This window comes from Adelges cooleyi, unplaced genomic scaffold (genome assembly GCF_023614345.1).
Source record: "Adelges cooleyi isolate 19-005CV unplaced genomic scaffold, UGA_ACOO_1.1 ACOO_flye_CR_arks_rails_tigmint_CR_PRNA_31, whole genome shotgun sequence".
Lineage (NCBI taxonomy): Eukaryota > Metazoa > Arthropoda > Insecta > Hemiptera > Adelgidae > Adelges > Adelges cooleyi.
In genome coordinates this window covers 379,766-451,854 of record NW_026095981.1, presented here as the reverse complement: position 1 = coordinate 451,854, position 72,089 = coordinate 379,766, and the positions used below count along the sequence as shown (strand labels likewise).

The 72,089-nt window shown below is 31.4% G+C and overlaps 1 protein-coding gene across 1 annotated transcript; it reads right to left on the bottom strand.

Moving 5' to 3' along the window:
- Positions 1-43,776: 43,776 nt before the first annotated feature.
- On the bottom strand, positions 43,777-51,999 carry LOC126839937 (enhancer of mRNA-decapping protein 4-like). The gene is made up of 11 exons (XM_050575406.1): positions 51,972-51,999; positions 51,809-51,913; positions 48,067-48,191; positions 47,914-47,988; positions 47,741-47,814; positions 46,394-46,734; positions 46,141-46,295; positions 45,245-45,416; positions 44,868-44,968; positions 44,638-44,801; positions 43,777-43,966 (listed from the first exon to the last, which is right to left on the bottom strand). Exons 1-11 carry the CDS (start codon positions 51,997-51,999, stop codon positions 43,777-43,779), a joined length of 1,530 nt encoding a protein of 509 aa, XP_050431363.1.
- Between the last annotated feature and the right edge of the window lie 20,090 nt (positions 52,000-72,089).

Here is a 72,089-nt window from a genome sequence, read left to right as displayed (position 1 = left end):
TTTTGAAATGGCTTACTATTAAGGGCTCAAATTTTTTACTGTATCCTAAACTACTCGAGTTTAATCTATGTTTCAAATTTCAAAAGCTCATCTTAAGAGGACACAGAGATATGTGAATTAGAAAAACTGGGTGAATTTATTTCGTGTAAAGATACACTGGCATTGCTGTAAGTTGGCCTGGCGCACTGCCGTGCGGCCAGATATTGTAAATACTTCTGTTACAATGTGTGAAACAACTTTTAAACAAATATTTATACAATACCAGTTTTTATAAAAATATTTATTATTATTTTAGGAGTAAAACTTACTATTTTTATGGTCCTACGTTTACCGGTCTACTTTTGTTTTATTGGTCGTAATGTATTAAATTTTGGAATCATATAGAATTTATCTCAAACAACTTCAATTTAAAAGTTCTAGAGCATTTAGTTATTCGTTGATATATATTTCCTAATATTTCATTAAAATGTTTACAATAATTTTTTATATCCCACTACAACCCTCGTGCACAAACCGAACTCTCTAACGTTCAGTGTTATTATATTGCAATCCCTACTTAAAGATTTAGATTCACGCGTTTACTTAATATGTGAAATGGGTCGTATTGATTTCTCATGTAACGACTGATCTAAATCTCACAATTGCAATCAGACTATTGCGACTGATTCTGAAACCGGATAAACCCAGTTAATATTTTACCCGTATTACCGGCGGGGTTTGGAAATTCGTCCTTCCAGCGAATGCCGCAGATGTTCGGTTAGTAAGGGATAGGAATGTGAGTCTATCGACAAAAGGTCGAGGCAGGTGTAGTGGAATATTTTCTGTCCACGTGGAAGGTAAGGAACAATGCAAACTGCGATGTGCGTCATCGAAAACCGTATAACAGACTTGGGTAGGTATTCATGATATAATATAAATTTGTCCTCGGGTGAAAACATACAAATGAAAGCTATATAATTACATTTCTTTATTCAATTTATATTTTATTATAGTTGAAACGTTAGTGGCTTTAGTCAGAGTTGGAATTTTTATAAAATATTATTTAATTGTAAACATAATAGATGGTTCGAATGGCCATTTCGAATAAAACAATTATTCGAATAATGTTATTTGTAGTTTTAAAATTCACCGTTTTAAGTTGGACAGTAAATGATTTTATCATAACAAGAGATATAAAAAAAAAGTAAGGTTATTATTTTATTATATTTAATTATACAAATGATTACGTTTTACATTTTCCTGGTAGAACCTGTATTAAGCCTAGCTTAAAAATAAATATTAAGAACATCATAAATTAGCCCAAACAAAAATTCCATTAAAAAATAGGTACGTTATTCGATTTGGTTTAGTTGTTATTTGATTCAATATTGCCAAAACTCTTTTTATATTTTCCCACGGTGATTTGCATATCATTTTAATTTCTGACCAACGCTAGAAAATTTGGTCACGTGTAACGTATAAATAGTAAACACATACGAAACAGCATACAGTATGGGAGCTATTTTTCGATTGTTGCAATTTTATGGACGGTATGGAAAAAAAAATGATATTTCATCGCGGGTTTTAACAAAACTGCATTCCATTCCATTGTGTGTTCTATTGTTAATGTTACTTGTCGACAATGACTATTTCGGATATAGGTAGGGTCATTCGAATCAGGTATTCGCCCGGCTGTCCACCCTGGTCACCCCACCAGATCACCACTGCTATAATATGATGCTCTATACCTAATACAGTTAGTAGTGTACACCGTAAACCTACCCTTGACCAAACAGTGTACTCAAAACCGCGTTTCGATGCGCACACGCGGTATGGCTGTTATTGTTATTAATTTTTCCGTTAATCTCCAAAGTCGGCGAATTCAAAGGTGTTATTATTACACTAAAGACACTATTGTAGGTTGTTTATTAAAACCCAAAAATTATTTTGCGTTCGTTAACCGTAACTATATCATCGTAATAAACATACAGAATTAAATATTTCAAATTCAATTTTTTTTCCTTGACTAAACATTTGATGTGCTGTCGTATGACGCTGAAAGGGAGCCAACGGTCTTGCGGATGTCCGTTTGAAACATATTGCTGTAAGTATATTTTTTTTTTGTCGACACACAGGCGATGTGCGCTATATTTGGGTATGTAGGGTGTACACCACGATGATCTAATAAATATATACATTTTATATGCCGTACTGTCAGATGGTCGTGGTACACCCTGTATAGGTTAATCCCCTGTGACGAGGAACAAAGGCCGTTTTGTCCCATACCGGAGGGTCTTATTGAAGGGGACCAATGTAACGGTTTTACAACTACCCTCTTGGATACCGGTTGACGGCTATTTCCCATAATGGCCGACAACTGAACTGTAGTTTTTAAATGATACAAAATCAAATTTTTAACGTGGCCTTTTTTTTATTCGAAATCGAAAACATACACTGAGGAACATACACATTTTCCGACCCACCGAACTAGCGCCGTTTTTTTTATTATTTTGAGCAATTAAAAAATATAATCAAACAAATCTATAAATAAAACAAAATATATTTATACTTTTAAATACATTATACAGATAAACATGACTTGAAAACATTGTAAAACACAATACAATAATATGTGATCTATTTTTCTAATATTATTTAAGGACGATCAGTTCAACTTACGCTCGATGATTATTAATTAAAAATTTAATTAATTTTATTTTTTCTTCTTTATTCCGTTTTCTGTAATGAAACCTTATTAAACTTACAAAATAAAATGTTAAAGTTATTATTTCGAACTATTGCACTTTCAAATAAAGTTAACTTAATTCCAAGATTTTTTTTTTAAATACAGTACCTTAAACAAAACAATATTATAGTTTTAAATTTAATATTCATACGCAATATATAGTTTAAGACAATTGTTATGTTAACATTTTACTGGATGCCGTTTAATTAATTTTTTTTAAATACTTTTTTATTGAATCATCTATTTGGTTATCAACAACTATACGACAATTTACAATATAATATTCTAAGCAATTAGAAGCAAGGATAAGAACTAATGGAATAAGGACAAATATGTCAAACTGAAAGTGAGAATTCAGGAGAAGGAAAACTGTTGCTGATGATTTTGGAAAATAAGTTTTTTAGTTTTTTTTTTTTAAAGATTGTCGGTTATTTATCGACTTATCATTTATAATAGTTACGTCGCCAATTAAACAAACGGTATATTTTTAACAAAATAACAAAATCTATTACTTTCTAATGTTTTACTTTCTGGTTTTAATGTTATCTTTTTTTTAATGTTAAATTAGTTACATAACATCAAGTAGTTACGCTAACTGAGTTAATTGAAATAATAAAAAAATATAAGCGATGAGTTTGTTCATCGAAAAATGTTAATGTCCGTTTTATATTAGGATTGAGACTAAAATTCGTTTTAACTTCACTTTTCTTATATTGGCACTTGTGAAAAGAAAAGTTTTACTTGTTCAATAAATATTATTTATTCAATCTGAGACTTGCTTGCTTCTTGGCTTGCACGTGAATGCATGTGTGGTGACTTCCACACTCGCCCATCACCAGCGTAGAGCTTAAACCGTCTTTATAAAAAATTAATTATTAGATTTTTACACTGACTACATTTTTGGTATCCTAGCTTCATCCGTTGCCTGAGACGGCTTATGCCAAACTTTTTACAAATGCGACAGTATAATATATTACTTGAATACTTTACTTTATATATAATACTATATATTTAATATATATATGTACATTGCAAAGTAATAGGTATATATATTACTTTAATATAATACGAAAATGAATAGAATGTAGAATTTCACAAAGTAGAGGACGTAGAAGCGGCAACATGTGGGGAAATGTAAAGATAGGATTTAGCTGGCCAATCCCATTCATATGGGATAAGACGAAGAAAAAAAAATTAGGAAGATATATTATGATGTGTATAGTAAATAGAAAAGGTTGAAACTAAGGCTAAGGTTTTATGAACTAAAAGTCGAACATTCAGACGCAGTTTATAAAATATTTACTTTTTAATAAATCATATAAAATAAAATGAGTTTTATGCGTGTAAATATATTTTTTTAAGAAACAAATAACCAGATCGGTCGTTGAGCAAAAATTGATTTACACTACAAATAACAATAAATAACTTGGAAATAATTAGTTATTTTATTTTAAGCCTTCAATTACAGCGATTATTAGCCTATCTAATATGCATATCTGTACAAATAAATGTATATTACAAAGTGAGAATATCGGTTTTTAACTTTTTACAGTGTAAGTTATAGTTTATTTTATTATATAAGATTTAGCATTTTAATGAAATGAAAGAGTTTTGTAACTTGAATTTTGTTCTCCCACTTGGTTGTACCGGACATTTTAATATGATGTGCTTTATGTCGGTTGTCGAAAGTTGTCTATTCGAGTTTGTAGTCGAATTCCATTTAATTTGTTGAAGATATTAGTTTGTTCGCGTCTGCTGTATTTTCTCCAAAGTTCTGCCAAATGTGTTTGTTCATTGACTTTGTTCGATAAACCGTTAATGGATGCTTCTGTTAAGACGATGTGGCTTGGTGGTCTTGTCATTTCAGCTGGAGAAAATAAAGTTTTCTTAAGAGAGGATTGTTGGGTTTTATATAGTTTGTTTGAGATGCATTGGGGATAACTTACAAGTAGTTGAAGATAATATTACTTCTCGGTAGTGTGATGGAATAGTGTTTGAGGAGTTTTGTTTGATGTTCGGTGTTTAGTTTTAAGGTCTATTTCTATGGGAGAAACCTTGGAAAAATAATTTTGCTCTTAATTTTCGTGGAAACATTTATTTTTTCAAGCTGACGATAAGAGTCTTTAAGAGAAGACAACTCGTTAGGATTGTGAAAGAGGGTATGGAAACGGTTTGTTATGTATACCATTTTTATATTTTGCTTTATTGAGTATTGAATTGATTGAAATTACTTATTATTTGACATAAAGTAATACTTCAACTAAACACAATTTTATTTTGTTTCTTATTTTTTCGTTTATTTAAATACATTTTTTATTTTATTAATATTGAACTTTCGTTTAAGTAGAAAAATGATAGCTACAAATATGTATATTTATTTATTTTTTTATTTCGCAAAATAGAACATATTTGTTTAAAATTATTTTAAATACAATTTCATATACTAATTCATTTTTTATTTAAATGTAAAATTATTATTTTTTAAATAACACTTCATTTAAAAATTGTTCAGGCGTGAAAATAATAACTATGTTAACAAGCTTTTAAAGATAACATTATCAAACAATAAAAAGGTGCTCAAAAAATTGTTTACCCGACCTTAATATTAATGTACCAAACACAATGATTGTTTTTTGTAATTATTTGTTTTTGGCCGATGTACAAATTGTATGCAACTCTGGGAATACATTTTTTGTGGTATAAACTTATATTTTACAATGTATGAAAATATTACAAAATATTATAAAACAATACTGTTATTACTGTAAAAAAATACTGTTTAATATATTATGATTTTTACAATGTAGAAATTATTTATTAATATTCTTTCAATGGTTCAAAGGGCTGTATTTAATCTTAAAACCTCAAGTGTACAAATGCACGTAGAAAAACTGTAAAAAAAAAATCTCTTGAGGAAATGAGTGTTTTTTCTTCTATAAATACTAGTCATAATTTAGTGGTAATTAGGAAATATAATAGGCACATAAATTACCTATGTCCAAATATATTATGACAGCCGGTATAGACTATAGACTAAAGACCTTAGCTGTCGAAACTTAAACTATTATTAAAAAAGCGCTAGTCAAGTGGAGTCGGCATGTACGCTTATGATGTTGAAGTTTAAAAATGTTAGTTAAAAATATATGTCAGTAAATTGTTTTTGGACGCCACCAGACTTACAACAAATATTAAATTGTTAATAAACAAGCCACGGAAGATAATATAATATTCTAATCTACCGTGATGCAAACTTATACATACTGACGATTTGCAAATACTACATAATATTAATATTACCACTCAAAAATAAAATGGTTTTTCTCTGGAATCTGTTATCCACCATTGAAAAAATTACTATTTAAATTTTTTAAATGTATTATCTCGTCTACGGTTTAAGGTATACAATTATTTTAAAAAATCAGTCTTTTTTTATGAATACAGAGTGCATAAAAAACTCCTGAAAAATCCAATATTTCAAAGTCATATACTGGTATACGGGCATCGGAATCCCCTCTTTTAAAATATTATTTCCTATTTGCGTTACTAGATTTTATTTTGTAAAAACACATGGAAATTAGCGGTAATTAACTTATTTCAGACATATGTTTTGATATTAATTTAAAAAAAAAAAACATATACATGTATTATAAATATTCTCTTGATATAAGGATGGTCACATTCGGCACACCCTGTAGTTCCGTCTACAGCGGATTTTACTCTGGTATAGATTTTCCGATAACATGAACAGCTGCAACTAGGCACTCTGTACCTAGTTGCTAAGCGACAAGGCCATTGGGATGGGGGCAGAAAATCAATACATTGTTGCCCTCGCCTCAGCAATACTCCATGCTGCTACGATTCAGCTTAAATATATGCGAACAAAATGTTTTCATTATATTATATGGTAGGGAAAGCAGAAAGGGACATTTCGAGAAAGAACGCCATGAAATTTGCATACTATTCCTATTCGCAATTTCAAAATGCAATAACTTCGTCATTTTTTTTTTAGCTACAAACATGTAACAGATCTCAAATTGTTTAAAAATTAATCAAGATTCAGAAAATAACTGAGTTTTAGAAAATGCCCCAGCAAGATGTCCTTTTTCACTTTCCATATCTCATAGTAGGTATACAATATTATCACATTCTTTAAAATATTTAACAAAATATAAATATATATATATATTGAACAAGGATTTAACAAGAAATATTATTTAATATATCATAACAGTACAAACTACTATTGTTGTTTGCTGTTCACAAATTCCATTTAATAAATCCTTAGTAATTTTTATCGCCAAAAGAGCAAATATGGCATTAAAAATAAATAATAAGGTTAACCCGAAGCGTGTTAATTATTGACTGCCCCTTAAAAACAAAGTTTATCAGAAGAATAGCTGTGTAATATGCCACACTTTCATGTATTTTTATAAGAACTACTATAAAGTAGTTATTTCCCGGGCACAATTTTCACTAGAATAGATTAAAATATTGTCTACGAGAAAAATAACGTATCTACAATAAGATAACTAAAAAATACCAAAGTTATAAATAAAAAGAGGTTTAATTTGTAGAAAGTTAAACAATAAAATGTAAATTGTAAAAAAACGTTTGCCCTAAGCAAAAGCCTCTGGCATATACAGCTAAATAATGTATTTCACGTATTTGTTTATTGCCAATCTTTTTCTATTATAATTATAAATATAAATACATATATTTAAAGTATGAATTTAGGATTTATGAATTTACGATTGTTCTATAACAACACATGACCGATTTTATGGTCGAGTTGTAAATAAAAAATAACAATATACTTTTGATATGCCTATGAGCACTGGACGTAATAGCTATAATTTATTGTTATACAAGCCACTGTATTCACCACTCATCGTGTATAATGTGTTGTTGTAGTTTGACTGGGGTCGTCCTGTGATATGAAATAAACGGTCGGTCTTAATAAAACGGTCCCATCGAGTAATAAAACAGCGACACTCGGTAGGGTTTATGGTGTTAGTTTAATAAGAGTTTATTTAATAAAAGTTTCATTCGCCATCATAACCCGTTGTATATGAAATTAACTTGATTGGGTTTAGGCAATGGCTTTTTATTAAACCATCCGCTGTGTGAAGGCCAATTGTGTCACACCAGTGTAGGAGTTTTCGTTGTAAAGTAATTTAGCGTCAAAGTACCGACCGTCAATTTTCTCCTCGAACGAACAATTTTGATTGAATTAACTGTAGCGCATATTTCATACAGTTCATATATTTCAATATAATACCGTTCATATTATTTCCTTACTGGATGGCACAAATTATATATATGCCGATCCTTAATAGATGTGTCATATTGTGTGCAAAATATAAAATATTCAGTTTGTCTATCGAACAAGTTAGAGTCAGAACTTGGCTTTCATGAATTTTTTTACACGTCATAAAAAAACAAATTTTTCTGTTGTCTATTAAATTAACAACAGTTGTATTTATGACCGGGCTAATAGGTTTTATTCAAATAAAAGAAAATGTTGGCTGTATGTTTTCTTGGTTTTTTACTATACTATATTAGTAGCACCTGCTGTATTATATTATATTGAACACAATTACTAATTAGCAATAGATAATTCTCATTGGCCGGTTTACACCGGGCGGCATACGTTTGCATTATTACACACTAATTATTATCTTGGTATGGAATAAACCAGTTTTTTTTTGCTATCAGTCCACGTTACACAACGTGTTTACTCTTTTTATATGTTTACTCTCTTGTATCGGCAGTTAGATTAAAAATTCCAGATTTGTATCACAATAAATACAACAACTATAGGGTTATATTCAGATATACTCGATCGACTTCTGGATTAAAGTCATCGTTCAGAAGAGTTCCAACAGGAGAGTTTGGAGAGGTGTTGTATGGAAAACAATTACTAATAATTGTCCGGCCGCGGTTTCCAAACGATTCGACGTGAATCTATAGCTGATGGTAAAAAACCAAAAACTATTATATAAGTCTCTATACGTATGGCGTAATAAATGCGTTGTTCGGATTTTGTGCACCACGAAAATCTACCAACGTACACCCTCTACCCAGTTTCACGTGTTGAGCCTATTGGTCGCCATCGGATCCGAGGGTGCGTCCCCGCCCACGCCCTACGGTCCCAACGACCGGCAGAGCTTTCGCCGGGTCGGCTTTATGTGCCAAAACTTTGGTACTCTTCAGAAGGAGTCATTCGGTATAGTTCACGGAAAAAAAAAAATCATAAAAATATCTTATACGCGGCTGTTGGTTTGTCGCACGTACATTATGGTGAGTGTGCTTGGAGTGGTTATTCGTGCAGTGATATTACATAATTTGATCAATCGTATCGTGACATATTTTACAAATTTTGTGTACGAAGTCATGTACAACAGCGAGGACATGGAAAAAATCAAACAAACGTCCATATTTTTCGACGTGGAATAATAGCCACTTGGTTTTTCTTAACAAAAAAGAGTCTTGCAAAAACATATTTCCCATTCTCGATACTAAACATTTCTGGAGTGAAGATAAAAGGTTTGTGCGATCGCAATTATTAGTAGTCCTATAGTAGTGTTCATTACACGGCATTACGTATGCCGAATATTTCGTGCTAATGATATTTTTAATATTTAGTTTTTTTTTAGGATAATTATAACCCAAGATATTCAATTGTCAGTTTACGCGCAATCTGCACTTCGTTTTGGAGTTAAGTTTTCATTCGAAGACTGCTCACTTCTCTGTCTTGCTGGTAAGTTTGTAACAAAATATATATATACGACATGTACAGTAGAAACCGTTATTGCAATAGTATAGAATAGAAACTGCTATTATAGACAATACTGCTTGGTGATTGTTTGGTCATTCTTTAGTCATTCGGCTGTCAAAGCATTGTAAATAAAATATGTCGGTTGTTACGCTAAATAAATAGTAAAAAAAATCGTCTAGCGACTGTTTTATGAAAAGATATGTTACACGTAAAGACAATTTAATTATCCTTAGTAATTAAGGGTTATTTCGAGCAGTAATTTTCACGGTTTAGGCGGATATTGACGTGGTTAGTGCACGCAGATGATGAATTAACATTATCATGGCATTTCCACTGATATATGATTGTTGATTTGAAAGTTGTCTTATATGAAACATACGTTTATATATTACAGATAATAACTCAAAATGCACAAGTGAAATAAATATAAATATATGGTTATTTTGGGAATAGTTCCACCAACACTAATACACAATTATTAATAATTGATTAATGAAATATAAAATTTAGATCTGAAAATGAGTGTTCATTCGCGTAGTAGTGAAAGAAATATAATAATATCTCAAACCATACCCTAGACAAACTTGTTGTAATAAAAAAATATGTTGAATAAACCACGAATAGGTACTCCACATGTATTATGAATGCCTAATATTATTTCTATGTACGTATTGAATACTAAGGCATTATTTTTTTTGTTAGAAACAACATTTTCTAATCATGCAAGTCAGAATAGTTCACCTCCTACCCCGAAACCAGCAAAAATATACTTATTTTTTAACTTAAAATTACTGCAACCTATAACATTTTTAAAACATGTCAAATAAATTCCAACTTTTTATGGAATTTTTTTGACATAGTCCTACCGATAAACGTTAACGAACCAAACAAATATTATAAACATCAAAAGTCACATAGACCTGTGACCCTTTTTATTAGAAAATTCTGATTTTTATTTTTCAATTTGCTTACAACATTGGGAGTTATTAAAAATAAATTTACACGCTAGAGATATTCTAAGATCAAATTCGGATTAAGCGGAATAATTTTAGAAAAAATATAATATAATTGAATACTATTATAAAAGTTTATGTCAGAACGGCTTAAAAAATAAAAAGGAAGGAATTTTTAGAGGAATCGTATATTTAACATGAATACAAATTAAAGCATTTCGATGACACATTAGTCACCATACAAATTACATTGTTTGTTTATATTTTTTGGACAGTTTTCTTGTTTATACGTTTGCCATATCCTGCTGGCTGAATAAAATTTCGTACCAAATAACTTTATTTTACAAATGGTAACCAACATGTTTAAACGTTTTCATATGAAACGGGTGCATGCATTTTCGGTAGTTATGCAGACGTTGAGGTACAACAACAAAATAATGTTTTTAAAACGGGTGTTAACATTTTAAAAATTATTTCAAACTATTATTTAGCCAGATCGAGGTTATAGTATTAAAAATGTATATTTTACATGTTAAAATATTATGGAAGTATATACAAAGGTATTTTCCTTAATATGCTTCTATAATTTACTAATTTGAATAATATTTTTTGTTGTGAAATTTATGCATGGGTTTTGTGTTGAAACATTTTAATTAGAATTTATTGAAATATCTATTTTATTTATAGGTCAAGTTAATGAATCCAGCACTGAATTCGAACCCAACAAAATTAATTAAACGGGTCAATAGTAGGGAAGTCGATTTAAAAAAACGAGCTTTGTAATTGCTTCTAACCATAACAAAATATAATTTTATCGCTTATAGCATTACATTTATGTCTGATAATGGTCATTTTTACTGTGTGCAATGTTTCTTTTTATTATAACTTATAATTCATAAAAAGGAGTACCTAATAACTATATTTCTAAAATAATTTTATACATTTACAAATTGTGTTAGGTAAATGTTTTTACTTTTTATTTAATTTTGACGGTTATGTTGATGTTGTTGCTGTTAACATGTTGTTTATTGCAATTACGTACTTACAATATTATCTCAATTATTATCATTTTGAATGTGGCAATATGTGTATGGTGTTTTTGTACCCAATCTTTCCTAATTTGTTTATTATGTCTGTAAGTTTATTCATTGTTCTTATGCATCTTATTACTTATCATGTTTTTAAGGTTATTCGGTATTTATTATTTTATATATTATAGTGTAGATTATTCGGCATTTCATTAAAAATCAATTAATATGATAATTTTTAAGATAAAAAAAATATTACAAATAATTTAAATAATGAGCAAAATAAAAGTTCTATTAAAAAAAATGATTGACCAATATAAATTTACCAGTTTTACCCTTAAATTTGGATCTTAACATTTATTAAAGTATGTATTCATGTATCTAAATGTATCAATACCTTCAACTAGGTATTGTAAGATATGACTGTATACAATTATACTTATTTACTTGTCACGTACTATGCACTACCTTTTATTGTTATTCGCCATTTTTGAAATATCATATGTGTGTACTTTATATTATATTAATTATTTAGCACAGCCACGCAATAGATTATAATAATATTATGGATTGTCAATGTTTTGAACATTTTCTATTGTATAAGTTGAAAACGTACAACGGACGTGTTCTAAATTAGTTGTCATACTTTGCTTTATCTGATTATACTACTTCTCAGTATTATATTGAAATAAGGTTGTTTTTTTTTTTATACCTTCTCCTTGTAGTGCTAATTAGATAATATTTCGGGTTCATCAACGGAATAGTGAACGATCCCGATATTATAATTTATACATACGATGTGCAATGCTCGACCACAATGGCTACAGTAAATTTTTGCCTGTAAAATGGTTGACATTTTATTGAGCCGAAATACAATCGACACCAAATTAGTATCGCTCGGGCAATTTTTTTATACACAATATATAATGATAAAACATTATCGTTTGCTGATAGTTTTTCGCTTGGTAATTTTGGTAACATTTATGCCCACGTTTTTGTGTAAGGACGGCAGCGTTGGCAATTTATTTGATTATTAGAATATTTTAAAATAAAGTACTCAAATCCGAGCATCCTGGCTAAGACCTACACCGAACCGCCTCTTATGAAAAATTCACAGACACCCGTTTTCGACCACTGCCGGCAATTATCCTAAGCTGCGTGATTGGCAGATGCGCGTTCAGGCTGAACAATTTTACATTGGGTTCTATTGTGTGTGACGGGGACACGTTTTTATTGTTGTTAATTCGGCACAATGCCAACACACCACCAATATAACATCGGCACCATTCCTCTGTACTACCTAATGTTTGTGGGAAAAAGAGGTCTTAAACACGCGGCATCATATCCCTTCCATCGCTCTGCACGCTCCACCTTCCGGCATAATATGTTCATATAAATTGGCTGTGGACACACTAACGGTCGCCATTGCATTATCTTGATGTTAGTTTGTCAGTGAATTCGTTTCGATGGGCATGCACGGTCGTCTCAGGGGCAGAATGCTGTGTAAGTATGTTTTTTTTTTTCATGTACACACACTAAAACATAATATAGTGCTAACTATTCGGTGTAGGCAAATGGAGAGACAACTCGCGCCGCAGAGTTATTAAGTATATTATAATGGTATAAATAGTAGAGAGATCTCTAGAATATAAAATAGGTATTATAATTTATAATATAGTATATTATAATATACTAATTATAGTATATTATATAGTATAATATAATATATTTCCGCCAGTAAAGGCGGAAATCGGAACCATCAACCATTCGCAAACTCTTCATAACGACATGAAACTTTACAAAAAAAAAAAAACTTAACATTTTTATAATTTTTCATTATTTTAAGTTTACTTGGCGAAATATTTTTTTTATGATCCACGAAAATCGTGTACATTTTTTAAGTTCTAATAAAAAAATCGATAATAAAAGCAGCGGTATTAAAATATTCTTTTAATTTATATATTATATTATACATTCAACACGAAATATATTAAATTATTGTACATATTTAGATAATACCATTATAGTATTTTTTAAATTTATATGTCGATTGTTGAACAAATTAAACAACTAAAATATTACTTTACTTAAACAATAATATTATATTTTATAATAATCAAATCATGTTAGTAAAATACTGGTTTATGACGATGTTCGATGTCAGACTATGAGGACATTTTGCTAGCCTTCTCTAAAATATATAATCGTTGGGTAATTAAATATTACTGACGCTTAAGTTTCAATTTTGTTTGTAAAATTAATTAATTATTTTGCAAAGTTATTAGTTATACGTATAACAATCTTTGACTAAGGATTAGTATAATACTAAGGTAAACATTTTGTAACGGTTGACTCCCGGTCTCTGGGTAAATGCATTAATTGCCCAGCAGAGCCCTGCTATAAACAGACTAGCCATTATTTGCTCAACTTGAATGGCTATTTAGTCTATTTTGTAATTTTAAATATTCAACCGGGTGAGGCCAGATGTACTAGCTGTTTTAAAATAAAAAACATCTTACTAGACTTACAATAATAAATCTAGTTCTACAATAATTACTTCATAAAATATATTTTGTTATGGGTGATTTATTTCTCTAAAAAATCGGCAGTGTTTTTAAATTTATCATTATTTTATATATTGCCAATTTTATTATACTTAATTATCTACCAATTTTATATTCATTTTAACTTTATTAATGTTTTAGATAATATACAATATCATGATATAGCTGCGTTTATTACATGAGTTAGTTATAGTATATTTTTTCATTCCGGTTAGTTTCCTGTTAATTATTGGTCTCTATTCTGTTGTTGCTTTGTTAAATTCATCAAGTAAATGTTAGAAAGAAATGTATTATGTATTTTTTTTTATTGTTGAACTAATATATATTCATACGGGGAACTATATAAGCCCAGCCGCACGTCGCCCTAATCCCAATTTAAGATGGATATAATTCACAAAAACCGTAACTCCAATGTGACGCATTACAATACAGTCTGTTGTGTTTGATTAACAAAAAAAAAAAAAATAATGTACAGCGCCAACTGTTGTGAATAAATGTTTAAATGTACATACAATATGCGTAAACGTTGGCCTGACGGTAACGTGAGAAATCGGCTAAAGAAGTTCAAAACTCCATCAAGCTAAAAAAAAAAAAATGTCAACAACAAAACCGACATGCCCCTGCTGGTGAAGGGTTTATTTAAATCACATCGTTTGTTAGCTGAAGGGTTTTGAGGGTTCTGAACTGTCCTACCCCCCCCCCCCGTAACGCAACGCCTCTGAACACACCCCAAAATATATATATATCTACAGCTCCCTGTATTTGATTTGAAATCCGGGGTTGAGGCGTACAAGGGGTGTTTTGGTAGGCCCCACCCTTTGATAAAATATCATACCACCCCTTAACAACCACTAAAGTTCGCCATTATCCACGAATTCTTTATGATACCGTCCTGCGGTGGTCCGATTCTGTCTTTTGCTCTATACACACAAGTATAAATAAATAAATAATGTAAAAGTAAAATATCCCATAGTTCAATCATACCACTAGTCGATTAATTTATTCAGACATTGTTCTCAGATTGTGCATATAATTTTATTCCATAGGACAGTTTGAACTTTATGCCAAAAAGCGAACATGTTGCCTTTTAAATATATACCTAATTTTTGTGAGCATATTTGTATATGTTTAAACACATTAATATCAAAACGGTTCAGCCTTAGGTTAAATTTCGGTTGACCTTTAGTACTTCGCTAATATATTTTAAACCAAAAATAATATTTTTTTCTAAGCTTTCAATAAAATTCCGCGTTCAGCGATGAACGAAAATATTTATTTTTTCTCTCGAGCAATATAATAGTAATATATCTACGAGTAGTATAGTGTTTTATACAGTAGCCAAAGCGCGATTGTAATTTCTCTTATTGAATTATTTTTAAAGGTTACTTTATAAAATAAAAAGTCTCGGGCTGGGTATGTTAAGTTGGGGTTGAGAGGGGTAGGGGTGGCTGATCAGACGGGTAAGTTTATCTCAGCCTATTGTTTCAAAACACAAGTTCTCCGTCTACTTAGATATTTTAATATATTCTAATATTGAAATAATTTCCATCACTAAAGATTGAGTAGTATTAGTAATTTAAAAAGCCGGTACAGTAGGATCAGGGGCATAGTGGAGATTGGAAACGGTGAGGTTGCAGGGTTACAGGAATTAACTGAACGTGAAAAAAATTACTTTAAAATATTAGCATTAAGCTAATAAAATCATTCGCCACATTTATTACAAATACTGACTAAAACGCAAAGTCACTTTCCGAAGTGTCTACCGAACCGATTTCAACAATTTTTTTTTTGTTATATATTTTAACATCTTTTCTATTGGAGCTAAAAGGCTGATTTTTAATTTTGTTTTTAACAAAATTAGTTAAGCATTTATATTTTTATAGTTCTTTCTAAAAAACTTTACTAGTTTTTAATTTCTAAATAAAAAATCGGCCTTTTAGCCCCCATAGAAAAAATAATCAGCTTCACATAAAAAAACAAATTAAAATCCGTCCAATAGATACGTCAGAAAAGAACTACTACGAAAGCCATATTTTATTAAACCTTAACCATAACTCGAGAAAAATAACTCTAAATGTATTATAGCCAGAAAATCTTAATATATTTTGTTTACCTTAAAATTAGTCGGCATTTTACAAATGGCTATTAGATCAATTATTTGTCAAATATTGCCTATCGTTTGGGCTTTTATCCTTAATAAATATCGCTTTCCGTTCCCCTTAAACTGGTATTCATGCATATATATTGCATTACAGTTGCTTTGGGTTTCTATCAGATGTGGGTTATATTATAGTAAGAGCATACAAAACTTCAACGACAAATTCAGCTAGAAGTCATTCGGTATGACTTTTTCTATGTTCAAGTAATATATTAGAATAATATATCGGGAGTTAGAAGATGTAAAACTTAATGGTTAATTTTTTTTTAGAGCACAACAAAGGAGCTCTACGTTTTTTTATTCCGATGTGTAAGCGACATGACTTTCAGCCAAAAACAGTGCCAAGAAAAGCTTTACAGTATCGTCGAATAGATATCTGCTATACCGCCGACCGCATCAGTAAGTTAAGTATGTAATTATATTGTAATTACTATCAAATTTGTTTATTTTATAATATTTCAACGGGCGAAAAGCCCAATTACAGAATGTAGTGTATTTGGAATATACGTTATTTACATAAAAGTAAAATATAGAACACAGAGAACAAATATACAGTTGATAAACAAGTACATTTACAATAGTTAAATATAACAGGAGAAGGAGGTGTCTAAATTGGCCCGTCTCGTGCAGTGAGTTAGAGGTACATTATTTAAATAAGCAGTAGGACACGAAGGAATGGAGAAAGTAGCAATTTTAGGGGTAGAACGCTCAGGAACTCTTAAGTTAATATGTCGAAGGAGAGAGAGAGAATCAATTTTACCACTAATAAGTTATCAAGGAAAGATATTATGTCATGAGCAAGTCGGCAATCAGTCAATAATTTGAGATTCAAGCCATGGAGTACAGGATCATAAGGTTAGATGATATTTAACTTTAACCCAGCGAAGTTGAGAAATTTGCGAGATCACTTGGGACCCACATCTAAAAGACATCATACATTTATTTACAGAAAGTAACATTACAAGTTACAGTTGACCGCCAGGGGTTGCTCATCAATCAAGACTGAGTTCAAGTAGGCCATAATGCTATCTAGGACCAGTGTTCATACGTTTTCGATAGGTGGGGAAGAGTAGACGTTTGAGTTAATATCAGAATTAAAACGCAAGTGATATTGATTGATTTTCCAAATTTCCAGAAAGACAACTTCATATCATTCATTATTCTATTATGACTTAATTTTGGTTTTTATAGATAATAGTTTTTCTATTTCAAACTGGAAATCAGGTTCAATCCCGGACAGCTGTAGGTTGGCCTTGTTTGGATAAGATGTAAAATGCGGATAAACCTAATACCGGATTTTTACATGGGCTTATTTAAATCAGTCGTGTATAATTTTAGGGAGCGTTTCTTTAATTTGTTTTAAGACAATTATTTTTGATGTTTTAGATCCGATGATGAAACTCATCAATCGCAGAAGCCCACTCACATTATTCCAGGTGCAGTACAATACATCCGCATTTTACCGGCTCGCACTTTGATGGAAATGTATAGTCCAGTCCCGTGCAGTGTTTCTATGTTTTTACCGCTGCCGACTTAAGTATCAGACAAGCGTGAGAGTGTATGATCGTCTCTTTACTAAGTCTCATACTTAAGCCGTCAGCGGAGACTTCTACCGGATTGCCGACCGCCGAAAACCTTTGCAGTCACGCGTACTTACCTACATGACAAAAGAAATAAGGTAAATTTAGGCAAATCGTGTTTAATTATTTACAACGTGGCTACGGCCATTTTGCGTTCATCACAATTTGCCGAATTACCTAGTTTGTTTTGTCAAGTTCACTTCGAACCTATATATTAGTTTATAAGTGCACACATAAGTCACCTACTTATGACTCATTTCAGCTACTTCTAAATATAATTTTCCTTTAACTTTTCTCGTTATCCTTTCACTCCTACTTGATTTGTTTAACACACAAATCGCAGCTTCCACACTTTATTTTATAGGTTATTATTATTATTTCATTCTGAATTCTTTTGGCTGATCCCAAATACTTAAGACAATTTCAATACACAAAGTTTAGTTTAAGTTGGAAACTAAACATAACATCTATTTTGTAATACCAACACTTTTGACTGTAAATTGTTACACATACTTAATAACATTATACGTATTATATATTTATATGAGTGTTGGTATAAGACATAAAATGTAAATAATATGATTGAGCATAAATGTATTTGAATACATTGTATGCTAAGTATATTATATTATTATATTCTAATGTAATAGTTTGTTAGGTATTAAGCACACTAATTGTAATTTGTCACGATGTAAACATACATAATGTTTTCTTTTACATAAGTTTATAATTAAAAAATAATAATTGATACTCAAGCTATTGTAGAATAATGATAATAATAATAAGGTTTATTTTATGAATGTATTATGTAGTAGGAGCGAGGGAAAATAGTATTATTATTATTATTATTATTATTATAATACAATTATGAAACTAAGCAATGTATCTAGGCCAAATGGCAAACGGTTGAAATGTTTATACAGCGAAAATTATACTTATTGTTTAAAGCCGTACAAATTGTGATGTCAGGAGGACTCTCTTGGGCTTGGCCCGGGGAAGAGCTCTCCGCTTAGCATTAGCTAGGTGGAGAACATATTGTATTGACCTGTGTTTTTGTACTATTATACTTAATTTTTAAAGTATAATCTCGCCTTGTGTATTTATTTAATAGCGTTACCTTTTTACGCCTCATTTTTAAGTGTTAAAGTTTACTTTTAAATAACGTGTGCTAGGACAACCTTTTTAGTGATCAAAATTGCAAATAGTCCTTATTCTTAAAAGTTCTATACTTACGGAAATAGTCATTAATCTTGCACCAAGTACAATTGAAAATAGTCCTTAATTACGATTAAACCCGTATTAGGCGTCTGGTTGATTATTACTTAGTGTGGGTTAGTCGTCTGGCTGAAGTGTAGTTCTGAAGGGTCCAAGCGTCTGGGCATTGGCTTTGATTAACCTTAAAGAATCCTAGTATAACTATATTAAAAGAGTATTACATGGTGTAATCTGAGCGTATCGAGTTAATACCGTATACGACAATTATTAAAATAAGCTTTTGTGGATTAAAAAATTATGTGAATACATTTCAGATATATTTTAGTTTAGTTTTTTGCTAACGTTTCGGACTTATTGTAGAGTTATCCGTAAAGCGATAAACACAAAGTGCAATATTTTTTTAATTATTGCTGCCAAATATTTGTTGTCGAACTATAACCAATAAATAAAAAATGGTGTTGATTAACGTAAACAACTCCTCGTAATAATTTTCTATCCGTATAAATAAAATGTATGGTACGCACGAAATATAATAAACACTAAATGATTAACGCTGAAAAAGGATATTCTGAAATATTAACGACGAGGTGAAAGTTTTTTTTAAGTTTTTGTCGCAATTATAGGACCTTTTAGTTGAAAATTAGTCAGAATGTAGCAGTCATATCCAACTAACGTAAGACACTCATTTCCTCTGAAAATATGAATATTTTGAGAATTTTTTTTTCCCTAAACTTTTAGGTACATATTTTACTACATTTTCAATATTTTTAAACATTTTTATCACCACTCCTTATAAGCCAAAACGAGGGAGTTTTGGTTTTTTTAAATGGCAACATATGTTTTTAATTACACAAATGTGTAGACGAAAAATTTAAAAATATATAAGCGTTTGAATTTTTTATTTTCACTTATCTGTTCATTAGCTATGACTTTGTAAATTACTACATTTGCTCTTAATAATTATCATATTTCTTCGGTTTTCCAAAACCGGTAGCACATTAATTCATATTTATGTTCGCATTGTCTAATTGGCGATAACATTCTAAGAACTAGAAAGTCACTATAAACGATTTTGAAATAATGATAGACAAACGGTTCTTATCTACAGATTACTTAAATTACAGATTATTTATTACATCTGATTCTAATATAGAGTACGGTAACACGTCAAATTATTTTTTATGCGATGGAATAAAACTACTCGTCTTTGTAATAACGATTGAAAATATTAAGAAATACAGTCAAAAAATCAAATATTTACAAAGTCATAGCTAATGAACAAATAAGTGAAAATAAAAAATTCAAACGCTAACATATTTTTTTATTTTTTGTCTACTTATGTATGTAATTACAAACATGTTGCCAATTAAAAAAACCAAAAATCCACCTTTTTTGGCCTTTATCACCATAAGAGGTTGTATGTGGAGGAATATAGAAAAGAGTATGGTTTCTAGTACTATGAGAAGGGACACGTAGTTTTATATCAGATAAAATATCAGGAACATCCAAGGAACCATTGAGAACAGATGAAATGGATTTGAGGTCACAGCGTCTGAACGACGGGTTGAGAGTAAGGTTATGTTTAATTTAGAACGAATGAGTATATAGTCTTGAAGTGGGTATTTATTTTTAATAAATAAGCGGCATAAGAGAGGAATCTATTTTGAACACGTTCTAATCTAATCAGATCTTTTGCTAGGTATGGATGCCAAATAATTGCACCATATTCTAGAATAGACCGAACTAAGGCAAAATAAAGGGTACGAAGGCAGTTTGCAGACTTAATCGCAATCAAGTGGTTTTTATTTACCCTGTACATTTTTAATTAAAATCTTATAAGGTACCATAGTATTTACTATACCGCAAAGGACCAAGTTATAATAGGTACACAATATTTAGTTTAAATATTTACTGTAATTCAGGTGAATCACCTGAATCTTTAGTATTAGACCTAAGTCCAAAGTACAGAAAGAAACTTAAAAATCACATAAAAAATTACATTAATAAATAACACGAGTATTATATATTAGCATAATATTACTTTACAACAAAATTTTACATTTTTTTTTGGAACAAAGTACATCTGTTTATACAAGATAGGTAGGCGATAATACAAATTTAAAAGATAAAATAAACAATGCCGAGAACCTTCGAGATTTTCAGCCTATACATTACATTTTTATTTTGTTGCGATCAATTAAATTACAATCATCGGACATTAATGATTGACAATTGTTTTTATTACATTCACTCAAAAGAAATTCGGTACCATACTTTGAATGTTAGACTATACAATTATTTCAATATTAGCATAAATTATTTTTTAAAACATTTGATATATGATACATGTGTATATAACATCTTAATGTTATCCTAGTAGACAACCTTTGCAAGCTATGGGTATTAATGATTTACAATTCAGATCTTTCCATTTCTGTAATTCATCTGAGATAATTTTTAAGTTTTTGTGTGTGTAAATTTTGGATATTCCTACTCCGGATAAAGCTAAAATCGCTTCGCCTGTTTCAGAAGCGATTTTTTGTACCCCTTCCATCAAATGATCACAATGTCCACAAATACTACCATATTTATGAAAATAGTCATTAGAATAATATGGATTTGAGGGTTTAACATTTTCTTTCAAACATTCGGCAGTATTTTTTAAATTTTCTGCTTTTGCTACAAGTAAGGGTAAACCTATAATAAATGCAGGAATACCTGCACCTGGAATTGAACCAACAGCAGATATTGTACCCATCGCAATGCCTAAAGCGGTATTTTGATCATTCAAAACATCAATAAATATATCATCCCCGCACTTTGAACTTATTCCTGTTATTAAAACAAAAAAACCGACAACATATAAAAGTTTATCTTTATTTATTTATATATACAGAGTGTAATGTAAAGTTCTACTGAAATTCAAATGAGACATTTAAGATACTCTATGGTTACATTAAATTGGTCAGAAGTAAATCTAGTATTTCATTTGAAAATAATAATTGAAAGGTTGGAAACGGAGTGTGGTCATTTTTAATGTTAATCAAACTAGTTGGACCGTCGATGCACGTAAATTCGGGAAAAAGGTTCCTGTGAAATAACATTATTTTTTTACCATATTTGAGCAGTAAATACAAAATTATTTGATGCTTCATTCTCATTAATATTGGGTTCCAATGTATTTTCAGATGAATCATTTTCGATAATATTGTTTTCTAATTCAGGGACTTTAAGTAATTAATAATTTGGTGACGAATATTAGTATGATCAGTTCTAAAATGTGTTAGTGTGACACATTTCCTGTCTATACGAATGACACCGGATAATTAAATTAGTCATTTCATAGATTAAATTTAATATAAACGATTTTGTCTTGTAAGCTGATGATGAACAAGGATGTAAAATATTAAACAATAAAGACAGCAGTACATGGTTTATTAAAAGAAATAAAATATCTACATTTAAAATGGTGGGTTATTTTTCGTCCCACTATGCCTCAAAGAGTTAAAGAACAAGACACATTATCCATACAATATAAATCGTATAATTGCTGGATAACAATATTCATACAAAACTAAGTACGATAGTTATTAGTAGGTTAAACCAAACCTATTAATTTCAGACTTTGAGTCCCTGAATGGCGCTCAGAAAAAGTTTCTACCCTCCTTAGGTTTTCACCTAAAAACGACAAAAAATATGAACATAATGATTAACTTGGTATTTTTTTTTTTTAATAACCTTCACTTCATATGTTACAATTGTAATATTATTTTGAACCCACCAACCTAGTTTTGAAAATATTTTATGAGTATAAATTTAGAATGTTTTAAATAATTAAAAATATGCCCACAACAATTTAATTTTCAAAATGACTGAAATTTTCCACCGATGCCTCGTACTTACTAAGCCGGATGAATTCTAAGATTATTCCTCGAGTAAATAAATGGAATAATTTTTTTTCAAAAAGGCTTTTTGTGATTTAAATTTTTACAATTTACATTTTTTTATGGTGATTTTCGCGATTTTGAAGAGGAAAGAATAAAATTGATAATTTTTGGTGCCGTAAAATTCTTTTTCGATTCGATTTCTGATGTAGGTATAGACTTTGTAAATAAATGAATCAATTTCAACTACACAACATGGATATTATGTTATTGGGCTAGGAGCATGGAGTAATAAATGATAGTATAAAAAAATGAACTGACATAATATTATAATAGCTTGTACGCGCGATAGTGAAGTAAACGGCAGGACTAAAACCAGTATGGCCACACAAAAGCAAAAAAAAATCCCACATTGTTAAGCGCTTGGTACAGCTCTATTGCGTCACGATAACTTACGTTTATATCTTCAAATATTTTTGTTTTTTTTTCAAGACACTGTTATCGTAGATATCGTACGACCAATATAATGTATTGAACTGCATTTTTTCCCCTTCTAACTAGGCAGACTGACAAGGGGGACACAAGTGTACATTGCCGCCGCCAGAACTCACCCTCGGCCACTGAAAACGCATACGTGCACACAGTGAATATTGCGTGCAAAGGGATCCGACGGTGTGTATGTACGGATGGGACCCTGGTACATCGATGCGCCTAATGCAGGTCGGCCGGCCGGCGGATCGCCCCGACGTTGCTGTCCGCTGGGGTCCTGGTATTTTGCCATAATATTCGCTATGGCGTTTGTTAGCCGCAACGTAACCGGACAGATTCATTTCCGTCAGTTCACTGCCGTCGCGGTAAAACCGAAACTGATTGACACGTCTGTAAAGTGCACTTACGTTATTATATTTTGCAGCTAAAATATGAATAGTGTGTTCTCATTTGCCCCTGTAACTATTTTGGCAGATACTATAATATAGTACAATTTTTAACTTTCGTCGACAGAGAAATATAAAGATGAGGTTGTCATTTTACAAGTCGGTGACAATCCTCTCGTACAAAATTACGCTAACAATTACCAACTAAAGTTTTTAATTAATTACATTTGTTTTTATTCGTATGTTTTGTTATTACGGGTGAATTTATACGGAAAGCTTGTGAAGTGAAAGGTAGAGATTCTGAGAGATACAATTTATTAAAATATTCGGCGGACTGTCTCGACTTCCAGGTTACCTTACGACACAGCTAATGGTTGTGTTATATTTTTCCGATAATCAAACGATTTATAAATTTTAAATTTATATTTATTCTGGTCAGGTGGCACTGCTGAGAGCCTTCCTATTCATACATTATTGTCACTGTATCTTTGTCATCAGACTTGCTGATTATACATATTTTGTATAGATTGTAAATAAAGAAAATATTTTAATAAAAAAAAAAAAAATTTATATTACTATAATCTGTTCACATTACTATTGTACGTGCTGTATAGTGACAATCTCTGAGTAAATACTTAATTTATATAGATTAAATTATTTATACATATTTGTAGCGTAGTAATTCGTACAATAACGTACATACCTATTATCCAACAAAAACCTAACAGTGAAAAAGGGCCAAGTTCCAGACCCTCTCCAAAAAATAGTCGGCCTATCAAAGTAGCGTTATCTCTACATTGTGGCCAAGTCTGCTTTTTCTTTAGCTCATAACCTCACTTCACTCCTACTTTCATGAGCAACATTTGCTTAACAGTTGGCCAGTTTCTGAATGAAGCATGAAACAGACCCGGCCGCGAGATATCACTACTTTGATAGGCTGACTTTTTTTTGGGGGAGGGTCTGGAACTCGGCCCTTTTTCACTGTTAGGTTTTTGTTGGAGATATCATTGCTTTTTGCTGGCTTCGGCGTCGTGGGCAACGTGTTAATTTTTTAAGAGGCATTGGTGGGAGAATTTTGAACATTGGGAACAGAGAGCCGCGCGTTTGATTCATGCGGTCGCCTCGAAGATTTTGCTCTAATGCACTTTTTCTTAGAAAAGCGACACTTGCTATATTTTTTTACACTTCGAACGAACGAACGAATTCTCCGACGAAGAATAACACGGGTATAGAGTATATAGACTGAATTAATTAACGATATTATTACGAATATAAAAGTATTCTGTATCTGATGACCGATAAAATATGAAATAAAATAAAATGCAATTACGAAAACATTATGTTCGATAGGTGTGTATTTACTGTCAATTAAGATTAGAAATAAAACAAATAGAGATAAGATAATAGCGATACTAGATTAAAAATAAGATACAAGAGATAACAAAAATTGAGATAATAGATTAGTTATAAGATATTAGAGATAAGAAGAGAAATAATGATTAGAAATAAGAGATTAGATACTGAAATCTACCGAGGAAAATGTGTGCGTTCTAGGGCGATCTAGGCGCTCAAGCTTAAGATTACATACATTTTTACATTTTATTTGTTTTCAGTATACATAAAATTGTATCTCATAAAAAAATCATGGTGGTTATACCGACCGTAATGCTATAACATATCCATGATTAAATGTTTTTCCCAAAAGCGGAGAAAATAACTAGATTTTTTTTCTTTTATGTACTATATGAGACAATTTTTAAGATTTGCAGCACTTAAAATTAATATGAAAGGTCACCCAATTGTCGACATTGAAAATCGCTGTAACCTTGTCTCGCTAAAAAATAGATGGTCTTATATGGATACTCTATTTATTTTTAAAAATTTAAATGGATATGTTGATAGCCCGGAACTTTTAGAGAGAGTATCTCTCTTAGTGCCTAGTGTAAACACTCGGCACCATAATACTTTTTTTATTGAGCATCAATCAAAGAATTATGTAATAAATAGCCCTATATGTAGAATGTTAACTATATGTAATAAATTGTCTAATTTTGATTTTTTCTTTGATAATATATGTAAATTAAAATTAAGTGCTTCAAATTTAATGCGATTGATATATGTGTTAGTTAATAAGGTTGTTAAATATTTATTGTGTTAATGTTAAAGTTTTTTAATGTTATTACTGTATTACATTGCTGTACTCATACTGTACTCATTGCTCCCTGCGGGGCGTTACTTTATTAAATAAATAAATATATGAAGAATGTGTATTGTACAAATGTCTATAATTATACAAGTATTAGTTTAACGTCAAGATAATATGTTGTATGATTTATCAACATATTATATTTTTGTTTTAATCAATGCTAAATATAAGCTCGTATTACATTTCTTAATTTTAAGTTTTATTATCCTGCCACGAATTCCTATAATCGAAACCAAAATTGTTGTTAACACCAGTCAACATTTATGAGCATAAGTGATAATTAATCACAATCGATGTAACAAAATAGTTCGTAATATGTATAAATTTAGTTTTTTTTTAATTACTAACTATTATAAGGAGGGAGATATACGATTATTGCTTACTAACAATTGTTTGTTTACAATTATTATATTTTTCATAATACAATATAATTGCGAAGTTTAAAATATAATTTACTATGTAGAATAATCTAGAGTGTTTGGATAAAGGCATAAACCAATCAATCAATCTATCAAAGCACTCTAGACTCAATAATATTTGTGCAGGTATGCTATAACACTAATCACTATATCAATTCTATTGGAATGATTATTTTATTTTATACAAACAATAGGTTATTTTGTCTAGAACATACTTTATACGTGTACCTATATCTATAAATAAATTTCATAAATTCGTTTTAAAGTAATTTGCAACGTTTACAGGTAATACAATGATTTAGATATATCTTTAAATTATATAGGTGTAAAGTGTACAACTGTAGTTTTTAGTTACAGCAACCAAACCGACCCTATACGTAAAGATATGTTTAAAAAAGAGTAAATAAGACATTATAGGTACATCATTGTTTTTGCAATGTACGGTGTACCATACAAAAATATCTACACTTATTTTCAAAATATAAGTAAACTATAAAACAGTTTTAATTTATGATTTCAAGATATTATAAACTCAATTAAAATACAATTTTTATTCTAAAACATTTAATGAACCAATTAAAGGTCCCCAAAATTATGTTTAATGAACGTCCATGCAATCCGACATTAATTAACCCTTCAATGCGCCGTGTTGCTTCTGAGCAACAATTTAAAAATACGGTTATAAAACGTTTAAATTATGTACATAGTGACACCAACGACATCTATGGGAATAATATATGTACTATTAAAGTCGGTAAACACATTTTACGATTTGTTTGGTTACCAAAGATATTGTGCACAGCTGTTTTAAATCCATGTATCAGCAAGAGGTTATCACACTCAATGCGCGCGGTTTTCCTACTATCATTTTGCCGGTTTAAATGTTAAAATCAACAAAATAAAAATAATTTTTTGTTAGATCATAAATTATTAAACATTATTTTGTGTTTTGAATAGGTTTATGATAGATTGTATTATTTTTATAAGGTTAAATATATTTGTTGCTTGAAAGCAACTGTGCGTGAGTAGTAGTACACTGGTTTTGCGTTCAATAGACAATAGTTTATTTTCTTTTTGTAAGAACCTACATATCGTTTTTATATAAGTGTTGTGTTAGTTTCTGTAATGGCTTTAAACGATTTTCAAATAACTGCATTATTGACTGATTGGGACAAAATTGAGAATGAATTTGAACATTCTGATGATGAAAATTATTTTGATAGTAATGAGGTACAAAATACATTTGAAAACATTAGTAATGTAGAATTTATTGACGACGATTGAATGACCTTTTATAATCAAAGAATACAATCGATTTATGGGAGGTGTGGACACATTAGACAGCTTAATTAGTCGAAACAAAATTCAAATGAGATCTCGAAAATGGTTTATACGGTTATGGTACCATTTACTTGATTTGACTACAGTCAATTCGTGGCTGTTATATAAACGTGTGAGAGAAGAAAAAATGGAACCCATAAAATATACTTTGGCGGACTGGAGAAAATAATTGGCATTTTGTCTAACCAAAACAGGTGTTATAAAAAAGAGTCGTGGACGCCCTTCGTCACTTGAAGGAGAACTAAAAAATGTAAAAAAATGAAGACCTACCACTTCTACTCCGAAGGATGTGAGGCAAGATATGTTAGGCCATTGGCCAAGATTTCAAGATAAAAAAGGACGATGTAAAATTTCTCACTGTACTGGAACTACATTTTGGATGTGTTCAAAGTGCAAACAATATTTATGTCAAACCAAAGACAAGCAGTGCTTTGAAGACTACCACATGAAATAAAAATAAGATTTTTAAATTTCATGAAATTAATTTTTTTGTAATATTTTAATTAAGAGAAAAGTAATTAAGATGTAATTATTTAGTAAAGATAAGTAGTATAGATAGTAGAGAGTAGAAGATAGTATTTAAGAGAAAAGTTTGTTTCATTTCATTATAAGTAATTAGCGCTCACACGCGGTGTTGCTTAGAAGCAACAAATAAAAAATGCTCGATTTGAATATTAAAAAATGATTGGTGAATTTTTTTAATACTTTTCCCGAATTCCTGACTCATTATTTAGTATAAAAACATTATAAAAATTGTTTTTAAAAAAATTGCGCATTGAAGGGTTAATTAACAGTAGCTGATCTCTATTTCAGAAATTGTACTTGTATTTAAATTATTATTTTTAAACTGATACAAAGTAGCTGATAATGGTTATATTGAAGTTATCCGTCAAGAATTAAACGAATGCTGTAAATTAATGGAATTTTTTAGTAAAAGTTCGTAACATAAATATTTCGTCTAAATCGTGCAAACTAATTGCAGAGATCATATAATATTTAATTCTAGTTTTTTAGTGCACTGAATAAATGTCTCCAGCCTTTGATGAAAACAGTAAATCCAAACAAATAATAACAAATTATACTCCTCATAATAAGGATTTTTCACAATACAGTGATCAATCTAATTTCCGTGAAATGAACCATTATTGTTCTAGTTTATAACTCAACAGCTGTATTTAAATTATTTAAAGAACGACATGAGGTTAATATTGATCAAACAATTGTAGAGTTAGCAGTTCTTAATAATAAATTTACCCAAAAACAAAACTATTATGAAAAATTGTTTTTCTTTAAATTATACATTCAATATACGATTTCATTTTCTCGTACTTAATATAAACATTTTTTTTTATTCACACTTTTATTTTCAACAATTAAGTACTACTAAACTACTTTTATTTCGCCAATTTCAACCGATATGGCGTGAAAAAATTCGCATTTTTTTATTTAAAAATAGAGTTATTACACAATACCTTCATATAGTTTTACATTTTTTCTATTTTCTTTTTTCTGTACAAAAATTTATATTTTTATTAGAATCTAATGAGAGGGCAACACATTTTTAACAACCCTCTAATAAAAACCACCCTAATATACATATAAATATAAAAGTAAAACAAATCTTTAGGATGAAGCATATTTATTTAAATTAAAGTTTACAAATTTAATTAAAATGTACTAATCATTTACTTTTTAATCTTTATAAATCATACATTATTAGGTATACATGAATCGCTAACTGTAGAAAAGGGACGAATCCAATAGTCCAAGCTACTAAAAATTCACAACAGAAAATATTAATTTTGAAAATTTTATTTTGTAATTTAAGAGAAACAAAATAAGTATGTCTGCTAAAAAATTATGAATGAAAACATGTTTAGTTACATGATATAATTTCCCCCTTTATATTAATAAATATAAATAAAAAATGTTTTCTACAAAAAGGTGGCATGTTTTTTTTTTTTTTTTTAATTTTTGTCTCTCCAGAAAAATAAATAAATAAAATAAGACTTGTCCCTTTTTTGCAGTTAGCGATTTACACGTTGTGTCAGATGCTTATTAAAACCATTATGAATAAAATATTTGTATGCATTTTAAAATAAGTATAATTTTAAGAGGCTTCTACACTAGCATTTATTAAGTTTGAAGTAAAATTAGTTGAATAATACAGAATACTTAGTATAATTAGTAAAAATCCTATATGCGTTAAAATAATTTTAAAAAAAAATTAAGTGTAGAACCCTCTTAAATAAATTACATATACCGCCTAAAAAACACAAACACCATTAAATGCATAATAGGCATGGTGTATTGTGTAATATGTTTTAGACGATAGAACCGAGATTTCTTTTAAAAAATGTCAACAATGGTTGGACATAGTACCTTTATCAGACGTACAAATAAAGCATAAAAAAAAAATAAACCTAATTTTATATAAACTTGAAAAGACAACATAATATAAAAATACAATTAACCTTGTGCACGTTGGAGGGCTGGTATAAGAAAAAATAAGAGGAAAACAATGAGAATTACGTGTATAATAGTATCGATACTAACAACTTCAAAAATACCCATGTCTACTTACAATATTGACTGCACTTTTAAAAGCAGTATACGATACTGTTACTATACGATACGAACTAGCCGCAAAGGCTTTATCAAAAAACTAAATATTCGAGAAAACCGTGCAAACACGAATGTTGGACGTTTGATTGTGACTTATTGTTGACAGCTTCGGCTTTGAACTGCCAGTATTCGGTCAGTGAATAGGACTGAAAAATATTATATCTTTTAAAAATCCGCAGGTTTACTGTAAAAAACGTTTATAAACACTAACGACAAACGTCTTTATCATATATACATACTTGACAAAACTCGCAAACCCAACGGTTGTCGACTTTCTCAAACCGTCACTTCAGCTGGCACCCGAGTCTTCCTCTATCGCAATTATAGCGGCTGTTATTTACTTGTGTTTCTATGAAAATAAAAAAAAAATCCATTAATATTTTACTACTAATAGAATAACAATCATACCCAATGGCACAAACAGATATCAATGTCAGGGATTTGTGGAAGGCTAGCATTTGGCTGACCGTCTCTAGTTGTAACCCATAAAAGTGAACAATATGAGGACAAAAAAGTCGACGATTTTTTAGTAAATTAAATTTAAAAACAAAATAACGCAGGGTAAATAAAATGGATTTTTTAAATACTTAGCGAACGATTTAAAATCGTCCCTAAACAATCAGGTGCGTTTTTGTAGATTAAAGGGTATTCGACAAGCTCACAGGGCACTGAACTCAATATATGGAACGCGTATTGCCAATAGTCGGCTGCATATGAAAATGTCTACTATTTCGTGTACAGTTATTGTTTTGTCCATGATATTTATTGTTTTTTCTACGAGTTATCAAATATATGTCTGTGATATGACGGTGTTATCACCTAACCTAAAATTATAATACGTATCATGGAAAAGTGATGTAGCATTTTTACTTTCTATGAAATTGGTACACAAAATGGCTGCCTCCGGGTGGGCACATTTTTCAATCTGAATACGCGTTCCATACATTGAGTTCAGTGCCATAGGGCTTACCGCTTACATATTATATATTATAAGCCGAAAAAAATGTTAAATAACCATTATTTATCGGCAAAATTTGACAAACAAATAAATTGGCCGAAAAAAAGACAATTATTATTACTTCGGATAAACGCGCATTTGCCTAACACGGAATAGTGCTTACGTTATAGGAGTAATAGCTAAACTTTTGATGATAAACGGCCAAATTATTGCCCCTCTTCTTCAGCAAAGACCGGGTGACAGACATTTTTCGGATGATTATTACAGCTTACGTACGAGTTTAAAAAAAGAATTACCTATTAAAAGCAAACCATTTGTGCAATTATCATTTTCGCGCGTCCACACCACATGCAAATATAAAAATAAAAAAATCTCGGCAACCGAGAGAATGCACTATTTGTCGTTTATATTTGTTCGGTTTCTATTCAGAATTTATTGACGCGCGGGTCATCTTGCTAAAATATTTTGTTTCTAAGATCGAAATATAAAATAAATAAAATAATAAATGTGGGTATACTTACAAAGAGCTTTTGGACTGTCCAAGAGTGAGCGGATTTTGCAGTCGAACAACCCCTGCACAGAGCGAAACGATACAAGATGTGAAATGATGGCGTCGTCCGGATTGTGTATAACTGTAATGTAACTATGGGGTGGAGCAGCGCCCCGAAAGCGATCGATAGGACAGACGCACGCTGTATACTTGGTCTGCGGATAAGCCATTTGCCATGTCAAAGATGGCGTAGTTCCCGAGGGAGCAGAGGGAGAGGGAAAGTTGTTCCCGGGCGCACACAAAAGTTCAGGGCGTACTTATTGATCATGGACGCATGTTTAGTTTTGGTGAAAATTGCCTGTACAATGCGCATAATTAATGCTAGTATAGAAGCCCCTTTAATACTTTACTTATTTAAAAAGTTTACACAAATATTTTGTTCGTAATCATTTTAATAAGCATCCGACACAAAAACATACACCGAGTTACAGTGGAAAATAACCGCTTGTCGGCAAAGACTGCGTGTGACCCTTAAGTAAATGCCAAATCAAATTTCCATAAGTACAAACTAGTTTTGTTTTGTCATCGACATAAACCTTTAATAAACAAAAATGTGCACAGAATATAATATAATATTATATTATGCGAGTACTTACTACTATAACATAGATTTTTTTAATTGTTTATCTGCCCACTAATAATTTTTGAGTTAACATTTTTTTAATGAAAAGAAGCAGTATTACTTTTAATATAATTACCATAATTGCCAGGTCGTGAGTTGTTCGAATTTTAGTCGGATGATGAGTCGACCAGTGACAATGACAACGAGATAAGAAAAAAAAAGAGTCGTAGGCATAAACGAATATCACAATACGAGATGCCTAAACGGGTGAACCACGACTGACACAGAAAAAAACCAACGACCTAAACCGGCCTTGAAACCACATTTAACAGAAAACGCACACTGCGACATGGCGAATTTGGTGCCCAATTTCAACTTGTTCCTACTGTAATTGTTTGACCTAAAATATAACCAAAACGTATTGGTCTATTTAATGGCACATCAATTGAAACTGCTCTATACAAGTGACGGTATAATTTTTATAAAAAAAAATTAATTTTAAAATATATGTTAAAAAAATTTGAAATAAAATTATGTACAAAACGCAGTTGGAAAAATGTCGATTAAAAATGTTTCTTTTGTAAAAAATTACATTTAGGACGTTCTAAGGATATTTTATTTGCAATACATTACAGCTGCGGTATTCTAACGTTTTACATACATTTTGAAAAATTCTTTCCTTTTCTTTAATTCGAGAAAGTAAAAATGTAAAGAGTTTAAGTTTCAAGCTTTAAGTTACAATTTTCACTATATATTGTTTTTGTCACTAAAAAAATTCACCGAATAGTGTTTATTTTACCGATTCGTTTTTTACATTTTAAAACTAATACCGTTACTTTAATTAAAAAAATATTATTATATATTAGTGGTCAGATTACTAATTTAAAAAATCTAAAATCTACTTCGCATAAAAGATTATAAACCAGTTCGACGACGAACGATTGTTCGTCAACGTTACAGTTTTCAAAAAATCCCAAACAATTTCAAGCCGCTTCGGATCAGCTTGTCAGTGTGCAGCAACCCAACGAAGACCCACGAAAGCAACAGTACCATCAGAGCGCCAGTAGAACAAGTTGGGTTGGCACCAAATTCTGTCGCAGATGTCGTCTGTGAGTTGGTTCAAAGGGGTTTAGGTCGTCGTCGTTTCTGTGCCAGTCGTGGTGCACCCGTTTAGGCATCTCGTACCCGTCGTTCATGCCACGACCCGTTTTCCTTATCTCTTTGTCGTGTCACCGGTCGACTCATCGTCCGACCAAAAGTCAAACCATTCGCGACCGGCAATTGGCCATCGTCACTCGAGGTCCGACTCGTTTGTGCGTAGTTTCGCATCGTCGAAGGCGTTCACCGACTCGACAGTCGCAAGACCCGGCCAGAATTGGATACCATCGTCTTGGCCGAGTAGAGGCATCACGACATTTTTTAACCAGCGGCCGAGGTCGTTCGGCAACACACGCGATGAATTACTAACGACTCTACCAGAATCCTAGATCACCTTAACCGTGTAAACGTGGTAGCTAAAACTTTCAGACATGAGAACCAGTTGCTGCACTCGTGTATCTTTCGGTTAGAGGTCGAATGAACTTAGCTATTCGATTGTATAAGGTCCCACACGAGAGTTAGGCTAAGCTTTTGTAGGTCCCCCGGGCAAGCTTGAGAGTAAGATCTACCTGACAGGTTCTACACATAGAAAGCGTAATCCCGTTCAAATAGACGTTTCGGCCAGACAAGTCTGTCACAAATCCACAATAATTTATTCATTTTACTTTACAAACCTCCGTGATTTTATTGGTAACATCTAATCTCTTCTTCTTCGGTCTACCTCCATCTCCAAACCCTTCTGACCTGTTTCAGCACTACACTCTAGTTAACACGACTGCAAATAATTGTATCCGTTCTAAGACGACACTCTCCACCAGCTTCAAAGAGCTTTTTATTACTAAATGACCCAACCAAACCTAACCTAAACTAATTTGTGCTAATTTGTGCTAACTCCTATCGGTAATTTTTGTCGAACACCTGGTCTTACTTGATTTTTTCCATCGTTCGGTGCAATTCGTTCACGGTAGTGAAACCCACACTGCCTTCGTAGTACGCCCTTTTGACTTGTCCAAACAATTCTCCTTGCGTGTATCCTCCAACGACGTCCGCCATTGCTAGCATCATTTTCCTTCTGGTGTCGTCATTGCTTATCATTTGTAATTTATCTTTTATTAGTCGGATGTACTTAAGAAAGGCGTCCCCGTTCGGAACAGTTAATGGAAGAAGGCGATCGGCTAAAATTCTACATTGCAGTTGTAATGCATCGTCGTCCGTCCATTTTCGCGTTAAGTCTCCGAAACGGAACAACGTCGTCCCAACGTTAAGCGCGTTGTTATTTTCAAACAAAACAAGTAGCGAACAAAATACTAAAATCATTGTCGGTGTTTTCGAATAACGCAAAAAATATTATTTAAACCACAGTAAAAATGCACAGTGTATAACAACGTACGATTTAAAAAAACAAACAATACATCTTGTACATGTGATTAGCGGCGACAAACAGCTGGCCTGCGAAAACAAATATTTTATTGTCTGTTAATAAATTCTTTTCATTTTTATTATACATTGGGAAAAATGTACCCCAATCACTTTTACGGTACCTAAGACTGAATCGTCTCGTCGAGTGCGTGGTCGAGGTATAATGGGATCAAAGCATAATGGGACGGAGAAGTCACAGGCCTACAGGAATTATATTATAAATAAAAGTGATAAAATCACTTTCAATTAAACGCTTTGATGCTCATTTGTAAACACTGTATCTCACTTTAATACTTTCTTACTGTGCTGATTTATACTGTGCTTGGTTTGGACTTCACTGGTTTTTAAAATACTAACTACTGATTCACATGGAAGCGTGATTTTATCACTTTCAGTTGTAATAATTCCTGTAAACCTGTGACCTCCCCCCCCCTCCACTATGCCCCGACACCGCTGTACTGACTTTTTCATTTGGTACTATAAACGATTTTCTACGAAAAATAGCGTTCGAGTACTATTGAAAGTGCGAAGGGATGAAAACAAATTTAAACCACCGTCAAGGATGCTGTGATAGGCCGAAAAATAATTAATTACCAGGCATGTTCAGTCTTTGATCGAATAAAAAATATTAATAAACTAAAAACGATTATGTAAAACATGTCTATGATCACACGACGGTGTAGAATGTACGTCGTTGTCCCAAGTGCGTACCTATGCTCAATTTACGGCTTATTTCATTTTACGCGCCTGCATGATATGGCAGAGTAAATAATAACAATATCATTGACATTAGAATAAACACTTAGTATGTTATACTCTTAAGTATACTCAGAAATCAATGGTAAGAGCAATAGTGATCAGCCGGGATCCATAAATACTAATACTACCCAAAATCTCATGCTACAGAAAGATTGAAAAATTTAGTGGTTTGAAAGTGGTCTGCTCTTTGGACGTTTTAGACTTGAAAGCCTGACAAAATTAGCCCTAATTAGAATGTACCGGTTTAAATTCTGTAAAAATTATTTAAATTAAAAATAATACCTTGAAACTTATACAAATTAACCGTTGACATTTATTAAAACCTTTTTTATCTTAAATATTTCCTATACAAAACTCCTTAATAACCAGACCGCATGAAATTCGATTAACTGTGTTTAAATCCTATTAGAATTTCTCAAATGTTTAGTATTCACATAATTGGATTTTTTAAGTTAATGAAACAGTTATTCAAAAAACGACTTTTACGACAACCTGAAAAAAAGATCTATCAGCTCAATTATTTTTACAGAATTAAAATCCGATCATTCTAAGTAGGCTTAATTTTGTCAGGCTTTTAGGTCAAAATTGGTTTCTTTTAAAAACAAAATGGCATTTTTCCGTAGAAAAAATTGTACACGTTAAAAATTAACCTGAAAATAAATTGGCGCGGTCGAAATTTATTTAAACCACTTTTGTCTTAAACATTGCCCATACAAAACCCCTTAACGGAATAGCATACATAGTTGGACCAACCAAAATTATGGTTAACACATGGACACAATAAATGTTTAGTTGGAATAACGAAGTACATAGTTAACATTTAGTTAACCCAACAATAGGGACAATTCTGTTGTCGTAAATTTTGATTTTATTATCATTTTATACGAAGCACACGTAAACACGTGGTTTACTGTAGATAGGAGTCAAATAAGATTTTTCGAACATAAATCACAGCGTTCGGAAATTATAGCTTACAACAGAAACACGTCCACAATGTGTCTCCATTGTGCAGTAAACTGATAATTTCCAATGTAATCAGCGCAACCGGAAGCGGCTTGTTATCCGGTAGATTTTTCAAACGACCGCGTCCACTTTAGTTGGATCCAACAAATCACGGGCAATCGGGTAAGACAGGTTTTGAGTTCAACAAGCTGGCGAAAAATAACCCGAATTCTCGCCTGTCGATTTGGCGCGCTCGTATATAATATACATATAAATTACATGTTGATACTGAAACGAATGCGTCATACCGTAGAGGCTGGGGTGTGTTTTGCACCCTCGAAAAATCTACACCGAAGAGGGTCGACGTGGCGCGGCGGGGCGTGGATGAAGCAGCCATAAGCCGCCGTACAACGACGCGCGGGGTGTACATTGTGCTGGTTGCCGCTACAGAGTACATCCGGCAATCTGTTTCATATATTTTTAATACCGTCGAGAACACTATACAGGGTGTCGCACGGGGGTTTGACATTTTTATAACACCGTGTCTTAGGGAAATTGTTTTTAAAAACCATAAAACCAGTGGCCGATCTATACGCCACTGCGAAGCTAAATTTAACAACACTAGACTGAGTCAAGGTAGACTTACAACTAGATGCGCACACCCCATTTTATTACACCTCGTACAAAATATATTCCTTTTTACTATGCACGCACATAAAGTACATTTTTTTGGAAATTTAAATTTTGTACAAATTATTTTTTTTACCTTGGAAAATATAATCAATTGAAATGTATATAAAAATTATAAATACTATGTATTTATAAACACCAAAACACATTTTTATGAATAATATTTTAAATAATAATAATTCATAGATTACTGCAGCAATAGTTATTTGTAGTTTTTCTTTATATTTATATTTTTTTTGAGCCAGGGAAAATATTTTAAATTATTATTTTACAGTAGGTATTACAACTGGCCCTTATATTATATGTTTGTATGTGTTGTGTAACGAACACTGTATAAATATAAAAAAATTGTAGATAGATAAAACAAATTTACTTTGTATACAAACAAAAGGCATTTTAAAGCCTTTTAATGAATTGTAATTATATATGATTTTATTGTTATATTATTTACGCGTGTAATTAATATTGTAATTGGATCTTTTTGACCAGTTTGAAATATAAATTAAATGTGAATAATGTCATGGTAATTTTATTGCACGAGCGTTTTACAAAATATGTATTAGATAAAACCCTAAGAATTAGTTTTTTTTTATGCCAAAACTCAGGGTTTTCCGGTTTGTTTGTGAAATAATCATTAATCATAAAAATTAACCATATCAGGAAATTTCGTAAAAAAATCTCTTATAAATGGGGTCACTAGATATTTTCCATACTTTTCCTACTTCTCCATATTTTCCAACAGATTCCACGGTATATACTATTTATATTTATTTTTTATGGATATTTTACCAATAAACCCGAATACCCCTGAGTTTTTGGCATAACAAAACAATTGCAAAAAATATATTCTTAGGGTCTGGTATGGTACGGACGGTAGGTCCGTATTACCCTGTATATTGCGATATTTATTTCTGGTACATCCAGTATACAATAGCCGAGCTCGTTGTACGTATACAGTACCTAAATAACGGTGTTGCCTTAGCAACACCCTTTTGCCGCAGCCGAGGCGAGCCGAGCCGAGCCATAATTGCATACTTCCATCGTTATGATAAAGATTGTTATGCGTAGTTCTAAAATACGAAATTTGAAAAGTTCATGTTCTTACAACTCCCAGTAAAAATAAGTCTCTATTACCAAACTTCAAAGAGATGTTCTATATACATATAAATAAGTGCTGTACATATTTCAGAATATTTAGTTCAAGCTCTAAAAAGTTATAGGCCCTTAAATATTGCAATTTTTAGTAAAATATCAAACTCTGATGTTACTAATACATCATAAAAAAAAAATTATAAATCAAAAGTGTAATTAGACGTGTCAACAAAAATTTTAATTTTGACCTTGAGTCGGCATAAAAATTTATCAAATTTTGAATTTATTAAAATCTTAGGTACTTAAAAATTTGAAAACATTTTTTTTTAAAGATATTATGAAAAATAACACTGCAGTTACAATTGTTCAGTGAAAATTCCATTTCAATATCATAATTAGTCATTAAGTAACGAGGTGGTGAAGTTAAGGTGTTTTTACAATAAATTTACAGAATATAGCATCGCCTAAGTCCAAAAAAAATGTTTAAATCATTTTTTCTTTACTTTTCCGATTTTATGGAACTATTTGAATAGGATATATAAGTTTGAGGCATTATGAAAATTCACTCGCACACGCATCAGGTGATTTGGCATGGAACGACCCTACTATTTTTATTGATACCACTAGTCATTAGTGTGTTTATGGGGTTTTGGTCAATAAAAATAAATTTCTATTTATAAAAAACTCGTAGATATGGGTTTGGACAAGTGTGTTCATACAAATGGATAGTATTTATGGAACAAAATAAATTATTCAAATAATTCTTTAACACAGTCAAATAAAAATTGTTTTAAGTACAATTTTATTTAAAGTTTAAATATAAAACTGTTAGTTACACTGAATAAATTCCTATTCAAAACAGTTTATTGTTTTCAAATAATTACACTGTACAAGACGACTTATGAACAAAAATCATATTCATCTAAATTTTGGAATTGTTTTGCTGAATCCGAAAGTGGTCTTGTGTAGAAAAAACTACAGATTAACTCTACTACGCTACAGATAAATTAATTCTGAGACCAGTTTTTCTCTAAAAAATATTTAAAAAATTATTCAAACGTACAAAAGACGCTAGAAATAATACAAAAACACTGGATGAGATTTCAAAAATAATTAAACGTAGGTACTAGAGAAATTATGAGGCTAGAATTGAATTCGGTGAACAAATTGAGACATTTTTTTATTTTTGTTCCAAAAAATCTTAAATTTTGTTGAATAGTGTTTTCTGTTATTATATTTTATTGTTTAAATAAAAATTGCTCAAGACTTCTCCAATCCAAAAGTGCAAATCTCGCTTCTTTATAATATTTAAAGCAAACGTGAGCTTTTAAGTTTATATTAATAATAAACGTGACTAAATAATTTTGCCATGTATATTAATTTGTCTCGTTTTATTCGCGCTGTTCATATGTGCACAAAGAACACTGTAATACTAAATCATGTGTGTAACTTTTTATCAGGGATTTCAAACCGAATAGAACGTAACCACAACAACCCGAATTACCCAAATAAACTCCAAAACCCGATACCACTTCAACCGGAACGCAATAATTGTTCATAGTAAAACCGTAACCATTAACCCAATTAATTATTTCTGTTAACCAAAACCGAAACCCTCTTCAAAGTCTCTAAAAAAACCTTAAAACTTTTGTTTATACAATTTTTAAATCAGTCTTTCCGAGCCCGCCTGAAATGCACACAAACGTTAAATTCAAACGGTAAATTAATTGTATTACTTGCTTTTCTTTTTATCATTATTTAATTTTCGATGTATGAATACTATAAACACAGCAATTTAGAATATAGTAATTATGTGTAACATATTATGTAATTTAATTAAACAGAATTCCAAGTAAAGAATCATAATCTACTTAAAACTAAAAAAAATATTATTTGGATTTAGTTTCTTAAAAATTCGTTTTTTTTCTCCAGATAACCTCGAGTTAAAGAATTTGTATTTGTTTATTATCAACTTAATTAAATTTACTAAACTTTTAAATCACTTTAGATTACGATTTGCTTAATTATAATAAATAAAGAAAATTATTGCTTATCTTGGCTGTTTAATATATTTAAACGTTGCCGTATTTTATTTCATTTTATAACATTTTATTAGGTACTTATTATGCTTTAAAATCAACCAAAATATGCATGTCTTTATTAACCTTTAATAATCTCTATATATGCAATTCATAATTTTTATCATTTTATTTTTAAATATTGTAACCACAAAGTCTACCTACAAATATTTTAATTTATAATATATTTTATAATAATTAAAAAAAACACAAAATATGAAGCAAAACATACAAACAAAATCTTTTTATCTGGTAATTTCAATTTAAGTTAAACTACAATTTTCTATTCTTTTGAGAAAAATCTTTTTTGCTGTCATTATTTTATTGGTAGGTACTTTTGGATAAAAATAATATTTAAAAATACACGGTATGAAAAAACTGAATTCCGTGTGTGGTTACTTATCGTCAAATGGAAATAATCATTAAGTACAACTATAACATATCAATATAATATTATTGTTTTCGTCGATATATTTATTATTTACATAAACATCCATATAGTACTATAATATATATTAACTCTGCGCATTCGAACACTCGTGTACAGTGCATCAACATAGGGGAATATTTACACATTTACATTTATTATCCGATTATGTATTATAATTTTCGATTATTTTCGAAAACATCATATTTAATCAAAATATCATAAATAAACATAGCCATCAAAAGTTTGTACTTAAAAACAACGGATATTCTTTGCTAAGTAGTAAATCAATTTTATTTCGGATAAATAACAACAACAATTTACTCGAGGCTTTACAGCTATTATTTTATGCTAGTTTGCCGGTCGGTGATCGTCAGTGTTCTAAAATATCGCACGCCATCAAAGGACTTTGTTTGATGTTCAAAAGGGTCTTTGTAAGGGTGGGTTTTGTAATCCTTTCTAAAAAGACCCGCATTAATCAAACAAAAGCGTGTTTACCGTTACCCGTTAGCCCCCCCCCCATCCCAGGACAGGGAAACAGAAAGCCCGGCCTTGTATCCAATTTATATTAATGAAGTATAAACATGAACGCTTTCAAATATACAGCCGTGACGTCATATTTAAATTGAACGCTATAGACATTGAATTTCTTTTGTTGTCAATTGTATGTACTTTAAAATCCTTTGCAATTGTAATGACTAGCCCGATAACAAATATATACACGATATGCTAACCGTACCACGTGTGCGCTCGAAAGATGTTTTTGACCTAACTTAACTATAGAACCTAAAGAAAATATACGTCCATCTGTGTGTAGGTTTACTATGGTCGATGTAGTAAAACTACTCGGGTACAACAATTATCTACCGTACAATAATCGGGTCATGCTTCGAAATAACCGAAGGGGCTGCAGCTGCGTTGGAGGGTGCGAATACAAAAGAATAAAATGCAGTTTTAGCTACAAACCGGTAGGTAGGTAGGTAGGTATATACATTTTTTTTTTTTGTCAAACTAACCCAAACGTGATCCGTTCGTAACGATCGAATTACGGTTACCGTTTGACAAGAAATTCTGTGATTTTGGTCAAATCGACAAGTTACCAATCAACAAATCGCCTGGGCATGATCTCATCACAAACAGAGCAATAAAACATCTGACTAACGAGATACATTACCTAACAGTTCAGCATAGAATTTATAAACTAATATAGACTCAGAATTTACATACTCATCTACCGTTGGGCTCGTCAAACGAAAATGAGATTACTGACCGATGAAAGAAACGTAGCATTACTACAGGTGTAATGAATTTCATCTTATTTACCATAATAATATCCAGGGACACTATTTCGATAAAATAATGATGGCGCTTTAGAGTTGGGAAATCTCATTTCAAAGATATTATTACAGTATACTCCAAGACTTGGTAGGTAGTTGAATCTGTTATCAACAAAAATAACGACTCAAGGTCTACAAATGCTGTATGTTTTTAAACTTTCATAACTTCACTAATACTATAAAAGAGTAGGGCGGTAAGTAATAGATAGTTGTACAGCTAAACCTACGCTTGTGTGGCGTCAATTCGATGTAAAACGCCCAACAACGAACCATTCGCTTTTGTTTAGGAAGAATCTTTACCTACTCTCTTTGACCTAGTCTGATTTTAAAAATCCCTTTTCAATTAAGTAATTAATCAAAATAACATATCATTTAGGACCTATTCATTATGGCATCATGCGCAGAAGCATAATATTTTGTTTGTGACCACTCGGCCGTGTCACTATCCCTCGAAACAATTTTAAGGTTAGCTTATAATTAATTTTTATTAGCTTATTATTTTATAGTTAATATATGCGCTATGCAATTATCTAATTTGTTTGAATAGCTTATAAATTATATTAATTAATCGTTCATAAACAACCTTCGGTAGCGCAAAAGATAGCGCGAGTAGACTTCTAAGTTCTACTGTTGCTAGAGTGAAAAATAGTCTAAGCAAATGTTAACTTCTACAAATAAAGGAGTTGACACTTAGAAGCATAGAACTTATTACAATTTTAATACATTTGTTTTAAATTTATTCTTGTTGTAAGTAATTAAAATAATAGACAATATCAACATTTTCAAGATAGTTAAAGAGAAACAATATGTAACATATTAGTTGGCATAAAGTTTGAAACGTAAGTTTGACTTAGAAATAAATAAAATGTTAGAGAGGCTTTTATAATAAATAACAGGGATTAATTTCAGGGGTCCAATTCAAGTGATACAATTATACATTTACATGCAATATACTCTTCAACTTATTATGCGGATTATACATCGAGCTTTATCTCATTTAGATTAGCTATTCACATTTGAAATTAAAAATAAAACAATCTCCGAGAATTAAAAAAGCATCAAGCTGCAACCAGTGACTAACTTAACTCTACTGCGTTTATTTATTAACGTGTTTGATTTAGTGTAATATATTAATAAAACAGTTCTTGTAAAAACATATTATAAGAGTTTTTTAAATATGTTTTGTTTTATTATATAGTTGTGTTGTACTCAATAAAAACATTATGATTTAGGGTAAAAATATTTTATTTTTATTTAGAATTCAATACCACTGTAGCAGAATTTGTAGGTACAATACAAATATTATATAAAACATTATTATATGTCAATTACGTAATACAGTTATAAAAACACACAAAAACAAACAAATGTTTTCAAAACTAAAGATCTCGACTTGAGGAATATTGATTTATACATTTTTATACCAGGCTTGAAGAAATAATAAAAAAAAATATTTAAAAAAGATGATACACTTTTAAGAAAGAGTCTTTGATTGAATTTACACACATTATTACTAATTTAGTAAATGTATTTTTTTCTTAAGTTCTAGTTGCAGCGTTTCTATCTTACAACAATACGGGTTGCGTGGCTCTTGAATCAAAAAGTATTCTATGTCGTTATCTATATTGTTTAGGATTGACTTGAGGTTTTTCTTGTAACTGAAATTCTTGGGGTCAAAATTTTTAACAGCAGCTTCTAAATACCTTAGTAACAAACAATAATAATACGATTATTGAAGGTATATACAATTTTTAAACCAAATAGAGGTAGGACGGACACAGTACAACAAAATGTATAATTTTAATTATATTAAAAAAAATATATAAATATAAATAAAAAGTAATGGTTATGATGGCGTAAAAGTAAAAAATAAATATGATTATTTATTAAGGATAAGTTACTCATTTTCTCTTGAAATAAATACAATTTTGTAGTTTTTCTTTTTAATATCCCATAATATTATACAATTACTAAACATTCACCTTTTTTAGTACGTTCCAGAGGTCTATCAACTTTTAAAACTTAAATAGTAACTTAAAATTCATAAAATAACTTTAAAAATTAAGAACTCATTGGTCGGTAGTTAACAGCTAGTTTTGGACAATTTACTTTAAAAATATTTACTCAAAACTAAAACGGGTTCAACAGTTAAAATATTCAGCAAATTTTCTTAATTTTAAAATTGAATTAAATACATAATACTATATACAAATTTCAAAAGTTGGTAAAGCTTTAAATTTAAACATCGTCTAATATTGTAAAATAGCATAAACTAATAAGTGCCTCCAAAAAGCAAAAACTTCAAAATTGCAATTATTTTAAAAGAAAATATGTATCTTCCTAATGAATCACGCTTTACAGTTGAACGACCTACTTGTACTTCAATTCTGTGTTCATTTTCAAATCACAAGATAACTGCTGCATCAATGGCAATAAAACGCGTGTTTGTATTGAAGCAAATTGGAACAGATCTTGCGGGGGAATTGTAATATGTTCGCATACATAAAGTACCAACTTCAAATCAATTGTCACCAACGCCTAAAAAAATAATACAACAAAGCGTTAAAATAAATTAGAAATTAAATTTATGCGAGAATTATTTACCATTTCCAAGGCTTCAACAAAGTTTCCTCCTTCCAAAAACTTTTTAGCATAATTTACAAATTTTGACCTCTTCACGTGCACTTCGTCATCTTGAAGCGAGCCTTAAAAATAAGATAAAAAATATTATATAAAAAAAAAAATTTGTTTCATTTAAATTTATCATTAATATTCAAATGAGTTTTGATGTATTTTATTTTAATAACGTCATTGCCATTTTTTATAAATGTATACAAAGTATAAAAAAAAATACATCGCTTCATCATTTTTACTATTAATTATGTTTCCCTTAAATTCAATTAATTTTGCTCTTAACAAAATATAGACCATTTCTGTGACCATTAATTTAAAAAAACGGTCTTAAAATAAGCGATACTCACAATCTGAACGTATATCGTCCATCACTTTTTGCATTTTTTCAAACATAAACCAGAAGGCTTGTTTGATTTTCGGAACGACTGTAGTTCTGAATAATTCGTCTAATACCACTCCCATAGAATATACTTTCGGCAATGGCTGACTCAACGTTGTGGATAACGTTTCATTATCCAACTAAAAAATTTTAAAAATTGGAAAGTATACAAAATCTAGATTTATATATTCTAGGATAAAAATGTTCAAAAACTAATAACCGTTTTAATGGTCAAACTTAATTAACGCCTTGCGGCTTTAAAGCATGATAAATAAATAGGTTATTTATGACACGAGCAAATGTGTCTATAGCCTCCTAAAGAGAAACGTTGTATACACAAAATTAAAAAAAAAATAGCTAAACATCCATTAACAGGATAATTGGACACTCCTCGTTTTTTTCCTCGCGGTGAAACGCAGTAAATCCACATTGAAAGTGATTTTCTAATTAAACCGAGTTCACAATAATTTATATACAGCGTATTTACCTAGTAAAACGGTTTTGCAGTATGTAGTCATGTACCAAAACATTTATTGAGATTTCAGATACTTAGGTACTAGCTCAAACTAGTATGTATGGAGATACTGCATTTTCAAGCGATCGTACAAGAAAAAAATGCAGTATCTCTTTAAAAATGAAAAAAATATAAATAATACAAAACAAAACTTTAAAAATATTAAGGATGCTTATGACTAATAACCGATGGAAAAAAAAGCGAGAACAAGTAATGATTTCGAGGTGAAAAACAGAGAAATTGAAAAAGTAATTTTTAGAGTTACTGGTCCGTCTCTTTGGGAGGGCAGAATAATAACCGTTAGTCTACGAACTACCCATAAAATAATGATAATTATTTTGTCTTTTTACATTAATAGTGGAACATTCGCAGACAAATGCAAATACCATCTCGGAAATGTGTTTCGAGTCGATTCCAGTAAACGTGTTTTGCATCACGGTCAATTTCTGTATAAACGTCGTTTCGAAATCCGTGTACGCTTCGTCGGTTGTTCTATACACCATTGCTAAAATTGAAAGAAAAACAAGTAAAATGTTTGTATTTTTTTTTTCGGTAAGTTATACAAATGACTGCTAAGCATAAGTATTAAGTAGTAAGCAATACTCTTTAGGGTGGGTTCTATAAGTCGGCACACTTCAGACACAATCATCTCGGGATCGTTCTGGGTCGTTTCGTAGGATTTCATTCGCCTTTCGATTTTCTTTTGTTTTTTCGTTACCGCTTTCAGTTTTTCGTTCATTTGTCGTATGCGGATGTGCATTCTTTTCAATTGTCTTGTCAGCTTTTGGGTTTTCACTGGCTCTATTTTTCTGGCAGGACATAACGGAGTACACTCGGTGTCCATCACAGGACCGACTTCTGTTTCCACGTTAGTAGAATAATTACCTGACCCGTCCTGCTCGTCGTTTGCTGCAGCTGCTGGTACCACCGATGGCACGTCAAGCCTGGAAGACATGAAGTCGAAACGTTATAAAAAAAAATACTTAACAGTAATTGTTACCCAGGGTAATAGAATTGTTATATTCGCAACATGTTATTAAAAAAAAAAATGATTTTTATGACTATTAAGACATGTTTCAATATCGAGATATTAAAATGTAACAATGTGCATGATTTTTTCCAATCTTATAAGATATAATATTTATAGATGTTAAGTACAAACTTTGGAGTCTAATTAGCCGTTAAATGAACGAAAAATGGTCGTACACCAAATGAATGATTTTGACCTCGAGACTATATAGTTGTAATTTTTTTGAGAATATAAAACAGTATAATATTGTTCAAAACGAATAAATTGTATATATATATATATATATATATGTACGCATGTGAATATGTTTCCAGATTTTAAAAACAAGACAAATTTTTAGTATATTAAGTATTTAAATTTATAAGTTTTCATACTTCATTTTTTTTAAACTTATAACAAATTATATATGTATTCGTTTTTAAAACTTTTACAGCTTATTCTTTTTAATATAATTTAGGTTAGGTTAGGTTAGAAAATGATGTACTCGTTGTTAACTATCATAAAATATAAATACAGCTTATATTTCATAGATAACTTAATTTGTTTTTTGTTTAGTATTTATAAAAAAATATTGCTTACAATATGCTAATAATGTAAATGGTGTCGAGACTTACTAACGCGAAAACTAATAATATAATAATAAATTAATTTCTATACACAAAGTAATTTTATTGATTTAAAAACAAATCGTGTTTCAGGTTTCTTTTTTATGTTCGTATATAAATTATTGGAAGATGACAATTTAACTTTAGCCGATTAGAGAGTCCATTAAACGTACAGTATCTTTTAGCTTATTTATTTGAAAAATCTAATTTATTTTCTATTGTCGGCGAATAACTTCAAAATGGGTAATTTTAACCCGTATGCACGAACACTATTTTCAACACTAAAAACGGAAATCGACAGTTAAACATTATTACCGTGTAGCTTTGACGATAGACGAACGATTTTTTGGATTCTGAACTTGACCCGTATCCGATTTGCGCACCTTGTCCTAAAATTGTATAACTCATATTTTATATCTATCTAAATTTGTTTTTTATTTATATGACCTCAAGTGATTTAGCGTGTAAAATAAAGTACGAATATTTACTTGTGACGGAGTAATGTTAGCGGCAGGCTGATCTGATTTATTTATTTTATTCGATATTTTATTCTTCTCAATACACTGAAAAGTTGAAATTAACGGTTATCAGCAGACAGTTTTTACTCTGTCGTCTGTTTTAGTTGATAATTGTTTATTTACCTTAACAGTACTTGCGCTAAGATCAACATCGGAACCCTTTGTTTTTGTCTTTTCTTCCACCGAACCCTGGACCTCCTTTTGATTGATTTTTGATTTTTTTTTCCTGATTTTTGTCCGACCGGATTCTGTTAAAAATTGTTTCTTAAAATAAGTTAGTAGACAGAGTTGGGCATTTATTCCAATAATTTGTCTTTTGAACAATAATTATTCAAATTAAAAAAAAAATTAAATACTATTTTTCTAGCTTTCACGCTGAAAAGGTTTTGTTTTTACAGTGATGTGTTTTTATTTATTTATTTAAAAAAAAAATTGTATCTGTACCAAGCACGTACTCAGGATCAATTTTCGGAGGGGGGGAGTACATAATTATATTATTATTTTAGTTATAGCTTTTTTATTATAATTTAAAAAGTTCACCCCTATAAAATTAAGAAAAAAATGTACATATATTATGTCAATTTAAAATGATTTTATTAATATTATTAAATGTTTTTTTTACTAGGTAGGAAAAACCCCCCCAAAAAAAAAGAGAAAACTTACACTTTGATCTTAATCAATTTCTATGGGTGAGTGAATAGACATTCAACGGGTATTTAAAACTATTTTCATTGTAATATTGTTAATTCAGATATATGAGCAACAAAGTCAATAAATTATTGTAGACAGACAAAAAAGTTGAAATAGTTCATGTTCGGGAATTACATAGGCTGCAGCTCCCCACACCACCACCTATGCTCGCCTCACCGACCGTTTTGCTACTATCATTTTTCATTCTACTATCACTACTACCGTCTACCGTACCGCGTTTTTTCGTTGACACTTTTGCACCGTTCTTTTTTGTTATGGCTTTTCTTTCTTGAACTGCACAGTTATTTTTTGGTTTTACTTGTTTTCTCTGCACCGTTTTGTTTACTTTAAGTTTCACTCATTCGACCGTTTCGAGTTTATTTTGCCAACCGACAACCACGGTCAACCGACCGACCACCTAGCTGGAGCGACCGAACTAACCATAGTTGGACCGTTGTAAATATTTATCGCCTTTGTATGTATTTAGTTTTTAAGTTGTCGATTGTCAATTTAGCAAGCTGGCCAGTGAGTAATATATTATTGTATATAGTTGTTTTCTAAATAGTAGTAGTTTGTTCCAGTAATTGGTTTCTGTGTTATTGTTGTTTAAACCCCTTACAGTCCATTATATATATAATTTACCCCGGGCGGTAAATTTTGGAGAGCATTTTTGTATAATACGGTAGGTCATTTGGGTGATAAAAAAAGTAATGATACTAATAAACGTATTATTGTGGTTTTCATTTGTCACAAAACATGCATTGAAAATACCAGCACATGGAAAAGTATATTGTAGTTTGAGCATTAAGATACACAGAATATGGCCGCCCAAAAATATTTCGTAGACATGTTTAAACGGTCGTGCCAACTGTCAGTAATAATAATCTTGGTTCGTAACGTTTATGTACTCCCAATCTATTATCTATGTTCGTAATCACAAAGAAACAAAAAAAGATTTGTAACCGTATGTAGAAATTGCGTTACGAATTTTTGTTTCTAGCCCTACAGGCTACATCTAACTGTTCTGCTGAGAGGTCTTTTTCAGTCTTAAAAATGGTCAAGTCCTATTTGAGATCAAGTACTACCGACGAAAGGCTAAATTCTTTGGCTGTTTTAACTGTAGAGTCAGATTTAACAAAGAAGTTAGATTATGATGATATCATTGATACGCTCGGCGTAAATTCTACTGCTTTTGCTCGCCTTTTAATGGCGTTTTTTATTGAAAAAGCTCGGCGTAAACATTTTTAATATTCTTATACATATGGGGAATTATATATATATTAAGGGATTTTTTTTTAAATGTTGTTATTTAACCTATTACATTTAGATTTTTTGTATAATTAATAATAAATATACCTAATATAATTATGTAATATGTACTTCAATAAATGTTTTTTTACATGCTTTTCTTTAGCTCGCTAACACGTACGTACGTACGTTTGTACGGTTTTTTTTCAAATCTTGCAAAATTAATTTAACCCACTTCCCGATGTCGTATAGGGCTGAAACTTGGCACAGACACTCGTCTTAGATGACAATACAATATTCTGTAATCATATTGGGACTCGGACATCAGGTCGCCCTACACGGGGTCAAATGTGGGGGTCATTTCACTAAAATTTCATTTTTTTCCAAATCTTCCAAAATTAATTTAGTAATCTATTCAGCAATTATTAAATACTTTTAATAGGACTAAAAAGTAAAAAAATAAAATAAATAATTTAAAAAAAAACTTTTTTAAAAACATGCTTTTCTAAAAAAAAAAATAGTAAAAAGTGAACTAAAAAGTAAAAAATAATTTGATTACAAGATCAATTTACCAATCAATTGTAGCATATTTTATTTAAAATGTCAATTACTTTGAAAACAACCGAAAATTAATTTTTGACTAAAAAGAAAAGCATGTGCCCTATTCAACAAAGTCCCTAATAAATTTATCAGATAATGTTTTATATTGTAAGTTTTTTTTGTAATTTAAATTGGTTTAATATTAGTGTGTGATACATACATTTCTTAATACTTAACTCAATAAATTTGGACTTTGTTGAATAAGGCCCACGCTTTTCTTTTTAGTCAAAAATTTATTTTCGATTGTTTTCAAAGAAATTGACATTTTAAATAAAATATGCTACAATTGATTGGTAAATTGTTCTTGTAATAAAATTATTTTTACTTTTTAGTTCACTTTTTACTATTTTTTTTTTTTTTAGAAAAGCATGTTTTTAAAAACGTTTTTTTTATGTATACCTAATATACCTTTCAGATTATGAGTTTAGCGAAGAATGCATTGGTTTCACTATCATGTGTTTTTTTTTTTACAAATACACCTATTGTTGAAGAAATATAGGTTGGGAAGGGGGTGTTTATTTTTCTTACCTGGGGCGCAAAATTCCTAAATACGTCTCTGGCTATAAGTCACAGAAAAATTGAAAACAAGGAAATATCTGAGTTCTGGCATCACTGGCTAAAACTCAATATGTCTGACCGTTTTTTGATAAGCTCTAAAATTCCCTTCTGTTTTTTTTCTGTGATTGTACGGTCGGTAAAGTGTGATAAGACAATTGAAATAAATATAAATGTACTTTATTATTACTTTGATTTAGTTTTCCGACAACGTCGTCGACGAGCGATAACTGAACGCGACGGGAATTGTGTAAAATAAACTGCTTTTCCGTCAATATTAAAAAGAGAGCAATATTTAGCTGAATAATAGCAAATGTTAAATTATTGTTAAAAAAACAGCGTGCTCTTATCGTTTAGATTTTTAATAAAACTAACTCAACCAATTTAAATTTTCCTCGTACATTATAATATATAGGCTTTAGATATTAAGAAGTAAATCATATTGAATTTTACATAATTTTACTATTAATACATATAATTATAATAGCGTTGTACAATTATTAATTTTTTAATATATTTTGTAAAGAACCATTAAAAAAAATAATAAAATATATAAATAAATATTATACATTTAGCATCCATTTACTTCTGGCAGTATATTAATTTTTCAACCGTTCTAAGTAGGTACCAAAAGATAATAATTTAGTTGGGAACACGATAAGAAAAATCGCAATTAAGAAGCTAAAGTTTCAACCTCCTTCCACTAAATCAAGTGCTAGCAATAGGAGGGGGGAGTTATTTACATCAAAATGATTAAATATATTTTTTTTACCTGTACCTTGGTTTTGAGGTTTTTCTTCAGGCGGTTTTGAATTATTCAACTGTGAACCGCGTGATTTCGCATCATTACCATTCGGATCGTTTTTATTTTTTTGAACTACAAAAAAAAAAAAAAATGTTTACCAACAATTTTTCTATAAAATTTTACTATTTACCGTTGCGTAACTGTACTGTATTCTCCATATTAGTTGCAGTTAAATTCTTAATTGTACAAATTACTCAGTTTTGTGATCTTGAATGTGACACTAAAACAAAACATTTTATACTATTTTAAATACTATTGTACCTCATGCAATAGAAGGTAATACAGTAGTATAATAGTTTATGAGTGTAATGTATTTATTATATGGCACCAGTAAAGTGCTATTACGGTAGAAATTATTATGTAATTTAATAAGTTGATTTTTTTTTTTTTGTTATTAACATGTATATCGAGTCTTATTAAAAACTATATACGAATTTATCTTAACCGCAGAACTAACTACAATAATAAATAATAATGGTTACACTGTACCTGTTGACAATCGCTCACACACACACACCAATAAAACGAAATGGCACTATTTCGGTTGGCCGCACTATGGCAATTATTACAGTCTTAATACAATTATTATTACGATTATTACTACCATAATAATCATTTTTAAAAACGAGACACACACGACTTCGAAGCGCAACAGCCGTCTAAGTGTTTTGAGAGGGAACGTCAATTCAGTAGATCCGGTAACGAAGGGCGTGTCGCTTTTTGTTGCTAGGGCCCAGGGACCGAATCCAAGCATCGCATTATTATTATAGGTATTGATTTTGCCATCATATATGTACAAGTATAAGTACATGTATATGTATGTACAGTGTACCTATATACATATACATATATAACTATGTACATATACCGTACATACACTTTTGCTTTTAATCTCAAACACGAGCAATGGAAAAACGAAATACCGTTTTCGTGTTTTTGTTAAGCTTTGGACACTTTTTCCATCTCTGTTTTTCACTGTTGATGATTTACACACGCGATTAAGCTTAACGCTACAACGTATCGGTTACTCGATTTTGTGTTATTTTTTTGCACATTGCTGTTTAAAATGCTCTTCATACGCTGTTTTACTGATACTTACTTTTCACAATAAGAACAAAAAAAAAATGTAGGGTACCAACATTTTTATCTGCTGAGCTTATCAAAAAACGGTCACACATTTTGAGTTTTAGCCACTGATGCCAGAACTCGGATATTTCCTTGTTATCAATTTTTCTGTGACTTATGGCTACACTAAATGTTGTCGCCATTATCAGCATTTGTCGAGTGAACAGTTCAGCTAGAATGAACAAAAAATGAGAATTTCCCAACACCTATTAGCATTGCCCATTTCTAGACAATATTCAAGATGTCGGACATGATTTTGTATCGGGCCCATGTAAAAATTGGATAGTTTTTTCTGTTTATTCTGTGGCTCTGCTGGGTATATTATATAGGTAATTTTGACTACCGGCCGCCACACAGTGGCCCGAGAGTGAATTCTAGGCGCTCATAAGTCCTATTATTAAATATGCAAAAAATATCAAAACAACTATGAATTGTTAATTTTAATATGTTTCTTAGACATAAAATATAAATAAATACAAAATGACCGCCAAACTATAATAGCTGAGCTTTAAATAGCAATAAAAAACGTTCAGGTACACATATGATCTTGAAATTTTATATTATGTCTAAGAAACATATTAAAATTAATAAATCATAATGCTGCGGGGAAAAAAGATCAATGTCAATTTTTTAACATTCTGAGAATCATGTTTTTAATTTCAAAACGTAGCGCATTTTGTCTGTATGCCTAAACTTCCGGCGGTCGTTACTCTAGACTAATTTATTTTTTTCCCTGGTTCGAGCGCATAAAAGGTGCAATACATCAATACAAATAATTTGATACCAAAATCTCATTTTCAAAAAAAAATTTACATTGTTCTTTTTTCCCCGCAGCCCTTCAATTTTTTGATTTTTTTTGCATATTTAATAATAGGACTTATGAGCGCCTAAAATTCACTCTCGGACCACTGTGCGCCAGGTGACACACGTGTTTTTATGCTTGAAGTGGTGAGCGGCTTACCACAGATTATATGCAAACAGATTGTTCACTTGGGCCTATAACAATAGAATTGAAAATAAGGCTCTATGATTGGCCCACCAAAATCAGTGTGACTGTCTGAAGGAAATTTGTTCTTAAACGTGTTCGCGGGCTTTCGCATTTGTTAAATATTTGAGTTAAACAGAATGTTTTTCTTGTATTTACTGAAAATTGTATAAATATATACATATAACCATAATGATAATAATAATGATTTAATAATATTATTCTTACAATAGCAGTTATTTTATATTATCTTACGCACTGTATAGTATGACGTATCCAAGGGCAATGGTTTTAATTTTAATAATAAAATATAAATAATAAAACATTTTAAAATTCCCAATAAGTAATAACGTAATGTATTATAAACATAACATATCCATACTTATTAATATTAAATTTTAATTACTTCTAACAGAGAAATAGTAAGCTGTCCACCATATGACATGACAACTGACAGAGCATTAATCAACTATGAATAGTATTGACCGCAGTCAATAACATTGTTATTGTAAGAATAATGTAAATTAAAAAATTATTATAAATAAAATAATACAAATTATTATAAAAAAGTATTAAAAAAACTAAAATTATTGCAAATTTATTTTTAAAAAAAACGAAGTATAACAAATTTTGTTGTCAAGTCATTCTTTTCGTAAAATAATAAAATTTTGGTTCGGATAAAGATTACAAAAGGGAATTTTTAAGTGTGTAAAATAGTTGACCAATTTTGGAAAACGTATTTCATTTAGAAAAAAAAAGTGTTTTTTTCAGTTTGTGAGTAAGATGATATTTTTTATGGGAATTTTATCCGGACCCTTGATAGTAGTATAAGTTAATCTATTATTATTTATTTATAAAAAGCATTAAGTTCAAAATGTAAAATTTTCAGAAATTAAAAATAACCAAACACTATCGTCATATTGTTCGCAAACAATATTACCAACACTATACCTACTTATTTAAATGTATTAATACTATACTATAATGGTAAAAGAATACCTGCCAATACTTTTTTTTTAGTATTTTTACTTATATTTTATTTTACCTGCTTTTTTCAGTGGTATTTGTGTAGGTATTGATACTCTTGTTATTAATTTAAAAGTGTTACTTTTATAGTTAGAAGTGTAATCGCCTGGAGTTTTTATAAAATACCACTTAGTTAAGTTTACTAAACTTGTCGTACTAATCAAGTCAGAAGCCTTTTAGAGTAAGTTGTATGTTTTCCATATTATTATGACTATCAATAATCTAACAATCATTATTTAATATTCTTCTTATAAATTACCGTAAAAAAGTATCTTTGGGTATGACCGAGGCAAATAAATTTCAAAATATATCCAATTTTTAGTAAATCACAAAACGTATACATTTCTTTTAAAATTCATATTTTTTATTGATTCTGAATAAGTACTTAATATTAATAATAATTATACATAAACAGTAGACGACATATTTGAATTTAATAAAACCATATTTTCAGAATGTCTTTAATTAATAGTCTTACATTTTTGTAATTTTACCAAAAAATTGTTTTTATATTATTAATAATAATAATACGCCTCGAATTGTAGACAAATAAATTATAATACTGTAATAAATAGGAAAGTAAGTCGCTTATAATTATTAAAATTTAAACAGAAGTATTATTGAAGATTATAATTTAATATTATACATTATAAACCCAACTAAGATAGAATATGATTATGTTATTATAAAGTATAATATAGTATCATAATAGTAGGTATAGTACATATTATGTATATTTATATATACATATACATATATAATAAGTATTGAGTAAATAAATGATTGAATTTCCAGTAACGTATGTAGTTCGGTTTAAATTAACTTAAGTATGAGCTACAGTATAGTTTTAACTTGATAATAGCAGAATATAAAGTGGAGAGAGTATATATATCGAAATAGTTTAGGATTGTTGTAAGGAAGAATTAATATAAAATTTTAAAATGGTTAAAATAGATTAGTGCAGAGAAACTTAAAGGAAGTGAGGGTTGTCCAAAGAATGAGTGGGTGATTGTTAAAAATAAAGTTTGCAAAAATTGTGTTAACATTTTAATTTAATAAACGCTATTGCAATTTTTACGATTTTTCAATTATAAACTTTGAACTCTTTCTACGAGCTACTTCAAAATGATTCCACCTAAAGGAAAACTAAGAAAAATAGCGCATTTTATCATAAGTTTTGAAACGTTTGAAACTAATTTTACGGTCTTTGGGGGTGTTACAGTCAGGGGTCACCGTATCCCCACCCTCGTCACTTTGGGTATAGCTAGACCTTATCCTCTCCCCGTGACCATATCTAGGAGATATTCACGTGTACGTCACAGATGTGTTGAATGAATAGAGAATTGATGGAGAAATGTGCAAAGATAACGGAATTTGTTGGCCAACCCTATTCGAACGGGATAAGTGGAGGAAGTCGAAGAAGAAAAGGGAAGGTTTTTCAAAACTAACGTGAGTTTTGGCGTTAATCATTTTATATTTCTGAAACTGGCGGGACCATTGTTTATTCTTCCTCGAGTTTCTTGTTCCTTCCATAAGCTGGTCGTACACGCGAAGGAGAGCGCATAAGTGCTGATGGTCCATCGTGTCTTGGCCTCGGTTCTTCATCAACCGGTTCGTCCTGATCAGATTCTGATGATTCGTCTTCCACTATCTCCACCACCCCTCCCGAAGCTTGTATAAATCGTTTTATGGCCCGAATCATGATTTCATATTGTTCTCTCGTCTCGGGAACATAGTTTTCCAAAACATCTCGTATGGTGTACCACATGTCGTTAAATCTTCGGCGGCGGTTTTCTTCTTCTGCGTCCAATTCTTCATAGTAATTTATTCCGTCCATTTCAGTTTCTAAAAAAAACAATTATCGTCAATGTGATTTTGAGTAATACCAAACGCACACCACACGACGAGCGAATGATTAGCCGCTCAAAGAGCCGCGGGTAGTACATTCGTGGACTTTTCAAGTAAGTCCAGTCGGTTAAAAAGTCTATATTTGTGTACCGCAATATTCTTATCAACAAAGCTGTACTTAAGCATTTGTCATCGCGACGCAACACGATTAAATACCCCCGTCCCTAAATCATCTACGGCAATATTATTTTATACTTTCATTCCCTGCTAATAGATTATAAAATTTGCCCACCGAATGCCGAATTGACCTATATCAAGTGATATTTTTTTAGGTAAGTTTTGAAAAAGCTGATTGACTTATGAAATCGCTACATTTCTAACTTTGGGTGTATTCGTATAACAAAACATATTATAATGTTTTGTATGACAGGACAGTATATTTAAGATACTTATGTTCGCTCATAAGTATATTTTTATTGTTGTTAACGTTTATTCATAATTGTATAAACGCCCAAATAGTCTATCGTGAAAACACCAAAATGACCAGTTTAACATTTCCAAAAACTTTAGGCCGGGACCTCAAGGAAGACCAATTAAGAAATCGTTGAATAATAATTTCACTGCCATTGCCTATCGAAAATAAACTTAATACACATTCTAAATCGACTCAAGGCCAACCTGAGGGACATATTAGAGCACAAAATAGATATTTATTTTTCGAGAGATCAAAAGACGAAAAAGCTACAAAACGGGTGACGGGTTAACAATGCAAAAGCGTCTACGAAAATCCCTAAAAAAGAAATCAGAAAAAGTAGGAATACCAAACGTACCTGACGATCAACGTGAAATAATCAGACAAGAAGTGAGCAACGTGTTAAGAGCAGCCAAACCCCGCCCTAGTTTCCAACGTAACTAGTCAAAAGTTATTAGCTGCGATAAAGCTAAGTAAAGGTAACGGATACTTTGGTATTAAGAGTAGATAAAGGAAACGCAACGGTAATTATGAATACTTTCGATTACGATTTCAAGATGTGGAAACTTCTAAAAGTAGGACCATACAAAAACGTTGAAGAAAAATCCTCTCAAGCCTATTGCGAGACAATTAAATGAAAAAGTCAAAGAGGTCCGCTGGGAAAGAAAATATACAAAAAGAACTCTTAGCAAGTGTACCGCGTTACGGTGGGCCAGGTCGGCGACATGACACTGTTTGACAATTATTATCTTTTTTTTTCCGTTAGGATCGGTTGCTTTTAGAACACTGTCGCGGTTCACATCCACCTTATTGACGATAAAAAAAAATGTTTTACCCCCGAGTTATCCACGATGAGTTAAGTTAGGTTAACAACACTGTTATCTATTATCAGATAGGAGAGAAGGAGGTTTGTGGCAACAAGCATTAACCCAATGAATTCGTTGCGCACGAATCTTACAGCGAAAAACCCCACCACCTAATCTACGCATTTCAGCAGTTAGAGCAGATTTTTTTTTATATATTATAGGGTACACACTAGATCTGCTTCCAGTCCATTTTTACCTTAGGCCTAAATAAAACTATTTAAAAAAGGATACCACACCGCTATCATCAGACTGATCAAATCATAGTGTTTAAGTAAAGTGCCGTCTTGAAAATTATAAAAGTAATAAAAATATATAAATAAAGCAAGCACAGTAAGAGTTAGCAAAGTCAACGCAATTTTTTAATTCGAAGCCTCCGGGAGTTGTAAAGTTTATTTTCGGGGCAATTTTGTGGACTGAATCGAACCGTCTTTAAGTTAAACTTGAAAGTTAAAAAGCGAAAAATATTTTTACATGTTTTCTGATTTGAGAAGATGACTTTTATTTTAACTTTTTCCCCATTAAAATACCAATCGCATGGAATTTTGTTATGCTTATGTCTTGTATATCTCGAGATGCTATTTAAGTAGATCGGTCCACATAAAGTAAAATTTACTAAACAAATGTTTATAAATTAAACATTATTAATAAAAACACATCATTGTAAAAACAATAGTTTCTCGCATCAAAGATAAAACTTAATTACAGTTAAATGTTTAATATTTTATTTAAATATTTTTTTATTGGTTATTTAAACTTGTTCAGATAAACAAAAAATTATTACTTGGATATTTGTTCAAATAAAATTGAAAAGTTGTACATACATTTTTTTAAAAATAATTTAAGTAAAAGTTAATTAATAATTTCGGGTTTGGCCATTTAGTACAAAGAGTTATTTTATTATAACCCGTTGCATAGCGCCCAAATGTATGGCCGTACCGAGTATAGACGTTTTGTCTGTCTCCCTTAAAAAAAAATCCCCTCTCGTTCAACCCATTCGGCGTCCCATAGCCTACCCGTGTATTGTGACATAAATGTAATTTAAAAAAAAAAAAAACTTACATTGTAATCCAAAACCGACAACAGCTGCTGTATGTACCGTGGTTGAACTTCCGAACGTCTGATCCCGACGATGCGCAGTCCCTGGCTTGCTGCAAATCCGACGGCCAGAGTGGGTGGCAATATCGACTAACATGCGCACTGGTCGGTGAGGGTTGGTGCAGAGTATTCTGTTTGCTAAAATAATTTTGATAATAAAGCTTCAGTGCATAAATAATAACATTACGGTTCAGCGTATCTGCAGTGGTGGCGGGGTGGAGCTGAGTAATATTACAATAACAATATTTCTTAAATTGCCATTGACGATTCAATAATTGCTACAATACATATTGTCGGTTTATAATAACTGAACATAAAACATAAAATCGTGAACATATACCATTTATTTGGCGATGCCGAACCTTGTTAGTTGTTGTAACTTTAGGTCCACCTTTAAAAAAGTTTTCAATCTAGACACTATTCCGCAGTATATTACTAACATCAAGCACAGCGCTTTACAACCGTAACAGAGTAGTTGTTTGCCATGCTAAATCATTGATTGATGCATAGGTGCAATATAGGACAGTGTATGGGGCAATAATTGGTCAGCCCCATAGAGCTTGATGGTAGATGGTTATAGTAACAGTGAAGCCTGTCCAAAACGAACAATCACGGGACCATCAAAAGTGTCCATTATAAACAGGTGTCCGTTGTAGGCAAATTTCAGTGTTTTCATAATAAAATTCGTGTATATATATATATATATATTATATAATGTAATGCAAATTGTATTGTATTGAAATATATTATAATACATAGGTAATTGTAAATAAATAATTACTTTTATTAGTTTTAGTGTCTACATCTTACACAATACAAATCGCCACTAAAAAAATATATACAATGCTATAATAACGATAATTATTGCATTTCTAAATACTCAGCAACACAATAACTCTCAATAACTGTTCTTCGTTAATACTATGCTGGTTTAGACTTTAATGATTTTACTTGTTTAGTTTTCTACTTTTCTTTTTCTTTGTCTATTTTTTTACCTAATTTAGGTGAAAAATTATTATTGAAAATATAAGGGGTAGTAACATTTTTATTCCATTTATACTACTTTTGTTTAAAATAATTATGTAATTATATTTAAAATTATCTTAGCCTGAGTGTACATGTATAAGGTTATGCTCATAAAGTTCTACGTTCAACCATTTGTTGATTATTAATTTGTTTATTAACAACAATTGTTGTCTTATACAAAAATATCTACATAAATCGGAAATACAATATATTATTATGTTATTAATCTACACTGTAAATCGGTATTTTAGTACTAGTAATATTTTCTTATTCTTATATTTTCTTATTTTATTTAATCCCGATGCTGACTTAATCCCCCACGCCGTATACGAAACCCAGATTGTAGAACAAACCGCTATAGATGTCATCAACAAAATAGTCCACTTCGTCTAATGTATATTGCAACATAGTCGTTTCCTGTGGTATCAAATCGTTGCTCTTTTTATCCTTAAAACCTTCATTAAACATCTCTGTATTCCATTAATTGTGCGACGGGAGCTTGCAGTTACTAGAGATAAACCAATATGTGTTCGAGCTATACACTTCCCTGAAATATTCAATTATGGCTTTTATTTCGAAATCGACCACGTCCACGGCTTTAAAGTTAAAGTATACTCGGTCATTGTTTGTGAGGACTCCATTATATGTTTTTTTAGGTTTCAATAGCGGACCTCACGAATCCAAAAATTCCAATGCGTCTGTCATGCATTTGAACCTCGGTGACGAGCTATAGAGTTTGGTCAGCAGCGAATGAAAACACTTGAAGGGCACAGAGGCAAACGATAGTTGTCACATGAACATTTTTTTTTTTCAAATAGCTTTTTTCAATTTATGCCAATAATTTTTTTTATTTATGTCAATAGATTGTTTAAATAAATACATTTATTATTAGAGTAGCATTTAATGTGATTTTTTTTTGTTCTTATGTAAGAGGTATACTCTAAAATGTTCATAATGTGACAACTACCGTTTTTCCCCTGTGCCCTTCACTTGAAATACCTTTGATGTGAAGAGTCGGCCATTTTTTTATCTTCACTATTTCCGTTTCGACAAATCCGTATCAAACGTTGTATGAGAACCCTGTACTTATCAATAACCTCAGCGTACTTACACCTGAGCACAATCCAGATCTGTTTTTTGGAAATATTACTTTAGGTAGAGCAAAGGAAAAACAGATTTCGGTCGTCTTGTTGGTAGCGTTAAAACCTTTAAAAAAATAACGTGTAAAGCTCAAAGACAGACAGCTACGTTTGGTAGCCGTTTTCGATGATTGTTTAATTATGTTGATTAACAGCCTTGTAATAAAGATCCCAAAACTTTTATTCGCAGTACACGTTATTTATTGATTTATAAGGATTTATTGATTTTAAAATATTTATTTTCTTTTATTTCGGAACGACAACTGTTTTTATGTTTATTAATATTTCTTAAACAATATATATATATATATATATATATCTTAATTTGTGCAATTTTTTTTCAAATTTTGATTTTTTTATGTTAACATTATTTTAGTCTACGTGTGCATGTATAATGATGTGCTCATAAAATACCACGTACAATAATTTATATGATATCAAGTTGTTAATAAATTGTTGTCTTAAACGAAAATATTTTCATATATAAGGCAGAAATACACAATCTTCACCGCAATTCGGTATTTCGGTACTAGTACAATTTTAAATAATCCTGATTTTAACATTACCCCCGTCGTCATACACGAAGCCTAGATTGTAGAACAAACTGTCGAAAATGTCACCAATAAAACTATCGAATTCGTATTCTACATATTGCAACATGGTCGTTTCACGTGGTATCAGATTGTTGCTCTTTTTGTCCTCAAAGTCTTTTTTTATATTCTTTATATTCAATTCTCGGAGTGACGGGAGGTTGCAATAATGGGTGACAAACCAGTCTAGGTTCAAGTGAATTACATCTGAGAAATATTTGCTTAGGGTTTTTATTTCAACGTCGACCACGTTCTTGTCAGTACCGTGTTCGGACAATTTCGCCAACGTTTGCGGCATTATAGCCAAAGTAAAACCGGTCAATTTGTGTGTGGCCGCCATTATATTTCTTTTAGGTTTCAATTTCGGACCCATCGAGTAAAACAATTCCAACGCGTCATCCATGCATCTAAACCTCGGCGACATATTTTGGAGTTTGTTCAGCACCGAATGAAAACAATTGAAATACCTCGGATGTGCGGCGTCGGCCGTTTTTTCATCTTCTTTTTTTTCTTTTCGACAAACCCGTATTAAATGTTTTAAGAGAACCCTGTACTTCTCAATAACCTCGGCGTACTTACACTTGAGGACGGTCCAGATCTGTTCGTATCTCTGAAAGACGTTGGCTCTGTTGACCGGATTCCTGTTCGACGACATGGCTTCGAATATTACGGACATGGGATCCCCGAGTGTATTGTGTCTCTCTTCATTAATTATGCATGGTTCCCAGATTTGAACGTGTTCCATTATCCGCCATCCCGGATGACGCAACAGCATGTTTAAATTGTCAATCAGGTCCAATATATGCGATTCCTCCATGTTCGACACAACGCGTGTAAAACAAAATATAGCAGCCCAAACTAGTATTGAAATCGACGTTTGCAAATTCATTATCGTAGCGTCTAATATTATAACAAAACACAGTAGCGCTATTCGATGAAAATCTGTAACTAAAATACTCATAAGCTTATACAATTGATTATTGTGTTTTTTTTTTAATTTATTTTTTAACACTTTTTTTTTTTTTAATAAAATTGTTTGCTAATAATATTTGCGCCGAGCTATCAATTTACACACACATCCCAAGCATGTGTTATATGATGGCGTTATTTAGGGGGAGAAGTTTAGTTTACATTTGTCTTAAATTTTTTCTCAAGCCAGCCAGTCTGGTACATGAAAAGATGGATATATTTTTGGGCTAAATACAAAAAAAATAATACCTACTAAATTATTGTAAAATCCCTGACCAGAAATAGAAACTCCTATTGGTATAAAATGTTAATGTTGTTTTGTACTTTGTATTAAGTTTATGTTCTAATTAATTACAGAAAATGAAAGCTAATAAAATGTATTTAACCATTTCACCATTTAATGTTATTATTTAACAATGCCTTTTTATCGATAAAACATCAACATTCTTACAGTAATGAAATGCACCGTAATTTGTGTAAGCTGTTTGGCGTTATAAAAAACATATACTTGAAAATATAATTTTTATTAGTACGTAACACAACAATGATGTAAAAACGCCTAATTGTTTTTTTCTTTAATTTATTGAAAATACACTTGTACCGTCACTTGTCTCTGTGTTGATATTTAATATATTTTTGTGTATACAAGTGTCCTACAGGTGTTCCCTGGCTTTTGTGGTTTACCCCGGAGGAATCGCCTACGAACAAGTGTCCCACAATCTATAACGTTTTTTTGATGTTAAAACTTAAAAGAAAAAAAAAGTTCTTATCTCGTACTGACAAATAACAAATGAACACGTACCTATGCACTATTAAAATATAAAAAAACAAATTGCTATACTTTTAAACCGCATTTATAACCTATATAACCTTATAGAACGTTTAATTTTATTAAAATTGACATATTTTCATATTTGACTGATTTGGTTTCTACCAGAATTGCCGTGGTCTGGGTGCAAAGTCTGTTTTTATAGAGTAGATCATTCGGCTCTCTTTAAATCCTTCGACGAATTTGGCTTCGGTGACCCACTACTCTCTGGTTCTGCTCCTACTTAACGTACAGGATACAATGGGTTAAGCTGCATGGTACTCAGTCGACTGTATCGTTCCCTTTATCCTGTGTTACCCAAGGGACAATTGTATCATTTCTTCTCTTCTCTTTATTACTGCGGCCTCTGCCTTGTTGCACGCCCAACTACTCATATTTACGGACAATATGAAAATGGTTATGAGCGTTACTTGATTGTTAATTCCGTAACGGACTGTGAATTACTCCAAGCGGACCTAAACAAGTTGATTTCCTGGGGGTAAACTTTAAACTTAAAACTTAATGACGCCAACTGTCAGGTTATAACTTTCACCCGCTCTCCTAGCCTCCCTGACTTTAATTATAAAATTCTTGGGCTATCTGTCGGGAACTTAAGCTCTAAAACTTTACCTAAAAAAGCGAAATAAAAAGTGACCATCTATTTTATGAGAAAGGTTTTATAATATTAGTATGGCAAACTGTATCGGTAATACTTAATCTTAAAAATATTCCATACAATAATAAAACTTTTTTGACTAATTTTTAAAAACAAGTATTGTATGTCGTAATATTAAATTGAAAAATATGTACATTTATATGGATGTTTTTTTTGATTTTGAAGGAATGGTTTCTTTAAATGTTTGACCTGTCAAACATATGGGGAAAATCGGCAACAGATTTTTATAAGCAGACGATCAACTGTAAAGTACAATTTTAAGAGAATTATAGTCATTATCACGCTTTTGTTGATATTTTAATGTTATATACCATACACAGATTCGCATAAAAGCGTTTTTTTTGTATACATATTTCAAGGCTTCAACAACTGTGGTTAATAGCCAATAAAAGCGTTTTCTTGAAAGTGATTTTACCTCTTTCATTTAAAATAGTTTCCAGAAACCTATGAACTGTGCCCGCCTCAATATAATCCATCCCTACTATGTCCGACCTCACTGTACTGGCTTTTTTAATTAAAAATATATTAACATGTTTTGTGGTCCATCTGTTAAAAATATAACACGTACGAGTACTATAATTTAATTTTCTGATTCAAAATCTATTAATTTTTTAAAAAATGTCCGTATACGCAATACAAATAAAACAGTTTTTTAGTTAAATATCAAATCACAGATTCCCTTTTAATCATGACTATAATAAAATTCGACGTGGATGTATCCGAAACTCACTCAGTTGATATATCAATCCACGAAAGTTTTAACGCATTCATATTGTTTTGTATTTATTAATATATCGCAGATGGTTGACAATAATTTTTTTTTTAATCATAATTTTCAAGCTTATTTAATTTATTTTAGTCTAAATGTTCATGTATAATGTTGTGCACATAACATACTACGTTGACCATTTTATTTAATATCAAATTTCTAGTAAATTATTAAAAAATGTTAATGGTATTGTCAGTTATGTAGATATTTAAACAAAAATATTTACATTCGGAATTAGTAATATTTTAAATAATCCTGATTCTAACATGGTCACCCTCGTCATATATGAAGCCCAGATTGTAGAACAAACTGCTAAAAATTTCACCAATAAAACTATCGAATTCGTCTTCTAAAAATGTTAACAAAGTCGTTTCCTGTGGTATCAGATTGTTGCTCTTTTTTTCCTCGAAATCTCTTTTTAAATTCTGTGTACTCCATTCTTGGAGTGACGGAAGGTCGCAATAATGGGTGGCAAACCAATTTATGTTTAGATGAAATATATCTGTAAAATATTTGCTTATAATTTTTATTTCAAAGTCGACCACGTCTTCGCCAATACCGTGTTGGGACAATTTTGACAAAGTTCTAGGCTTGACAGTTGAAGTGAACTCGGCCAATTTTTGTATGGCCACCGATATATTTTTCTTCGGTTTCAGTTGCAGACCTATCGAGTAAAAAAAATCCAACGCGTCGTTCATGCATCTAAACCTCGGCGCCGTATTCTGTAGTCTGGTCAGCAGCGAATGGAAACAATTGAAATACCTTTGATTTGACGAGTCCGGCGTTTTTTTATCTCCTCTTTTTTCGTTTCGGCAAATCCGTATTAAATGTTGTAGCAGAACTCTGTACTTATCAAGAACCTCGGCGTACTTACACCTGAGCACAGTCCAGATCTCTTCGTATCTCTGGAAGACGTTGAGCTCGTCGACCGGCTTCTGGTTTGACAATAGTGCTCCGAATATTACGGACATGGGATCCCCGAGGACTTCGTGTTTTTCGCCATTAATTACGTGCGATTGTATGATTTTAACGTTTTCCATTATCCGCCATCCCGGGTGACGCAACAACATGTTCAATTTGTCAGCGATTTCCAATTTTCTCAATTCGATCAAATCTGACACAACACGTGTAGAACAAATTACAGCAACCCAAACTAGAATTGAAATCAACGTTTGCAAATTCATTGTCATAACGTCTAAGAAAACAAAACACAGTAGCACTATTCGACGAAAACCTTTAATTGAAGTACACAAAAGTTTATAAATTGTATTAGTATTTTTATTAATTTAAATATTTGTTTAACATGCCAAAACTATTTGCCAATAATATTTGGACTAAGCTATTGATTTACACGCATCATCCCAAGCATGTGTTACATCGATGACGTAATTTATGGGGAGGAGTTAACTTTACATTTATCTCTAGTCTGCAAGTCTGATACATAATTAACGTATTGTTTCCAGATGACAGCTAACGAACATCTAATGTCGGCGATAATACGGTGGTGATTGAGGTGTCCACGTTGCGTGGGTCGTTGTACGTGGTCTTCACGTACTACCGGTTCTCGACCGACTCGGGCCTCTTTTTTTACCGCATTAGGGAGATTCGCAATGTTTTGCGGGGCAGAAGAATCATCCTCTGCCTGGACTTGAACGCAAAGTCCGGTGCCTGGAGATTTGTGGTCACAGACAACCGCAGTAGATCACTTGACAATCTGTTGATTGAACTCGACCTTCGTGTTGTGAACCTTCCTGGCTACCCGCCTACGTTCATCTCGCCCACGGGTGAGAGTCATAATGACGTTACTTCGGCCATCCGTCCAGGAGAAATCTCGGACTAGGTGGTTAGGGTGACTGATTGTGAAAACGATCACCGACAAACCTCCTTCCTTTGGGAAGAAGGTGCGTCAGGTGACTGTGGGCGTGAGTCAGAGGGCAAGCGCGTGGGATCTGTTCAGGGCCTCTCCTCTAACAGACAAACTTGCCGTGTTCAAAGATGCAACATTTAGAGCAGACGCACAACTTTGGGCAGAAACGGTTTTAAGCGTCATCACGCGGGTCTGCGACGCCTCCATGCCAGTCTTCCGGGGACCCAGACCGAGGTCTGTTCCCTGATGGACGGCTGGAGTCGACGAGGCTCACGTTGCCGCCCGTAATGCTTGAAGGCGTCTCCAGAGAGCCAGGTGTGATGAAACTCGGACATCTCTACGACTAGAGTACGTTGGGCTAAAGCGCACCTTGGTTCGTCTGATCCGCAAGGAGAAGAAGAATTCATGGCGCGACTTTATTAATTATTTAGTTTTCTCACTTGTACAGTTGTGCCTATCCTATATTTTTTTTATCTATTCGTTTTTCTGATTTTATTATTTTTAGCTTGTCTCTTAAACAGTTTTTTATGTGGCCGTTACAAATCGGGTACAAGTGGATTATGGTGCTATTATCTGAACATTTTTTTTTAATTTTCCTAACACATTTGTATCTAACCTAAACCCAAAACCGTGCGATCTAACGAAACAAAAACAATCACCTTAGATGTAAAATAAATATTTATTTTTCTTTAAAAAACGAAACAAATATTAAGCCAAATTATTACTGTGGTTTTAACTGTAAATGAAATACCTAAAGTCTTAAATGAAATGAAACTCTAACCGCATATTGGTTAAACAACGTTAACCAAAAAAAAAAAAAATATTTTCGATTCAATGCCCTGCTTATATTATTATTAATATTAAATCCTAAAGTATCTAAATATAAACATTTATTAACGTACACAAGATTGTGTCTTTATTTCAATTAAATAATCATCATCCTGTAACTATAGTTCGAGCTTTATTGTCATTTGCAATAAAAACAAGGTTCGAGCTGAATAGGATGTACCCCTAATTTTCTAGCATGGTATTCTTTGACTACGTGGAATAAGTATTAGAGCAAAAAAAATCCATGATAATTATTAAAGAGCACAATATTTTGCAGACAATGAAAAAACTTTTTGTAAAATATTTCTTATAAAAAAATTAATCACTGTTTAAAAAAAGTAAAAAAATTTACTACCAAAAAATAGTCTTAATTACTGAACTGATAATTGCAGTTATAACTTTAAATTAAGGTTTTTCATCAAATTGCCTGTACCACTCTTTAATGGAAGGAACACTCTTAGGTACTCTTAATGGGTTTTGAAAACTCAATGCTGCCACCATAAGACGGTTTCTTGGCAAAATATTGAAAATATCTATAGAAAATATAATTAAACTCTTTATAGGACAGTTTCAATATCATAACTTAAACTCCTGAGGAAGTCACGTTAAGTTTATATTATAAAATTAGGGAAATTATTTCAATGACGTCTAATAAAACGTCATCGTTCCAAAGCCTTGTTGACTATTGAATAATACGAGTGTAAAAAGTTAAATAAGATACAATTGTAATTGTTAAGTCCTTAATGAGTTAATGGTAAGCAACTAAATTGGAAATAGTTGTATAAAAATAAATTACCTTACATATTTTGTATACTCATACATTTTAACTCAAAATACCAATCTGTAAATAATAGTAGAACAATATAGGTGAAAGGTGAAAACAAGGAATAGGATAGGATAGCAAATAAATACATTAAATTATTGTAAATCTATTAATAGATAATCAAAGATAACACAGGATTGTTTATATCTATGGACTTAAGCTGCTATGCTTAAGTAGTGATATACTCTAGAAAATAAAATATTAAAAAAAACATTAGGTGTTAAAGCAGCAAGAAAAAATATATTTTTTAAATTTCACATGTAAGTGTTCAAATACTACAAAGCAATAATTGTTGATTATACAATATTTAAAAGAAAAATGATATTTTGCAATAAGGTTTATTATCTTGTACAGCTATAGAAATGATTTTTGTTTACACACATGGTAAATAAAAACTTGGTAGTCGAGAATTTTTCCTAACAGATACATATCAAATTGTTTCGGATTTACAATAACCTAAACATTTTTACGAAATTCCTTCAAAAAAAAAAAAAAACTATGGTCTCAAAAGTATAAGGCGTAATCTACTACATGAAACGTACGTTGTTGGCTTACACGACTGTTGGCTATCGGTGTTCTGTTATTGAAACTTTAATCTCAAGGTACGCGTCTTCTCCGAAGAGGCGCACCCTAAGATTAAAGTCACCCACGAATGTACGTTGGCCATCGGGACTTAAACGTCGCTGAAAAAACGAGTTAAACGTCCAAGAGATTTTAACGGCTATGCGCTGACCGAAGTAATTGAATCAACGACAGATGTGAATCAGCAACAGCTCACGACCAAGACTCGCACCAAGGCAAAGGTAAAACGAGTACTATACGCGACAAAGAAACGAAGAGGTCCGAAGAATCGTCTACTTAAGAGTTTTCACGGAGGAGTATAAGTGGCAAAAGCTATGGAAAAGCGGTGACGTACCGATTACCGATTCGGCGAATATCAGGTTGTGATAAAAATCCGTCCACAACATGATCAAATTAGGAATGCTATAGATAGTGCTCGCCAAAGATTCAGAGACGACCCCGGTATCAGTATACGAATAACATATTTTGTAGACCGATAAACAAGACGACCCGGCCATCGAATGAAGCTTCTTCGTTCAAGTTAAACGAGTTTAGAATGGCCGACGAGATACCATCGGATACGGTAAAGTTTCCCGAGCGCTTAACAATGCAGGTCGTGCCGTCAAAAGATTTAGATAAAATCTACGGGAGTTGGATGCCAACGACATTACCATATCGTACTCGTAAAAAAAATGTATTCATGTACAACATTACCGTCTTCGGTTGTAAGCAACTGGTCGACGACGAAGAAGCGACCCATACGAAATGCTAACGGCTCGATACGGGTCGGCTAGTGATAACAGAGCGGCATATAAATAAAAACCATTACCAGCTCACACTGACCGAGCAATTAGTACTTCTTATAGATCGCCTCCCCGCTTTTGTCCTTTACCATAACCTGATGACCGTAGTGTTATATTTATACGTTTCTACTTGTATGACGTCCGCGTGGTTATCATCCACCAATCTGACTTTATCTAGATTCTTTGACCGGGACTACCTACGTTTTTATACGCTTTGGAACCTTAATCGTACCGTATGGTACGTCTTCTACCACGTTAAACGCGTTTAAAATAAACGTGGGAGCTTCATTCCACGGCTAGGCCGTCAGGTTTCCGGCCTACAAATCTCTAATTCGTACACTACTAGTGAGATCGTTCCCGGCTCTTTTGCAAACAATACCTATAGTATTTCTTATGCGGCCATGAAGTGCGCGGTTTTCCACCGTAGTCTAACACCCGCGAGATGACAGGTACGTCACCGCTTTTTCTTAACTCACGTCACTTGCTCTCATCCGTTAAAAATTCCCACATAGGCTATCCTTTGAAACGTCTTCGTGAACTTTTCCGTGTATGGTCCACGCTTTACGTTCGACTTGGAACGAATTTCGGTCATGGGTTCTCGCAGAGTCACGCCGGACGTTCATTCTATTTCTTCCATCGGCTCGTAGTCCCCAAAATCGTCGATACGTTCTACGCATTTTTTCAGCTCTGTTGAAATCTCGATTGCCACCGTACATTCATAGGTGATGTACAAGTTTCGTGTAGGTACGTCACTCGGCTGGAAACACCTTGTATGCATACTCGTAAGATACATTTGTTTTACAATGGTTCTCGGCAGTGGTGTCATTCGCGTGCCAGTTCGCCTTCATTGCCATCGTAAGCTATCTGTGTGGTATGCGTTAAAAATATACTCGACGACTGCGTTTCATAAAAAAAAAAGTGATGTGTTCGACGACTGTTGTAATGGTGGCTGGCGTAGTAGATAAAAACAGAGTTGGAATCAGACACCACGAATCGGTTTCCTGGAGATGCGCTTCAACGTTTGGAACCATATTTTGTTTGTTTCTTTCGACGTTTGAAATTTGACCGTCTGTTGATAAAAAGAAAAACGAGTTTTTATTAGTATGTAATAGAGTAAACGTTATAGTTTTAACCAGCTGTACTGAATTCGGAAAAAGAAATTTTGGGACGCTCTATAAATCAACAAAAAAATAAAAGGAACGTCTTTATCACCTCACTACAGTCATACTACTGTGAGGGCTACGCTACACCCACAACGCCCTACTTAATAAATCCCCACTAAAATTTTTAATACAAAAGAGAAAAAAATGTTCAGAGTTTTTTGAGTTTTACATAACACAAACCACAAATTCATACGAAAAACTTTTACAGATATTGGTACCTGTTACTAGTCATTTGCTCATAACTGAAATCATAATTTTCTTGTAGTGTTAAAAAAAGCTAAAAATCAGGTATTGACTCAATGACTTTAAGAAAATGAAACTTATTAACATTTGAAAACATTTTCCTATACGAATCCCTTAATAAATTGTGGCATTTAGCAAGTATAATATCATCCGCTAATTTATAATTTGTGGTAATGATCTAATGTAATAATCTGCAATAAATAAAATTTTGATTTATGTCCGTTCTCAACAGCTTATCATGTGAGCATAGCTTAGCCTATTATTTTAGTATTATCAAACCATTATTAAATTTTAAGCTAAACTAGTGAAAATGGGTATGATAACAGTGTATAAGCTCAAAATTATTATTATTTTGCTTAATATTAGTTCAGTAACGTAATTATGATTTATGGGTGATAGAAATAAATCCCTTCCAAAATATTAAGACAGCTCTTTTTGTATAAATATCAAAATTACCTTTCTTTGTATTTTAGCATTGAACATGTTTTAGCCTTGCCCCCCCAGCCCGAAAACGACACTAAATTGCAACACTAAATTGCGATACTAAAGTAGCGCGCCAAATTTAA

Excerpts from the sequence above, each read along its gene's own strand:
- LOC126839937 (XM_050575406.1), bottom strand. The coding sequence starts at position 51,999 with ATGGAGAATACAGTACAGTTACGCAACG. Across the intron at positions 48,192-51,808 it reads ACCTCAAAACCAAGGTACAG|AATCCGGTCGGACAAAAATC; the intron begins GTAAAAAAAATA and ends AATTTTTAACAG. Across the intron at positions 44,969-45,244 it reads GGACGATATACGTTCAGATT|GCTCGCTTCAAGATGACGAA; the intron begins GTGAGTATCGCT and ends CTTATTTTTAAG.